Source organism: Vulpes lagopus, chromosome 10 (assembly GCF_018345385.1).
Source record: "Vulpes lagopus strain Blue_001 chromosome 10, ASM1834538v1, whole genome shotgun sequence".
Classification (NCBI taxonomy): domain Eukaryota; kingdom Metazoa; phylum Chordata; class Mammalia; order Carnivora; family Canidae; genus Vulpes; species Vulpes lagopus.
The window spans coordinates 17,171,782-17,243,870 of NC_054833.1; the positions used below are offsets into that span (position 1 = coordinate 17,171,782).

Sequence of the window (72,089 nt, forward strand, 5' to 3'; positions counted from 1 at the left end):
GCTGGGAATGCAAGCTATTCACAGGCCGGGATGAGCCCCAGGACTGTTCAGACTTCTCCCTTTGATGGTTTTTTCCTTAGCCTCAGGTAGTTTTCTCCCCCGTGTATGGAAGTCAGTACTCAAAGACTCTCAGGACCTCTCTATAGGTCCTGAAGGTTTCTCTTTGTGTAGCTTCCTCCTCTTCAGTACTTAATCTTTTTTTTTAATTTTTTAAAATATAACTGAGGTACAACATCATTTTAGATTCAGGTTGTACAACATAAATGTTCAATAGTGCAGAGTGGTGACCACAAGAATTCTAGTTAACCTCCATCACCACATGGTTACAGATTTGTGTGTGTGTGTGTGTGTGTGTGTGTGTGTGATGAGAACTTTTAAGATTTATTCTCTTAGCAAATTTCAAATATACAATACAGAATTATTGACCATAGCCATCATGTTGCACATTACATTCCCAGGACTTATTTCATAGCCAGAAGTTTGTACCTTCAACTACCTTCATCCATTTCACCCACCTATGCTCCCTCCACCACTGTCAAACACCAATCTGTTCTCTTATATCTGTGAGCTGTGAGTTGTTTTTTTTATCACATATACATGAGATCATACAATATTTGCCTTCCTCCATCTGACTCATCTCACTTAGCATAATGCCTTCAAGTTCTATTCATTATTTTTGCAAAAAATATTACCTTTTTTATGATGAATAATACGGGTACTTCAGTTCTTTCTTTGTCTTGGCTATTGAAAATAATGCTGCTATGAACTTGGGTTGCATATATCTTTATAAGTTAGGATTTTTATTTTCTTTGGATAAATACCCAGAAATGAAATTGCTGAGTCATGTGGTAGTTCCATTTTTAATTCTTTTAGAAATATATATATCCTGCTTTCCACAGTGGCTGCACCAATTTACACCCCTACCAATAGTGCATGAGGGTTCCCTTTTCTCTACATGCTTGCTAACAGTTTTCTCTTGCCTTTTTGTAATGGTCATTCTAACAGGTGTGGGATGATAGCCCATTGTGGTTTTGACTTGCATTTCCTGATGATTGGTGATGTTGAGCACCTTTTAATATATCTTTAATTTTGCACTGTGATCTCCTCCCTCTCAATTCAATGAGGCTGTCAGTTCAATCTGCTGGTGCTGAATTCTCTCAGATGTACTCTTCTGCAACCTTCCTAACTGCCTTATTTTTTAAAGATGTCTTTAGTTATCTACCATCTAGGTAGAAAGCTGATGAAATTAGTAGATTACTTTTTTTGTTTTATTTTCTTTCATCAAGGGATCACCATCCTATACTCCCAGCTGTCCACTGTTTAAATCCCTTCTAACATACTTTGCCCAGATTAGCTTGTTGTTTAAGATTAGAGGGTAAAATCCAGTCCCTGTTATGCCATATTGATCAGAAGAGAAAGTAAGGTATGTACAACTACTTCTGAAATTTTTTTCAGCTAAATCTAAATGTATTCAAACACTATGACCCAGCAATTCTATTTCTAGGCATTTTCTCAAGATAAATGAAGACATGCTCACAAAAACACTTCTGAGAATTTCCATGGCAGCTTCATTCATAGTAGCTAAAAAATGGGACGCAACTCCAATTCCAATCAATATGAAAATGTATAAACAAATGTAGCATATTCAAACAAGAAATATACTTGAAGGACCCCTGGCTGGCTCAGTGGGTTAGGCGTCTGCCTTCGGCTCAGGTCATGATCCAAGGGTCTGGGATCAAACCTCACGTGGGTTTTCCTCCTTACTGGGGAGCCTACTTCTCCCTCTCCTCCTCTAGCATGCTCTCTGTTGCTATGTCTGTTTCTCTCTCAAATAAATAAAATCTTTTAAAAAATATTGCTCAATAATAAAGAAGAATAACTTACTAATACTACACAACAGCATGGATTTATCTCACAGATATGCTTGGCGAAGCAGGACACAAATAGTATCTGCTCTATTATGCATTTACATGAAATTCAAGAGCAGGCAAAACTAATTTACGGTGAAAAAACATCAGGATCTGATTGCCTCTAAAAAAGGAGATTAATTAAAAAAGGGAACAAGGGAACGTTCTTGTGAGATCAAATATTCTTTATTTTTATAGAGGTGTGGGTTATGAACTTAAGAATTGTTCAAAACTCATCAAATTTTTAATTCAAAATGCATGTATTCTGGGGCACCTGGATGGCTCAGTTGGTTAAGCATCTGCCATCAGTTCAGTTCATGATCCCAGGGTCCTGTGATTGAGCTGCATTGGGTTCCTTACTTGGCAGGGAATCTGCTTCTCCCTCTCCCTCTCCCTCTGCTGCTCCCCCTGCTTGTGCTCTCTCTGTCTCTCTCTCTCAAATAAGTAAAATGTTTTTTTAAATGCATGTATTATATTTGATATAAAGTTTCCCTGGGACGCCTGGGTGACTCACCAGTTGAATGTCTGCCTTTGGCTCAGGTCATGATCCCGGGGTCCTGGGATTAAGTCCCACATCAGGCTCCTTTCAGGGAGCCTGCTTCTCCCTCTGCCTGTGTCTCTCTGCCTTTCTCTGTGTGTCTCTCATGAATAAATAGATAAAATCTTTTTTTTTAAGTTTCCATTAAAAAAATTACAAATATGTAAAATTTTAGGTACTAGCATTGCTTTTTGGTGGGATGAATGAACAAATCTGAAGTTACTTTCTGTAATTTCTGTATATTTCTATATATTCTAAGCTTGGGGAAATGATTAAATATACTGGAGATAACAGGAGCCAGTTTTCTCATTGCTGGAGAAGAAGATTCTCATTGAAGGAGAAGAAGTATGGAAAGGAGAAAGTTTAAATTTCACTCTGTAATATTATGTTATAATTGTAGATATCAGAATAAATCCACTGTTTTTAATAGATATAAAAATGAATATAGGTATCTCGATATATTCTCTGCTAAAGAAGCAATGACACATCAGTATCATTGACAAAGACTTGCCACCCACCTTGTTTTCTAAACATGATTCTCCACTATAAACAGATTTCCATTGAATAAAAAATGATTTCAGGCTAGAGTAGGGAAAGTACGTGGTGATTCTAGAACATCATATTGAACCAGGAAACAAGAAAGTGCTCAAAGAATCATAGAGACATGTCAAAAGGATGTAGGATACAGCTTGATAAAGCTCCCACTCTTCAAGTCTCGACAATTTTTTTCATTAAAATAAATACAGATAGTAATATATTAGCATGTCATATGCTGGTATATTGGCTCTCTAAAAGGAAAAAAAAAAAAAGACCCCTGATTGGCGGTATTTGTTGATTTCTACAGTGTAAATATTCCCATTTACAGTGATCCCAAAGTATCAACATTATGCCCCTGAATACAGACTTATAAAGAGATGCTTAAAATTATTTCTCATGAGTAAGTGTGAGCTGGCCAGATAATGCCATTATTATAACCATAGAGTAAAATAAGGATACATACATTGATGCTGATATCAACAAATGAATGATCAAATCACTTAACAGAGGAGAAGAGAAAGCCCTTGCTCACAATAAAATTTTAACTGATAAAAATAGAAAAAATGATAGAGTAGAAAACAATGAATAGAAGCCAACGAGGGAGAATTTAATGTTTAATGAGGACTTTGAATGTGCACAATCTCAAAGAATCACTCTACAAGTTATTTATTAATTACAAAAAGGAAAGGAGTGACTTCAGAATAGAAAGACATGATGGATATTACTTTAACCAAGTAATTCGCATTCAGATCCCCAGAACGGGGCAAACTGACATCATGTTCCTCTGGTCAGGATACAGTGGGGAGGACCATACCTTCTCCCTCATTCCCTTTGTCTGAGTCTGAGATCTCCAAAGAAGCAGAATCAATAGGATATATTTATATAAAGAGATATATTTTAAGGAATTGGTCATGTAGTTGTGGTAACGGTAAGTCCAGAATCTATAGGGCAAACTGGCAGGCTGGAAACTCAGGCAGATTTTCTATGTTGCCAGGTTTGTTGCAAAATTCCTTCTTCCCCAGAAAGTTTCAGTTTGTTCTTAAAGCCTTAAGTAGATGGGATGAAACCATTCACATTATCCTGGGTAATGGCCTTTATTTAAAATCAACTGATTGTAGCTGTCAGTGACATCTATGAAATACCTTCACAGCAAAATCGAGATTAGCATTTGATCAAACGAGTTTGCACCATAGCCCAGCCACATAAAATTTAACCATCATATGTGCCGAAAGGTCATAATCTGATTCTAATCGTTAACAAAACATTAGATAAATACAAATAGAGGGATGTTTTGTGATGTCACAGACCTCTGGCCTTCAAAAATGTCAACCAAGGGACAAAAAGAAGGAGGTTAATTTAGGTTAAAGTAGATCAAAGATACGTGACAATTAAATTTACTGTGGGATCTCGATTTCATGTGGCACTGGATGAAGAATATTATTGGTACAAGTGATGAAATTAGATTACAGAGCATGGGTTAAGCAATTTTCTAATTTTGATCATTTTGCTGTGGTTATGTAAGAGAGAGTCACTCTTCATCTCTACTGCAATCTATACAAGAGGCAGAATAATGACTCCGTGGAAGGCAGCACATGTAAACACGTTTCCTTTACAGGACAGAAAAAACTTTGCATATGTGATTGAATAAAGGATCTTGAATTGGAGAGAATGTCCTGGATTATCCTGGTGGGCCCAATGGATCCACAAGGGTCTTCAAAGTGGAAGAATGAGGAAGGAGAGTCAGAATCAGAGGAGAGGTGAGGACAAAGTAGAGTTCAGAGTGACACAATTACTAGCTTTAAAGGTGCAAGGGAAGCATTAGCTAAAAGAGCTAGAACCTTCTAGAAGCTAGAATTGTGGCTGCCTATAGAAGCCCGATAAAGCAAGTTACAGGTTCTCTCTCGGCCCATCAGAAGGCCCTCCTGACACACTGATTTTAGCTCCATAAGACCCATTTTGGACTTCTGAGTTCCAGAGCTCTAAGGTAATAAATCTGCATTGTTTTAAGCTACTAACCTTATGGTGATGTGTTACAGTAGCAATAGAAAACTAACGTGCCCCCAAATGATTCAGAAAAAAGTACACATTTATTTGAAACTATATAGAGAGATAAAATAAAATAAATGAAGCCAACATAAAACATCAGCCAATTTTGGTTAAGAGTCTCTAGAAGTTTCTTATACTACTCTCACCACTTTTTGAATTTTTAAAGTAATACTAAAATGGACAGGGACAAAAAAGATAATGGGCTTTTAAAGATGGAGAAATGTTTACCCTCGAGTGGACTTACAGAGTTTGCTTCCAAAAAATCAAGGAAGAGGAGAGTGTGCAGGGTATGAGCAGGGCAGTGTGGTGAGTGGTCGCTAGGAATGGGTGATGCAGACAAGAGTTTGCTTTTACAAGTGCCTTCTAATTCTTCTTAAAAAGTAGAAGGATGCCTGGGTGGTTCAGTGGTTGAGTCTCTGCCTTCAGCTCAGGTGTGATCCCAGCCAGGGTCCCAGGATTGAGTCCCACACTGGGCTCCCTGCAGGGAGCCTGCTTCTCCGTCTGCCTCTCTCTCTGGCTCTTATGAATAAATAAATAAAATATTTTTTTAAGTAAAAAAACAAAACACAGGACCATTTTACCTAAGAATCTGTGAAAGGGACAATGATGTATTTCTAGCATTTCATGTAACAATTCAGCCTATTTGGGGAGTTAGCAGCCTCGATTGAAAAAGAATTTGCATAAGTTGCAATCGTCTACTATTGTATCCGTTTAATATGCTCTATTTACTTGAACAGAGAAACCAGAAAACGAGCAGTTTTTCTCCGAGTATGTCAGCCAGTAGACATTAACCTTTCTCTACTGTCAATGCTACTCTCTGCAGTTGTTTGGCTTTCTGTTATGATCATCGAAGGCACTACGGAAAGGGTTTAGAACACTCTGTTGAAAACCACAACATTTGAAGAAACTAGATGTCACTTAAAATATGATCCTTGGATAAATATCACATGCTGCTGGCCTTCTTACAAAATGAACACTGAGCTTGTTTCTTGCTGGCTGCCAAGCCTCTTTTATTTTCCTGGAGCCTTCTAGTTAGCAGGTAGTTTGAGGAGACCACTGGGAAGGAACGGAGAGCATCCATTTGGGTTACCAAGGTCATGTGCTTCACCTGCCCCCTTTCTTGAATAAGTATATAAAAGTATTAAGGATGTATCTGCACACAACTTAAAAAAAAAAAAAGCTAAAACAGTTCAGATAGTGAACCTAACTTTTTGCCCTTCCCCAATGAGAGAAACAAATGAGAACATTCATTTCTTGGCCAGCTCCAATGAATTTAAATTTTCCATTAGCATATAATAGGTTTAGATTATAAATCCCTTTGAGCGTGGGAATCAGTGAGGAAAAAACAACACTCTGCGAGCTATGGCCCAAATAAGCTCAAACTGTTATTCTAGAATATACTGTGCCTGTAAAGAGGAAGATAATAAGTTTTATGTGTGTCAATTTTCTTTCTTTCTTTTTTTTTTTTTTTTAAACAGCAAGATTTTGTAAAAAGCCATTTCATCTCTGAGAGATTCAATGACCATGTTTGATGACAAGCCAGATGGCAGCCGTTCTCTAGACCCGGTGCCAAGAAGCATGACAGGAGCCGCAATTTACCTTCCGCGGTGAGGCTCGCCGCCCAAGCCCAGCACAGCTGCGGGCCAGCAGGCTGCTGCCGGTAGGTGCACGCACACTTGGTTCCTTCCCAACTTGGATGGAGCAGGTAAGAGCCTGAATCAGTACCCAGCAATTATGGAATTGGCATGCACTGCATTGTTTACTCACAGTAATATTCCTACTGGACTTTATTAAAACACCATCTGTTGTCAGGGCAGACAAAGAATCCAAACAGAAATACAGAGCAAGACACAGAGAAGGAGAGAAAGTGAGAGCGTGCATGTGTGTGTTGGAGTCACACATGCTACAGGACTCGGTTGCATTTCTGGGGGGGCCACCTTTGATCCTGGAGGTTATCTTGTAACCCGAAATCCCCGCTAGCTCAGATTTCTGTTTATTGGCCTCCACCATCAGCAGGGCCAAAACAATTTGTGGTCCAAATGAAATTGGCTGTGGCTGAGTCAGGCTGGAATTGAAGGCAGTGAGAGCGTGGATACGTGTGGAACCCGATCACATTAAAACCAAAAATGAGGGAAAGGAAAGGCATCCCAGTGAATGATGCTCAGAGTCAACTTCTGAGTTAATGTTCAGAACATAGGCTGAGGGGTAAGGGATACCTTCAACAATAATACCTGCAGGCCACAAGGAAAAGTGACTGTTTTTTTTATTTTATTTATTTATCTATTTTTTTTTTTTACAATCAGCTGTTTTCTCTCACTCTTCTGAATCCTGCAGATGGGGATCAGATATTTCTAATACACAGCTGGTCTCTACAAATGGCCAACTATAATCTTTCACACACCCGCATAGAATTCCAGGTGAAATTAATTAGTCAGAATTTCTCATCAGATAATATACTAATAAAATGTGATGCAAGTAATTAAATATGCAAATACAAGAAAGACAGCATTAAAACTCTGATGTGTCATTTCAATTTTACAAAAAGACATCTGTCTGTTTGGAAATTTAGTGCAGAAAAGATAAAGCCCTGAAAATAAAAGTGTAAACGATTCCCGATCCGTGTGGCGAAATGAAAGCTGTCGAAAAATGATTCTCAAACAAGCATCGAATACCTTCTGGGTAAAAGAGTTGGCTCATTTAAAATATATATTCAAATATTATGGAGCAAATGAATTTGCAGCATTTGGGGGAAGCCAAAGGGAAAGCTCGCTCAGCATATGATGTCATTGTCCGCTTTGCCTGACACTCAGACCCCCTGATATCCTTGCCAGGATATGAGCAGTCATTTTAATTTACAGAAATGCCGTTTACCACTTTGCAAGCCGTACCAATATTTACAGAGAATCCAACGAATGAATGAAAAGAAACAGCTGTGACTCCTTCCACCTCATTGCCCACTTCATCTCCACCCTCCTCTCAGTACTGTCTTATTTATGGGCATTTTGTTGAGCAATGGATTGGGTTGGCAACATTCGATACACCGATGCCTGTTTACTAAACTCTTCACAATTCCCATTTTGAATTTCCTCTTTCTCACTTGTGTTTTATGGAGAATACCAGGATTGATTGATGACATTGTAGAGTTATATTTTAAATAGGCTTCAAAATGCATGAACATACCAATTATGTATTTTTTCTTAAAGCTGCATTTAAGATGGTTTTCAGCCTGTCTGAAACACCATGACTTTGTGCTGATGATACCTTGCTGTTTAATCATGCATGGATGCCACGATTATCAGTTACCATACAGAATGTTGGAAAAAATGAAAAAGATATTATTCCTACCTTCAGGGAGCTTAAAATTTAGTTGGGGAGATAGATACTGAAACAAAAGAAAATAATCAGGTTACATATGATGAATGTGGAGCCAACTGGTAGATAGATCTGCAGGAACTCAGAGGAAGAATCCAGCAAGGAAGGAGTTATACCAGAACACCTGTCTTGCCTGTCTTTTGAAGGTTGAAATTATGAAGAGCTAAAGAGGAAAAAACAGACACGTCAATTGCAGAGAAAAATGGAGGGGCAGCCTTTGTTCAGATGCAGAAGTCGAAAAAGAAAGGAGGTCTTCAGGGAACACTAAACTGGGTCCTTGGCCCAAAGCAGCAAAGGGAGTGATGACGAAGCAGGAAACACATGGTTTATCCTACCGCCCACAAGGAGACCTACCTTCCCGAGAGCAAAATGAAGGTTTGCATGAAGGAGGAAATAATATCTCTGAAGATATTTTTTGGCTCGATCAAGTTTTAGTACAACACTATCTGCAAAAGGGACCCTATAAATATTTGAAGATCAGAGTTTACCAAGAAAGAACGCATTGGTGTATTGATTGGAATAACTGTAAAATATGAATAATGAGAAAACATTACAGAAGCTAACTGTCCTCGTGATAAATTTGCCGCTGCTATGTGGGAAGACTTTTGCTTAGATTCTACACTAGCAACTGAAGCAAACCACATGAGGATGGATTTTTGATGGTTACCATGACCTGGGCCAGAACAGGTGAGCTCTTGACCCAGGACAGTGAAATAATAATGTTGAACCAGAGCCATGCTTGAAGGACTCTAAGGTCAAAGACAAAATATCTGTCTCTGGTGTCAGGTCTGAGGGTGAGATCAAACCACACCCAGAATAGAAATGTTGTAAAGTCTGAAGCCAGAGAGAGCTAGAATAGGTTAAGAGATGGCATTTGAGTAAGCTGAGGATGGAGGCCACGAAAATGATGTGGTTATCAGAGGTTTGGCTTTATATGGTACTAAGTAGAGGACCAAACACAGGTTTTCCAGAGAAGGAGGAAGGGAGAGAGAGAAATATATTTTATCTCGCCGTATACATGTTATGAAAGTTTCTCTTTCATCCTGATCGAAATGGATCCTACCTAAAATGAAAGTATGGACTACCTGTCTTTAACTTTCACTCTTGAATTACATCAGTATTTACTTAATTAGCATGTGACATTGACAAATAGCCATCTACATAGACTAATTAGACAGGTTGAAAAATATTTTGGGGGGTAAAATATTACAAAAGAATTATTTCTCCAAAGTAATACTTAACCTAATCATCACCCTCATTTTCCCCAGGGCATAATCTATTGGAAAAAAGTGGTAATAAGGTTCTGGTTTAGGGTTTACTCTTGGAGAAAAGCAAGAAAGCTCTCTTTTTGTCATGATAGTCTTTCCTTCTACCTATTAGTCCAAATGTGTGCCCCCTTCACTAGAGTTCGTGTCTCCACAAATACGCTATTGGCTTTTGACATTAATTTACGACACAGGCTCATCCTTTGCTCACCAAAAGGATTTAGTTTGGAGACTTCAGAATCTAAAGGGAACACAGGAACAAAATATATTCTTTAAAATATTTTCTCTTGCATAAAAAACAAATATGCAAACAATCTGGAGTGTTTTCTCTGGAGTATTGTTGCCAACCTCAACAACTGATTCCTTATACATATGTGCACGTGAGCATACACTCATGCACACAGCGCCCTAAGATTTTTAACTTTAGTCAAAAGCAAAACAGTAAAAAATGAGTACAACAGAGCTGTGTCTGGTCCCCAACTGTGCCGTCAAGTAGTTCAAATAGTGTGGAGATGACAACGTTAAGCTGTCACCACCCACACCCCCTTGTCCCTTGGCTGAGAAGTTTTGGAAACAATCGAATAAAAATGTCCCACTGGCTTATGTTTACACCACAGTGTAATGTGTTGTGTGTGTCTCTAAAGCAGCTAGAACGTTCTTTCTTCTTCTTCCTGTCCTTCATCTCTACTCCTCCTCCTCCTTCTTCATCTTCTTCTTCTTCCTCTCCTTTCAAATGATAGTGATAAGTATTTAGGGCAAAGGCTTCCATGGCTCTTCTGATAGAAAATGCTGGGTTGACACATCATTGCTGTGCTGATCAGTTATCAATTCTAACACTCCAGCATAGAACCCAAGACTAATAGGGCATAGTCCAGTTGTCCTCAACACAGTTTCCAGAGCCCTCTTCTCTGGTTGTGGAAATGCTAACTTTTAATAAAAGTCTTCAAATAGAATAAACTATTAGAATAAGTCTTTATATTTAAGAGGCAAGGATGCTAAAACTCTATTTTTGGCATTGCCAAATTACTGTAGTGAGGAATGTTTTCACTGTCTTTTTGATCTGTTATACGTATAAAAGTAAGGGAGTATCCCTATTCATAGAGAAGGAGTTGAGATATGAGTCTCTTTATATATTGAATTATTAGGAAGAATGGAGAGGATTGAGCAAACAAGACCAAACTTTTAAAAAGATACACAGGTAGCGAAGAGGAAGAATGCAACACAGGAAGGCTAAAAGAGGACTGAAGAAAGTCATGTCACTGACAGCAGACAATACAGCGAACCTGAACATCTTTTCAAACAGTTTCATCAACATATTCTGAGATACAAGCAACAACCTCAGAACATGAGGGGAAAAGTTGAGAAAACAGACAATTGTTCATGTCCTTGGGGACTCCCTGTTGAGAAATAAGGACCTGGGTTTATGGAGACTAACATAGCTAATCCAGAAGTTGGCTAAGTCACTGGGGCAGTCCTGCTAGTGGTCCTCTCCAACTCAATAAAGTATTTCTACTTTGGATTAGTTACGTAAAGAAAACCAGGAATGGATCTCCACTCACATTATCTCCAACGTGGGTAGAAAAATCCAAATATATGAAAGCAACTTCAAATGGAATGTTGTGAGTTGGGAAAGAATAAGAAAAAAAAAAAAGATGTGGAAATGTCTTTGCCTCTCTCTGTGTGTCTCATAAATAAATAAATAAAATATTCTTTAAAAAAACATAGAGAATAAATAATGAATTGGGTTTGAACTTCAGTGGAAAAAATTAGAGTCCAGAATTTAATAGATAGGATAAGACCAAGGATAAAATCTGGCTGACGATGGGGAAAAAATGCTGTGTTTGCAGGGATGGGGGGTGGGGGGAGAGAAAAAAGAAAATAAACCCAGAATAAATAGACCTGAAAGTAGAACAAATTCTTTTATCAAGAAATTATACACATATAATGAAAAATCCTTTAATGTATAAAGCACATTAAAAAGCAATGGAGCAAAGATCAAAAGACAATCAAAAAGATTTTGGTATAGAAGTAGACTACAGACTATCACTTGGGGTTATAAATAGTTTCCCAATACAGATTAAAGCCAGACATAAATGCAAGGTACATCGGAGTCGGAGTATTCAGCTGCTGGGGTATTTGTTCATTTTCATTCTTCTAGGAGCAGAATATCTGAGAGATTCTCAACTTGTCTACACTTCCTTAAGTTATAGGGAAACTTATTCCATATTTAGTTCTAAGTGATATTTAGTCATTTGAATTAATGGGAAGTGTGGGGGAGAGTGTCCATGTCATTTTAGTCTTTAGTTATTGGGGACATAAATTAATGGTGAGGATAGTCAAAATTCAGATGTGATTGGTGTGGAGTGGAGAAGTACACCATGAATTAGGCAAAAGGTAGATCTGGTTTAAGCCTTGTGGGGTCAACTCTTTTCTATCTCAGTGACCTTTACCAAAGCAACACTTTTTTTTACTCATTTCAAATGAGTAGTTTACATATAGGGAGAATACAGTGTTATTATCATATGCTGCACTAGACCAGAAAATTTGACTTCAGAAATTCTGCAATTCTTATACCAATAAGGTCACTGAAATAGAAAATGACTGTAATCATTCAAAATCTGGCAATTAACTACATCTGCATATGGGAAGAGGAAAAATGGTCATACTGGGCCAGTTACTAAGCAACCACTTTGTAGCACCCTATCTCACCAGGCTGGAAGAGAATAAAGAAACAATGCCCTCCTATTAGATCCTATTAACCCCTTACAAAGGGACACATAACCAATGCAAAGATGGCAAGTCATTTCTTTAACAACCTGCTGGTAAATGGGATTTTGCATTTCTAGGATTCTTCTTCCCTTTGTCCTGTATTAAATTTTAACATTTCTTGAGACAGACCACTTTGGGTATCATGAAAGCTACAAATGATGAATGAATGAATGAATGAATGAATGAATGAATATATTAAAACCTAACAGGTGGTAGTGCACATATTTTGCCCTTGACATTCATTCAGATAAAACTAAACAGGGAAGATTATGATAATGATGATGAAGATGATGTAGGCTTCATGCCCAGTGTGGAGACCAGTGTGAGGCCTGAACTCATGACTCTGAGATCAAGACCTGAGCTGAAATCAAAAGTCGGGAGCTTAACTGACTCAGCCACCCAGATGTCTCAGAGAAGAATATTATTACTAATTTTGAAACACTCACAGTTTAAAAACATTTATCTATTAAAATACAAAGCTTGTACTGGAAGCCAAAAAAAAAAAAAAAAAAAACCATGAAAAACAAGTGATGTATGGAAGTGTTGAATCATTGTGTTGTATACCTGAAACTAATTCAACACTGTATGTTAACCAATTGGAATTAAAATAAAAAGTTAAGAAAAAGAAGCATCTGGGAAAAAAAAAATCAAAGCCCACAAATATTTACATTTACTAAAAAAGAAGACACACAAACATATTCCAAAAACTATTCTTAGGGGCAGCCCGGGTGGCTCAGTGGTTTAGGGCCGCTATCAGCCGGAGGTGTGGTCCTGGAGACCCGGGATCAAGTCCCACGTTGGGCTCCCTCCATGGGGCCTGCTTCTCCCTCTCCCTGTGTCTCTGCCTCTCTCTGTCTCTGTGTCTCTCATGAATAAATGAATAAAATCTTTAAAAAAAAAAAACTATTCTTAGAAGAATTATTACAATTGCCAAAACCTACTGGAGATATGACAGTTCCCCAAGACGGTATAAAAAGATTTGCCTGATTCTATTTGAAGAGTAAATTGGACCCATGATTTCAGAAAAAAATGACCACAATCTGTAGGTAACGATCAACATGTATTTTATTAGCCTAAAGAAAAAAAAATATATATATATATGTTTTAAAAGGCCTATAGCTGTTTTTCTTGAAGATTATTCTAAAAACTACACCCTTACCTGGAGCCAATTTTGAAATGCAAATTATTGGTCTTTTTGCCATACCTACTAAATCAGATTCTGTAGGTGATGTCCAGGAATATATGCTTTTGAAAAAAAAGCACCCTAGGTCATCCTTACTTAGGTCGATGAGAGTTTGGCAACCACTTTGTACAGTTCTAAAAGTCTTCATTAAGACTATTCTGATATCTAACCTACAATGGTACAAAATTTCACTTTGTTAAATGAAATGTATTTCCAATCTGGATTGCTTTATTCTGGGGATATAGGTACTCTTTATAGATTTGATTGTGTTGTCCATGGGAAGCTAAAAATGTTACAATCCTAAGGGATATAAAACTATGCCTATCTGTGATTGTCATCTTGTTCAGTTAATAAGAAGTAATAACAATCATATCATCTAGGGAAGTAACATGAGTTGTGGTGACCATTTTCACCTTGACAGCTGAGCAGGAGGCTCTCCAGAGATTCTTTTCTGAGAAAAGCAAAATCCCAAAGCCAAGTCTTACTCAAAGTTAAAGAAAAAAAAGTGTCATGACTATAGGCACAATGTAAGTCCAACAAAACCTGAGATGTATCTTTCACTTGATTCTGCTTATGGAATGTGTAAATGAATGGAATGGAGTAGAATATTTTTTTCCTTCTATTATCATTTTAATATTTTAGGTTTGTGTTCTTCTTCTTTTCTTTTTTTTTTTTTCCCTTCCCCGGGAAAGAATAACATGGGGAAGGGGAGTTTTGGGAAGAGGGAGCAAACCACCAAACTGCCAACCATTCCAGAATGAAATGTTTTCATAGTATAGGAGTCCATTAAGGGATCCAACAGATGGAAGTAAGCTAATTACAAGAAACTAACCAGCTCCCCTCCGCTGAAGATGGCATTCAGTATTGACCTACTAAAAAGATAGACACCAGACCCATCTATCATCCCAGGGGTTGGTGCTTGCCCTGTACTAAAACAATGTGGAATGTGTTGGCACTAGTCTTGTAACATGTTCTACCTCTAGGACAGCGTCGATGGATCTGAGGATGAGTCTATCACACTGAGCAACGCAAACATGTTGAAGCTCTATAACATCTGTGCCAGAACTTTTTCTGTCCTTATAAATCATTTCCCAGCTCTTGCTGGGGCAACAGGAAAGACATTGCTGGCATATAAATGTAAATGATTGCATGTCCTCTGGATTAGAATAATAATCAAGTTGATTTACCGGCTATGCACAGTTCCCTGAATAAGTCTGAGAGTGAGGAGTGGTTTTAATGGGGCGGAGAGCTTGGCTTTTGCGGAACCATTCACAGAGAATGAAAATCATAAGCCATCACAACGTATCCATCACAACTTTCTGGGTAGAAATTACCATCAATGTGTGGAAATACACCGGAGCGAGAATGGATGCCACACACCATGTCAGTGCGATGTCTCACTTCTTCATGTCCTATTGTGGCCCAAATAAAATTGATCTATACCAGCAGAGCAGACACCAGTGATGTGCTCATTTCTACTGTCCATATTATGTGTTTCAGTACTTTGCAGGGGTCAAGAGGAAACCCAAAGCAAAACCTCTCTGACTTTAGATTTCGAGAAATGATGTTGCTCGGCTTGGATAGAAAGAAATGAATCCCTAAAAGCAATAAACTTCCCCATGTTTTTTGGAGCCTATGCAAATCTCAATGTTGTTCTTTCCTCCTCATTTTCCTCCTTTTCCCCTACCTCCTCTCCTTTCTCCTCCTCCTCCTTCTTTTTCTTCTCTTCTTCCTCCAGGACTGTGCATTATGTTTTATTCGATACTAGTGATAAACAGATAAGGAATTCAAGCTCCTGAAACTTTGGCTTCTCTTCAGCTTTAGAATAGCTCTGTCCTTAACATAGTGACACATACAGTCATTCCAGAAAGCACTGAACATGAACATGATTTCCCGTCAACAAAGTAACAGGGGAAATACTCATTATGAGTATCCTCATTCTCCCAGAAGTTAGAAGTTTAGGTTCCTCACTTAACAGCCAGTATTGGAATCATAGAAGTTTATCCACAATTCCCTAGAAGCTAGTGGAAGTTCTAGTTGATTTCCTTTACAGAAAAGGGAGGATTGTCATTACTACAGACCAATAAAGGAAATTATTTTAGTGGCAAAAAAAGCAATCGGACAGATGCAATCTCACATACAGGACAAAATGTTTACGACCATGCTTAGAAATCCACGTTCTCTGCTCGCCCTCTCCATTGTACAGAGAGATTACAAATATGTTTCCTGAAATTCAGTCACCAACAAAGAGGGGAAAGTAAGTCATAGGCCTTATAGATGTTTGAAGGGCCTGTGACCAATTCATTGCCAAACTCAAATATTTCACTTGAATATTTAGCCACATTTAACAGATTTGATGAATTTACTTTTATTGGCCTTTTTTCCCTCATTATATTCTCTGACATTTTTAGGACCCTTCGTGGGTTTATTTATCTATCTGTGTATTTACATAGATAAAAATGTATGTGTGTACGTTTATGTTTCCATTACTTTTTACTGTGATGATTATATTATTAAACATTCTTAAATATAATTCCATTATTATACTTGAGAATCATTTTTAGATTAGCTAACACTAAATGTTTCTGTTATTGCCACACACAGGTACAAGCACAAGGTCACATCTATTGATGTGTAATTAGATTACATGTAATTAGAGGAATTGGCATGTTTCCTGAATGAGCAAGTTAACTTTTTGGAGAGTAAGATATTTGTTATTTTCTGATCATGGCTCCAAAAATATCTGCTGAGGTGGCATTATAGGCAAGTTCTTCTTCCTGTTCAGATATTTCAGTTAGAATAGCTTCTATAGAGTATGGTGAATGCTGTATAACTCCACTTTCCAGAATTTATCATGAGGAACAATCCAAAATGTTACTAGGTCCATGCATAAAGATGTTCTCTGCGGTATTGTTTGCAGTCAGGAATACTTTGAAACTGTATAAGTGTTCAACAACAGAGGGAATCAGTGTGATATACTGAATAAATATATAACTTCTAAAATAGTTTCATAATACTAATTTGGGAACCAGAGAGCAACTAGGAAAAGAAAGGTGGTGATATAGCTATTAAGAATAAATAGCAACAAACAGAAGTGCCTTTTTTGCTCCATTACGTATCACTACAGTCAAACACCACCCAAATGGCAGGGGAAGTCGCAGTTTCTTCCCAACTGATGGCTTTTACAGCTTTTATCTTGCTCGATTTTAGCCTATTATTTTTATAATTGAAGCTATTTTGGAATATCAGGGCATTCAGCATTGCAGTTTTTTATGGCACCATCATGACATTTCTGTAACGCACTTTAGAACCAAATATCTTCTTGAACCGATACTTTTTTTTTTTCTAATGAAATTCTCATATGTAAAGTTTTACTTTCTTTTCTTTTCCTCCTCTGGTCTTAGGATGAGCAGCAGATTCCTCATCTTCTGGGTGGTCCAACAACACATCACTCCCCCATTGTCCCAATCCCACCCACACCCCCACCCCAACTATAATAATTTCAACGTCTCTGGTAAAAGGAAAGAAGCTTCCCTCAAAAAATGCTTAGTATTCGTGTTAGTGTTCTATCACTGCATAATGAATCGCCATACACTTAGAGACTTAGAACAACACACATCCATCACCTCACCATTTCCCAAGGTTGGGAGTTTGGAGGTGGGTTCATTAGCCATCCGTCCAGGATCTCCTCAGGCTGACATCAAGGCATCCAGTGGTATTGCCATGCCATCCAGAGTTCAGGGTCCTCTTCCAAGCCCACTCTTATTGCTGGAAGACTTGCAGCTATAAGCCTAGAAGCCCTACTTTCTTGCCAGTTGTCATCGGAGGGTGCTTTTAGCTCCTGGAAGCCACCTCTCATTCCTTGCCCCATGGCCCCCTCTCTACTCCTTCAAGACCAGCAGGGAAAATTCTCCTTCATGAGCTCTAACTAGGTCTGACACAACATAGTGTTGTCATGAGAGTGACTATCTTGTGACCTTGCTCATGACTATCCTGTGACCTTGCTCATACCAGACAATCTAATAACCCTATTTGCTGAAGGGGAGGGGACTCCATGGGGCACATACAGCAGCAGGTGGGAATCTCGGGGGCCATCTCAGAATCCTACTTACTCCTATCTAGGCTATAAAAAAGATATTAAAAGATTTCTTCCCAAGAGAAAAATTATTACATAGGATATAAAATACATAAATCAAAAGATTAAACACAGTGTACAGTCCCTCGATTTCTATAGAGCAAGGAGGAACAGAAATGAATATATCGTAATGCTATCTGTGATTTGTGGGACTAACAGCAATCCCTCGGTGAATAATTAATGACCTATTTGGCTTCTGGAGAATTTTTTTTTTTGGTTAAATATATTAAATTGCTAAAGAACTCATGTCTTATTAAGGAATGAACTTCTAGTCTGTGACCTGCTTGCATTTCCTCAGAGGTGAGTGTTTTTGTTCAGGTATATCTCCAGGGTGGCTCCTGCAAAATATGGCAGAAGCTATAATAACGAAGGCACACTCTACCTAAAATGCATCCTTCTTCTATTCAGCTCTGTTCCATATATAAGAGCATTAATATTTATATAGTAGCCCATTTGAGTCTGAAGCGTGCCAAGGCGGTCAGCCCCATGGGCACACTCACCAAACAGGTGGTCATCTACTTTCTTCCATTGTGTAGGTAAGTCAAGAAAGGTTTTCTGAGGCTTCATGACAGATCAGCGATGTGACTGGGATTATAATTGAGCCTCTAACTCTTTGCTTGTGTGCTCCTTGCCACTATAAAGAAGGCGAGTGCCATACTAAAATTTTGAGTTATGAAAGCAATCTGAATTAAACTGAAGTAACAAAACGAGCTCCCACTTAACTCCCCCAAGAAGGGGGAAACCAGGAAATGCCATCAACTCTTGTCCTCAGTGAATTTACTGAGTGTTTAGACACAAACACAAACACATCGGGGCTTTATGTCCCCAGCTGTGAAATCCATTGTGATCATCTCCATTTAGAATCGTGATTTTGCAAACCCATTCTAGAATGGACTCTGTTTTTGCAAGTTGGTTCCTTCCAAAGACAGCAAACCACAACTCTGTACTCTGTGAGCAATGCAACGTCACTTAGGATAATTACTTAACTCTCTGGGGTTTCTGGCAAGCACCTACCTGAAAGCACACCTTTAAATCCTTTTAACTCATCTCCCTGCTAATGGAAATTTTAGCCTAACCCCCTGTCTGGATTGACTCATACCAAATCAATATGCTTAGAAGTTACTAAAACTCGTTTAGTTTTGCTATCACACACAAAACTTTTGTTTGTCAGGAATTTCTGTTTTCCAAATTCAAATCAAAGCACTTTCATTGGATTAAGGGAAAAAATCATTTCCTTCCGGGAGTTAACCAGTACCATCTCAAAATGTTTCTTCAGCAGTATAACTAGAATTCCTCCTTTCTATTTTTTAAAAGATTTTATTCATTTATTCATGAGAGACACAGAGAAAGAGGCAGAGACATAGAGGGAGAAACAGGCTCCTTGCATGGAGCCCGATGTGGGAATCGATGCCAGGGCCCTGGGATCGAGCTCTGAGCTGAAGGCAGATGCTCAATCACTGAGCCACCCATGTGTTCCCCCTCCTTTCTATTTTATTATTCTTTTCATGCTGTTGATTTTAAGTGGTAGATGCCTGTACTTTCATTTTTAAATCTCACTGTTTTTTCATTCCTTCTAGTGAACTCCTTCAAATAACCTCTAAAGGAATGTCTAATACCTTGGCATACAATGGTAGATTTGGGCATGTAATTATTTTCAACCATGTTTAAATAAGGGCATCAAATCAAATTGTTATATATAAATTTAGGTAATTATGCAATATTCTATTAACAAAGATTCTAAAAATACACATTAAAACTAAGATATTTAGCTCATCTACCCTAATTAATGGCTTAAGCTGCAGCCTCATCAAACATCAAACTGACATAGGTCCTTGGTCCACAAACATAATTAATCATTTTCATCATCCAGGGAGCATGTTGCACCATGGGTTTCTCCCTCTCTGGCCATCCTGAGATTTGGATTCAGTAGGTTCAAAAGTCTTCATGCTCTTTATTAATTACGGACACTACTGAGTAAGATGATTTTTTTCACTGTTTTCATCGAAGACATGGATGAAGACTTTTATTCCAAATGTTTTTTTCTCCTTGAGGTATATACTTTATGGAGAATGAAGGCATTCAGAAAGATTTAGCATTATTTGCTATAAATAAAATTCTCTCCATCAATGTATATACCCCAGTTAGAGTTTTTATCTAATTATTTTCGGTTAATTTCTCAATATAGAAAATTTGCACAATCTGACTACAAACTGAATTTATGAAAATATTTTTTGATCTATCGATCTATCAGTTGATCTGTCTTTCTATCCACCTGTCTATGTGCTTACCTATCATCTATCTGTCTATTGACCTACCTATCTATTTCACCTATTGGCCTGAATTTTTATTTGGGTTGCCTTCCTTATAATGCTTCTTACCTAACTGCCATGCAAATCCATTTTAATAGGTATTTGCACTTCTTTGATTGATCTCCTAAAATCAGAAAAATACTACCAGTGATATGTATTTATTACCTTCACCGCTATCCAGCTTGCATGGGTTCCTTTGAATGGTAGAGCATACTTGAGTTTGGTAACCTTACACAGACTAATGATTTTATTCTAGGACATACAGTTTCCAAAGGCCACACACACACTCCAATACGACCGCAGAAATTAAACAGACTAATCTTAATATTGTGTGATCCTGATCCCTGTGGATGAGATAGTTTTCGACGTAAATTTTCCCGGAAATGAAGATAATGGGGAAAAAGTACTTGAGAATGTCTGTTCTCTATGTTTTCCCCAGTGCCTCCTGCCACACCTTTTGTTCAGAGCTTTCTTAATTGGCATTACTCAAGTATAGATAATTGACTGAGAGTATGACCTTGTTCACACCAGTGAACTTGTTCTCCAGAGAAGAAAACCGATACAGCCTTCTTTGTTATCGAAGAGTGAAGAAATGTGACAATCTGGGAACTGGTTTTAGGGCCCCATCTGCTAAACCAGAGAGAAATCAAGATTTTACAGTTCTATAAATATTTTAGTGTATCCCATCATTTATGAACTGTGGCAGCTATCATAAAACGTCTCTGACTTTTGTTACAACTGCATATAAGGCCAGAAAATTGCATCTCGTGGTAAACCATAAAAACCTAAGTAAAAGCACCATTCCTTTCAGTATATTCTAAAAATATACAACCTCCCTGTCAGTACATGGCAGACTAGTTACCATCCCAGGATGCCTGTTTCTTTCTCATTTTTTTATCTGATCCTACCCTGGTCTTTTCAAGTCCTTCTGTAGTTCAGTATCTTTTTATGTTTCATAAATAACAGTCATCGCCATAGAACAGCTGAAATAGATTTTACTTTGTCACAATAGACTATAAGCAAGAGACACAGGGTGATGATAATGCAGCCATGCAATAAGCTTTTGTTCTTGACCTAGCGTCTAATTGCTCAGGAGCTTATTCCTGCTTGGTCTCTCTTGAGTTTCTGTAATGTCAGGATTAGAATAATTTTGTTATGAAATGGCCAGCAGATGGACAAGAGGCGACTACTCCTAAGAAACTCAATAGAAGAAAGATAAATAAAGCTGACTTGGCAGTTGGTGATTTGTAGGTTGTTTCTATAATTAAAATAAAATTAGAGTTAAAATAGTGATTTGTAGATTGTTTCATCTCCTTATTCCATACATGCTTGTCCCCTGACTTTTTGAGATGTTTTGTGATATTTATGACAGTTTAACTCTTAAATATGTTTTGATCCCTCTGATGGCCTGTGAAACATGTAACTGCTTTGGGGATCATGTCACATTTCAAGGAGGACAAAATATTCCAACTGGCATCATTTGAGCAGACAACAGATTATTTCTCTTATTTTGAGGCTATAGGTGGATAGACTCACTAATGTTAACATGGTAATAGAACCCAGGTTTTGCAGTCATTGTAGGAACCTGAGAGTTCCCACTGTATACTGATACACAGATGATGCTGTGTGGATCATATTTGGGGGAATTAGGCAATAATTCTACCTCTGCTCTTTGTTTCTCACACACAAATGGATACATGATTCTCAATGTCCAAATTCTGCCTGAATATTTGTCATACAAGTCGAATAATTCTCAGGTTATATTTAATGTGATTTCTGACCCCCCCTAAAATATGTTCTTCTATTCTCATTTTCTCCCCTATCAATAAGCCACTTTCATTTGCTATGAATGATCCCAGGCTAATACTTAGATGGGAATGTGAACTTGAGACAATGAGATGCCAATTTATGGTCCACATGTACAATCTGGGCACCCTCAGCTGCAGGTGACCACCCCATGTGCCTGTGTTTTCAGATATAAGTGGTGGGAATGAAGTCAAACCCGGACCTTCCCATTATGCTCTATAAAGCCTAGCTCTGACCTAAAAAAAATCTGACAATCAGAGCAAAAAAATAATAATAATAATAACAGATGATCTGAGTGAGCAAGGGAGAGTGGATGGAACTCCAGCAACCAGGACCTCTTGAGGTCCTAGCAGGAGCTCTGTGAAAAGAAGAGTGCCATGCTGGTGTGGAGACTGGTGACCCCCACTGGCCAGTCCTGGAGTTCCTTTCTGGTGCTATGGGACCCCTAATAATGAGAGATGTCAGAAGATGCCATGTGCCTGGATCTTATGGCAATGACAAAGGAGACAAGGAAAATTTGTGACCAAGAAACTGGTTGACGACTTGACCCAAAGCTTTCTGGATGCACTGACCTATGAATGTGTTGTAGAACAAAACCCAAAAGTGAGAGATGGATAGGGATTGAAAACCACAGTGATGAGGGAGCCTGGGTGGTTCAGTCGGTTGAATGTCTGCTTTTGGCTTGGGTCATGATCCTGGGGTCCTGGGATCAAGTCCCATGTCAGGCTGTCTGCTCCGTGGGAAGCCTGCTACTTCCTCTCCGTCTGCCTGCTACTCCCTCTGCTTGTGCTCTCTCTCTCTGTGAAATAAATACATTTTTAAAATCTTAAAACACACACACACACACACACAGTGATGGGAACATCTTACCTTGACTTACAAAGGTTACAATATATATCACAGTCCTGTGAAAGGTTTACCTTGAAAGGTTTACTTACCGCTTGCTAGCTCAGATGAGTTAATTTAATATCTTAAATCCTCAGCATCCTCTAAATGGGCTTCCCTGAGTTCCCAGTATAGTGTACTGGCAGGACCACATTACTTCTTAAATATTTTGAATAACACACCCATACCCATAGTGACTATGACAATCAAAGTATGGAAGATAACGAAACTCTTAGCACAGTGCCTGAAGCAGAATAAAGTACTCAAAAAATCTTATCTCTTGTTATTGTTACTACACCAGTGTGCTTAACACACAGTAGGTGTTCAGTAGACTTTAGTTGAATTGAATTAAGTTAAACAGTGGAAACAAACAAAAGTATTATATCAGGACATCTTTCCACTCATTAACAACAGTCCCAGATGGGGACATCTTCGCTATCCTAAAATAGAAATGAGTTGAATAGGTATTTTATGTCAGATGTGGTATTGAGCACTATCTGGTATTTGCTTATAAAATTCTCATCTTCATGCTATAGGTTGGGCATTTTTCCACTTAACTAAATTTCATAGAGGTAAATTAACTTACTTGTGGTTATATAACTGAATGGCAAAATCAAGATTTGAACTCAGGTGACCTGTCTTAAAACCAAAGACTAAGGGGAAAGACAATAGCAGACTGATTAAGCAAAATCTCCTGAGTCAATACTCTCTCTGTCACAATAGCAAAATAACCTTATAAATGTTGAGTAATTAAAATAATTGACATCTTACTATTTTACCTAAAAATTCCTAAAATCTTTTTTTAATTTTTAAATTTTTTTCCCTAAAATCTCCTTAAGTGTTATGACTTGTGAATATGATAATACGTTCTATCATCTTAAAAAATAAGTTTTATATTAGAGATCAGCAGCTAATGACTTCTGCAGAATGCATGCTCTTCCTCTTACACAGAGTCCTGCTTGGGGTGATGTCATGGGAAAATCCCTGTGTGTTCTAAGGAACGGACTCTTACCTGTTCCCATTACAAAGGGACAGAAGACGTTGCAGGAATGGTCCACTAGTGTCTACCTTCATTTCACCAAACATGGCATAAGACCTTACTTGCTGTGTTGTTATTTTAGCAGAATCAGGACCAGTGAGTAGAAATTATAAGTAGATTTAATTTCTATCAAATAAAGAACTTTCCAAACCATTAGAGCAACTGCTGGCTATCATCTCTTCTAGAAGAGATTTTAGCAGTGGGCAGGAGATTAAACCGATGATGTCCACACTGCCTTTCGACTCAAAATTCCACGATTCTATGGAAGAAGAGAATTTATTCAAAAGCAGATATTCCCTTTAGCTGATAACCCATAATCACAGTTTTGAGAAAGAAAATGAAGTCCAATCTTCTAAAAGAAAAATGGAGAAGCCTGGTCACAGATGAACTCATTCCATCAAGTAACCCCGACTCACTGAGCACCTGGTGTGTTTTGATCCAAGCATATGTGGTTCTGTCCGTGTGAACCACACTGAACAGAGTGGTCTAGTTTGGGACAATGAATCTGGTATACCCCGATTATAGACACAAATGAGTGTCTGAAATTTTAAAATCGAAAACATTTCGATTTTAAATGGTAAAGTGGAGGCAAAATTTGAATCCAAGTCGATTCTGACATACTTTTGAGATCCTTTCTGTGCCCTTCTTTGCTGCCTGTGGTTGGCCACGCTTGTCAAATCTGAGTGCTGACAAGACCACAGTCTGGGGAGAAAGAGCTCCAAGCTCCATTTCCAAGTTGCCCATGTGTGTCCAAAAGCAAAACCCCTCCTCTCTCCAGCTAAGAGTTTACGATGAGCCTGATAGAAAGACCGTGGGCTGCGGGGATTCATTTCCAAAGCAGGAAGTGAGACCAGGAGGAAGCACAACAAAGCTGATGCATGTTGTGGTAACTAAATCCATGTCTGTGTTTAATCAAAGGGCACTGGTGAGTCACGACAAGGAGGGCTGGGCTTCGAATTCAATAATCAGCAGCAGAAGCCCACATCAAAATGCAGCACCATGCTTGACTTCCTGCTCTCCATTGTTCCACAGACATTCTTGAAGTGAAAGATGCAACAGAGGTGGTCATGTCTTCAGCCCTTGTTTTCAAGCTCCATGGCTTTCGCAGAAATGCATGCCTCCAAGCCACAAAGACAGGACAGCACAGTCGTACTTACCAAAAGAGCAGTGACCTTGCTGGATTTGGACCTGTGACATTGATGGGTGTCTGGAGCCTCCTGCTCCAGCAGCTCTGTGATTGGGCCTGAGGGAAGTGCTGTGTTTCCCTCCTTGTCCGTGTTGGCATCTTGCCTGGCTGAAGGGGCATCCCTCCCTCGTGTGAGTTATCTCTCTCCCCAAGATCTCAAGGGGACTCCGAGGCAACTTTGCCTAGGGCTTTGCATTTTGAAAGTCTGCCCCTGGAAAACGTTATCTTCCTGTGGCACATGGGCCTCTGCAGGAAGTGTTCTTCTAAGGAAAGCAAGCAATTTTTATTCATCACAAAATGCCACCTAAAATAGGAACTCTGATGTGTATGGCAGGGAAATCTGTATACATGGAGTCGCTGGGTGAGAGTGAAATTGAATATTCCAAAGCCACAAGCAGAAGACTATATCTAGAGTTGCTTTTGTAAAGGAACCTAACTGGAATAGAGGTTAGAAAAACGACTGTGTTAAAAGTTGGGCCATTTTTCTATTCCATGAACTAAATCTGTAATTAATATCAATTTATATTGAGCAAGTTTGGGGATTTAGAATAACATTATTTTGCAAATAGCCTACTGGCATGCCCTTACTCAAAAAGGAGCTTTGTACCACTTTTGAATTTAGCCATAAATTTTAAACTACTTCTTTCACTACTTCATTTGGAATTTGAACAACTAGAGCTTTAAAATCTATTTTAAGTGTAAATAAATTCTCGTATTTTCTTTAGGTCCCATATTCATTTTATGTCTCAGTGGTTTGCTATCGTCAGAGAAAAATATCATGAGTGGCTTAGTTATATCAATCTTATTTAATATTTCTGGATAATAATAGTTAACACATAGCATTTGTTAAATATTCAGCCCAGAGACCTACAATCCTGTACCCCAGGTATGGGTTGAGGGAGGCTCTCTCAAACAAAATGCATCCCCTTTTCATCAATAGGATAGTTTATGCAACAAATCCCAAAAGTCAATTATTGATCAGAGTCCAATGTGAGAAGAATTCACCCTTGAGATCATTAGTCACCCAGAAACCCATAGCTCGATGGGCAGTTTTTGCTCACCATTTAGGGCAACTGTTGTGTTCTGCTTAGGGGACAGTCAGCCCTGGAAGAAGCATGCCAATGCAAGTCATAAGTAAGGGACAGTATAGACACTTGTGCAGCACTTGTTCTTTTACAACAAAGGGGATCAGTGGATGGAGAAAGTTATTCTCAACAGGTGTCTACTCGACATTGGAAAGACAACTTTTCTACTTTCTGAACTTTTCACAAGCTCTTTTGCAGATAGATGTTTGCAGAGTGATTTTTTTTTCGTGATTCAATTATTCTCACGTGGATCAGCATGTTGACTGGAGGAAAGCAACTTGATCACGTAATTGCATCCAGAACAAATGCTCCTATGACGCCATAGGCTGGCATGAGTTTACAGCATCCTATTTCTACCACCTAAAGGAAGACCACCTTACTTCAAAGCAAAAGACAGAATGTTTGACTTTAGAAATATTTTTCAAAACAAGGCTTGCTATAGCAACAGAAATCACAGATAGGGAATATTAAAAAGTTTCCTTTGCCTGTTCTCATTTGTTCTTTCCTCCCCATTCTTTTTTTTTTTTTCTTTCCATTGCAGACTTAACATAATGGTAAATGGTCCCTCTCTCCCATGAAACTGTAAACTCTTTGCAAACCCTAGAACGAAAAAGAAAAAAAAAATGAATATCAAAGGAAAGGGTTTTAGGGTAAGGAATTGATTTGGCTGTGGTAGAAAAAAAAAAAGGAGTTTTTTTGTTCAAAACTTCTGTTCTTGTCCATAATGCCGTCAGTGGCTCCGCCTGCTTTTTTTTTTTTTTTTTTTTTATCCAAGTGAAGAATCACTGGGTGGTACTGAGCACCATTAACCTAATGACTTGGAGTCCTTTGCCCTGGGCCACAGTTTCCATTCTTACTTTCTCAGGACATAATTTGGTTTAGCCATGACTTAATTTCTTTAGAGGCCTGAGCCCAGGGGCCTCCAATAATTTCCATGTCCACAGCACCATGTTGGTGGTTAAAAAACAAAAAGCAAAAAAATAAAAAATAAAAAAATAAAAATAAAAAACCCCAAACCAAAAATCCAGGGATAACCAGCACACATAGTATATACTTTATTAATAAAACTTTAGTCTGAGTGCCACTGACAACTTTATTCCATAACTATTCCTTGTCATGGGTATTTTTACACTTATGAACAGATCTGGTATTGAACTGTAAAACAAATACATGGTCAGGAGCAGTTTCACCATCTAACTGTCAGGTTGAGGAGTATAGCTTAAGAACCAAACTCCACAGTTGTAAATATTTACACCTTGAAGTACCTCATCCAGGAGTTTGTTCTATGCCATTAACATGCTGGCGGTAACAATACATGCGTTTTGATTTTCTACTATACTGTTTCAGTTAGGCTTTTCTTTTTATCAGTGCTTTGGCCAAAGAGTAAATGACCTGCGTTCCCTCAGACAGTGCCCAGAACGTTTGAGAATGGCTTTCACATTCTGACAACCTTGCAATTTTATTTAAACAAATTCTTTCCCCACAATTCCCTACAGAGGAGCTATTGTGCCCTTCTGTTGATGGGAGTGGACATACTGCAGATCTCCAATTACCTCCCAGTGGACCACCCACCACAAGACGGGTTTGTCTTTGCCAGTGGAGCAGCCTTGCCAGCCTCTCCCCTCCTGGAGGCTGAAGGGAGGGCTTTGTCTCAGCTCAGGTCCACACCGACCTGGCAGCTGTGCTTTTCCTGATGGAGAACAACCTGATCAATCACCCCCAACCCACTTGGCAGTAAATTCATTGTCTGACATAATAACAATTAGGTGGTAAAAAGAAGACATCCTCATGTTGTTTTGGATAGCAAATTGGCAGCTTCCAGACAGGAAGGGAGCTTTTCTGGATGTGAAATTGTAGGAATGGAACAGGGCACTTGCCATTGAAAAGAAGCAACTGAGTACAATAGGCCAAGTGGGTTCCAAGTATTACCGTGAATCTCTGAGGATTTACAGTCATTACCTAAGATTGAGCACTTCTTTTGTATTCTGAAATAGGTCATTGGGTTAGTAAAAATCTCTTGGTAGTGATACAGTATTGGAAAGAGTTTTTTGCATTGTGAGGCTCTTGGATGCAACATGGATCAAGGGAAATTGTGATTTGAAAATTAACACATCTTGGGTAAACAGTGTAGGTTCTGACTCCTTATTTTCCCAGGTAACTAGGAGTCACATGAGTATGACTTCTGGAAGGATGGCTTACTTCTGTATTCTAATTTCTTTTTTGGTAATTTCCCACATAAGTAAGAATAATTATGTAAGTTTAAATATTTTGAAAATCTACTCATATTGTTATAGTCACCAGTAACCATAAATTTATAACTTAAATTTTTTGAAACTTTTGTGAATTAATGGAATAGCAGAATAAAAATTGGTCTTGAGTGATAGCATTAAATATCAATTGAGATCAAATCTATTCTCAATTTATTTGTTTTTCTCATTAACCTAAGAGTACATTTTTCTGACTCCCTTTTCTCATCAAAAAGAAATATACATAACTCTGGGTTTATATGTCAACACGGAAATAAATGTGGAAAGAATTTGGGATTTATGTATTAAAAATAGTTTAGCTTGGGGTGCCTGGCTGGCTCAGTTGGTGGAGCATGCAACTTTTGATATCAGAGTTGTGAGTTCATGCCCCATGTTGGGTGCAGAGATTACTTAAATAAATATTTTAACTCTTTCAAATACAGAGACTTTATGATTCAACAAAAATATTAATAGCTTCTTAAGAAATGAGTAACAAAGAATCGTATTTAAAGATCAACATAAAATATGTTCACTGACTTCAACCATTCCTGCTCTTTCCTATCACTCAAGATCCAATTTTTATTGCTCAATAATTGGATAATTTTGAACCATATACCCATTACTAATTAGAATGGAAAATATTAGATTATTAAATTCATGCTCCTTTTCAGTTGTTAATTCTACATGAGAATTAGATATTGCTATTATGTGTGATAGAGGTAAACTGATACTCTATTAACCTTCTTCCCACTCCCTTAATTCCACAACCTTGCTCACTCCCAATACTGCATGCACACACATGCACACACACACACACACACTCCAGGATCAGGATTGTATTTCATATTGATGAATTGTTCTTAGTGTTACAGCGTTTGGAGGCATTTATTGTGAGGCAATAAACAAGCTGGTGTTTTGTAGCTCAGAAGGAACTGATGGTAACAACAGTGTGCCTTCCTGCACATCCACAGACATCTAGTTCCACTGTTGGGTTCTGTACATTTGTCACCACTTAGAGGACCAGTAAAATAAGTTTTTACCCATTCTTGATGTAAAACTGAAGTATAACAAACATACAGAAATGTGCACAAATCATAACTGTAATGTCACAAAATACACCTTGCAGCCAGCAGCCAGATGAAGAAGTTAGAACAAACCTCATAGTTCTTAAGCTCAATATTTTCCACAAAGATAACTATTATCTTGAGTTCTATCATCTGTTTTTTGAACTTTATATAAATGGAAATTTTCAAAATGCACACTTTTAATCTGGCATCTTTACTCAATATTATATTTTGGGGATTCATCCAAGTTGTTACATATAACAATCATTAACTCTTTCTCAACGCTCTGATAGTATCCACTGCATGATCAAACAACAATTTATTTTTCTGACTTTTGGGTGGTTTTCATTTGGAGCTAATCAAAAATAGTAATTTTATACAAATGTCTGTTGGTGAAGACATATAGTATAAATATCTAGGGGTGGAATTGCTGAATCATACAGTATTTATAATCAGATTTGTTTGTTTTTTTCTAAGGAATACTTGTGTTTCTTTATTCTTTTTTTTAAGTTTTTATTTCAATTCTAGTTAGTTAACATACAGTGTAGTGCTAGTTTGAGGTGTACAATATTGTGATTTGACACTTCCACACATCACCCGGTGCTCATCACGGCAAGTGAACTTCTTAATCCCCCATCACCTGTTTCATTCATCGCAGTTTGTTCTCTTAAGTTCAGTCTGTTTTTTGGTTATAGTCAATTTTAGTAGATAATGCCAACCGTTTTTCAAAGTAGTTGTACAGTTCATGAGAGTTCTAGTTGCTGTGAATCCTCACCAGCATGATACTATCTGATTTCTCATTGTATCCATTGTGATATCTGCCCAGTAATATTACATTGTGCCTATTGCATATTACATCATGCATATTACAAGTGCCCCTTCAAGCATTTTGCCATTGTTCTGTCTGGCTGTGGGGACTCTTTCCTATTGACATGTAGGAGTTTGTTATAGAGACAGAATATGACTTTATTTATTGGGCAAAAACATTTTAAATATATTCATCCTCTATATAGCTTGCATTTTCGCTCTCTTAATAGAGTCTTAGAGACCAATTAATTTTTAACTTTAAAGTAGCCCAATGTCTTATATTTTCCCTTCAGAATTGGGGGTTCCCATGTCTTGTTTGAGAAATCTTTGCTGAACCGAACATCATGAAGATATTATTTTATCTTCTCTGCTAGGACTTTTACTGTTTGACTCATCACATTTAGATCTGGAGTCTATTTGGAAACTGCATTTGTGTTTGATGTGAGGTAAGGATTAAGATTCACCGTTTTTGCATCATGATCTCTAATGACTCTGCATTAATTGAAAAGACTATTCATGCCCTATCATACTGTAGTTTCATCTTATCATGAACCACATGAGGGGGTATGTGTGGGTCTGTTTCTGTTACATTATCTATTTGTCTACCCTTCCACCAATGAAGTGCTTCCTATTATTGCAACCTTTTAACATGTCTTCATTTTCGGTACTGACAGTCCACTGGCTTTCCTCTCCTTATTCAAGATTACTAGCCATCCTTGATCTTTTTTATTGCTTTATATATTTTAGAATGAGCATTTTACCTTATACCCTCACATACAGAAATACTTAAAGTCCAGAATTGTTATATCCCTCTACTTATGTGGATCCTTCTCAATAATGCTCTGAAATGTTCTGGGGAAAGGCCTTTCATTTATTTATTATTTTAGCTTAACTATTTGATGATTTTTCATGTCATTACAAATGACATTTTTTAAACTTTGTTTTCTACTTATGTATGGTGGTATATAGAATATTATTGGCTTTTATGTGTTGGTCCTTTATCATCTGATCTTTCTTAATTTCACATATTAATTTTACTAGTTCATTTATAAATTCTATGTGTAGAATCATGTAATCTTCATTTCTTCCTTTCCAGTTGGTTTCCTTTCTTTTCTTTTTTCTCTTTTTTCCTTTTCTTTCTTTCTTTTTTTCTTTTTTGCTTTATTTCTTATACTAGGTAAGACTTCCATTAAAGTGTGAATGGAAGTAGTAATAGTAGATAACCTTGTGATGTTTCTGAGCTCAAGGAAAATTTTTCAATATTGCATTAATCAGCATTATTCTTCATATAGTTTTATTTAGATACATTTATTGAATTAGAGAAGCTTTTTATCCCTACATTCAAAAATTGTTATTGTCAGTATTGAATTTAATCAATTTTTTTCATTTATTACAATGACTATATGCATTTTCTCTTTTTTCTATTAATAGTGATAAATTATAGTGATTTTTCAAATGTTGAGCCAAACTTGTCTTTTTAGAAGAATGAAAAAAGCGTAAACTGTTCATGATGTATTGTTATTTTTATATATCTTTGCATTTGATCTCCTAACATTTTGTTTAAGATTTTTATATCTGTGATAATGAAAGAAATTGCTCTGTGATTTTTCTTTACTATAATCTCCTTTTTTCGTTTTTATATTAAGGTTATGTTGACATCATAAAATGCTTTGACAAGTGGCACTCTTGAGTATTTTTCAGAATTAACTGTTGCATTACCTGGGTTTAGGTTTTGCTTTATAGGAAGGAATTAATTATAGTTTTAGTTGATTTAATTGATGTAGAATAATTAAGGTTCTCCATTTTTTTCTACTGTTACTTTTGGAAACTTGCTTCTTATCTAGAAGTTTTTTTTTTTTTTTTAATTTCTCTTAAATAATACTAAAATTGCTCATGAGGCCCTCAGTTTAAAATATTTGCTTTTTTTATAGTTTATATTTTGACACATAGGTTATTTAGAGGATATCACTTTACTTCCAAACTGCTGAGTATTTTCTGAAATTGTTTTTGTTATTATTGATTTCTTGCTTACCTCCACTATGATCAAAAGAATATGGTCTGATAGATTTGGTCATTAGAAAGGCAATGAGATATGCATTAACACACTGCATGTGATCAGTCTGGGTGAGATCCATGTGGTCTCAAAAATGTAAACTTCTGGGGATCCCAGGGTGGCTCAGCAGTTTAGCGCCTGCCTTTGACCCAAGGCGTGATCCCAGAGTCCTGGGATCGAGTCCTGCATCAGGTTCCTGGCATGGAGCCTGCTTCTCCCTCTGCCTGTGTCTCTGCCCCTCTCTCTCTATCTATGTCTATCATGAATAAATAAATAAATAAAATCTTTAAAAAACTTTAAACTACTTTTTTCTTCTGTTGGGTTCAGTATTTTAGATATGTTACTTTGATCAAGTTTGTTAATCATGATCTTCTATATCCTTAAAAATATTTGTCTGCTTCTACTATCAGCTTTTGACAGCATTTTGTTGAAGTATCTCACTATGATTGTGAATTTTTCATTATCTCTTTTCATTCTATGTTTGCTCTCTATATTTTGAATGTTATTAGTGCCTATAGATTTAGATTCTTTAGTCTGCCTCATAAATTTTTGCTTTTATCAGTATGAATTGTCTCTCCTTATCTCTAGGAAAGCACTTTGCCTGCTATTAGCATAGCTATAAACATGAGCTTACTTTTAGTAATATTTAACTGTTTTAAAAATCTTAAAAATGTGCATACACTTTGCCATGCAAATGCTGTTGGAAAGAATGATTGTTGAAGATGTCCTTAAACTCTGACATCTTAGGAACCCAGTTGACTAAATGCAGTATCATACCTATAAATAGAACTGACAGGCCACACCAAGTGCTTAGCCAATAGTCTTTCATAAAGCTGGATGTAGTTATGAAACCAAAAATATTATGCAGGAAGAGACTGGAAAGAATTGAAGAGGGAACAAAAGTGAATCTCTTTTCCTAGAAAAAACAAAAACATCAAAGGGAGAGACATTTTTATTCATATGAGTAGAGAAGATGGCCATGGCAGGAGAAAGGAAGATGTGTTGCCTCAAAGGTGTTGGAATTTAAATAATAACTTGGGGTGGAAAGGGGGAATAAATACAATGAATGAGCAAAGGGAAGAGAAAAAGAGAGAGGCAAACCAAAAAACAGACTCTCAACTATAGAGAACAATCTGATGATCATCAGATGGGAGATTGGTGGCCGGATATGAGAAATAGGTGATGGGGATTTAGGAGGGTACCTGTTGTGATGAGCACTGGATGTATTACAGAAGTTTGGAATGATTATATTGTACACCTGAAAATAATATTACACGGTATGTTAACTAATTGGAATTTAAATTAAAACTTTTTAAAAAGGAAGCATATGGGAATACTCATGTGCTTAACTCTCAAAGGGACCAACATCCTGTAGGCTGAAAACATGTTTTGACCTTCTCTTGCAAAGGCTGAAATTATCCTGGGTGTGAGAACCAAAGTAGCAGTTTAGACAATGGTTCTTTAACTTCATTGTGTAATGCAGTTCAAGTAAGAACTTGGTGGAGGCTGGGAGTTAAATGCCACTAATCATCGTTCAGCGAGGTGGGTCCAGGAATCTGTAATTTACTTAACCCTGAAGTATCTGTTGGAGCTGGTCTGATCACATTTGGAGAACACTGCTTTATGAGTTACTCAGATTGCTGGAGTCCTACGGAAGTCAGTTGGTGACTGAGTGGATGGAAGACAGCAGACCTCATTGGAGACTATCAAGTGGAATAATCAGTACCAAAAGACATAAGGACATAATGCATTTCTGGTATTGTCTAGACAGGAAAACTTCCTTAAACTTCTAGTGAGGCTGAGGACATTTAAAAGAAGAGAATCTCAGGGTTATGGTAAATGAGGTCATTTGCTTCATGTCCCAGAGACAGACAATTGTTTATGGGTATTATTTTGTATTTGAGTTTATTAATATACTTACAGCCAAGGTACTTTAATTATTAAGAAAGAATTAGACTGGGCAGCCCGGGTGGCCCAGGGGTCTAGCACCGTCTTCATCCCAGGATGTGATCCTGGAGTCCCGGGATCGAGTCCCACATCAGGCTCCCTGTGTGGAGCCTACTTCTCCCTCTGCCTGTGTCCCTGCCTCTCTCTCTCTCTCTCTCTCTCTCTCTGCCTCTCTCTCTTTCTCTCTCCCTCTGTGTCTCTCATGAATAAATGAATAAAATATTAAAAAAAAAAAAGAATTAGACTTTGGACCTTAAATGGAAGCAATAAAGATCTGTGAGACAACTTATATGGCTGCAGCATTTCCTATATATTTTCCTATATATATTCTTACACATATTTCCTATGCCATTCTCTGTACTTGTTAGGCTTGTTAATGGTTTGGTTGGTCATATGTAGGCTTCATAACCATATGTGATTAGGTCGTGAAGTCTTATTCTTATTTACAATATTTTACTTACACTTGGCCTATCCATGTATTTGCATCAACGATCCCACTTAATTCACAATCTTGTGAGACCAGTATGTAAAGATGAGATGTCTTACCTAGGGAATTTCACTTACTTCAGTAAAGGTCCTAAGGCAGATGGGCGGCAAAGCTCAGATTCAGACACAAGTTTCTTTGTAAAGTCTCACTTTTACCTCCATATAGATAACACCGCCTCCCTCCATTGCTAAGTAAATATATTTCAGGTTGTCCAGCCAGGCCACAGTCCATCCTAATATTCTGAGAAATATCTCTATGCTAGAGGGACTAGCCCATGGGAGCTATGTCTGTCTTTACTGATAGTGAAAATTAATTTGGGAGAATTAAAGATTGATAGTGTATCTTTGGTTATAACCGCACTATTCAGAACTGTGACAGATAGACTCTAAAGTGATCCTGTGATCCCTGTATCATGGCTATATATGTATACACACACACACACACATATTTAAAATTTCCTCCCTTTGAATGAAGGCAAGACTTGTGACTTGCTTTTGGCAAGAGAATATGGGAAAGGTAATTGACATCACTACTAGGATTATGTTGCCTTTTATATCTTTTTATCTTGCTCACAGACTCTGAGATTTCCTCTCTTGACTCTGAAGAAGTGACCATGTTGGAAGGCTCCTGTCAAGAAGCTGAGGGTGGCCTCCAGCCAAAGCCAGTAAGCTGGGACCTCAATCCTAAAGTTGCAAGGAAATGAATTCTGTCAAAAACTAGATCGAGCTGTTAGTGGGACAGTTGAGCATCCAGGTAAGAACACAGTCCTAGCCTCGTCAGAAAACTTTAGAAGTTTTCCAGCTAACCTGTGAACAGACTAACCTGATCTGCAGGAAATGTGTGATAATGAATGGGCTTTGTCCTAAGCTGCTAAATTGTGATAATTTGTTAGGCAGCAACGTATAACTAATGTAAGACCTAACTTCAGGCGGAGGGGGCTGCGCGGCTCCGGGAGCAGCTCGGCGGGGCTCCGGCGGCGGCTCCGCGGAGGGGGCTGCGGGGCGGGAGCGCGAATCCAACAGCGCAGGCTCCGGAGCACAGGGCGCCGGGACACAGCCCAGGATCCGGCCAACCCCCGGACAGGCAGAGGCCGGGAGGGCCCAGGACAGCAAGGACGCTCCTGCCCCGAGCTGAGCAGATCAGCGGCCCTGCCCCGGGAGCCCCCAGGCCCTGCAGACAGAGAGCTCCGGAGCTACTGCGGGAGCTGACTCCAGGGCTGCAGAGCTGGCCCCGCCACTGTGGCTTCCTCCCGGGGCCTCACGGGGTGAACAACCCCCACTGAGCCCTGCACCAGGCAGGGGCAGAGCAGCTCTCCAAAGTGCTAACACCTGAGAATCAGCACAGCAGGCCCCTCCCCCAGAAGACCAGTTAGAGGGACCAGTTCCAGGGGAAGTCAAGGGACTTATAGTATACAGAATCAGAAGATACTCCCCGTGTTTTTTGTTTTTTTGTTTTGTTTTGTGTTTTTTTTTCTTTTCTTTCTTTTTGATTTCTGATTGCTTCCCCCACCCCCTTTTTTTCTTCACCTTTCTTTCTTTTTCTCTTTTTCTTCTCTTTTTTCCCTTTTTTTCTTCTTTCTCTTTTTTCTTTTTCTCTTTTCTTTCCTTCTCTCTCTCTTTTTCTCCTTTTCCCAATACAACTTGTTTTTGGCCACTCTGCACTGAGCAAAATGACTAGAAGGAAAACCTCACCTCAAAAGAAAGAATCAGAAACAGTCCTCTCTCCCACAGAGTTACAAAATCTGGATTACAATTCAATGTCAGAAAGCCAATTCAGAAGCACTATTATACAGCTACTGGTGGCTCTAGAAAAAAGCATAAAGGACTCAACAGATTCCATGACTCCATAATTTAGATCCAATCAGGCAGAAATTAAAAATCAATTGAATGAGATGCAATCCAAGCTAGAAGTCCTAAAGACGAGGCTTAATGAGGTGGAAGAACGAGTGAGTGACATAGAAGACAAGTTGATGGCAAAGAGGGAAACTGAGGAAAAAAGAGACAGACAAGAGACCATGAAGACAGATTAAGGGAAATAAACGACAGCCTGAGGAAGAAAAACCTATGTTTAATTGGGGTTCCCGAGGGCGCCGAAAGGGACAAAGGGCCAGAATATGTATTTGAACAAATCCTAGCTGAAAACTTTCCTAATCTGGGAAGGGAAACAAGCATTCAGATCCAGGAAATAGAGAGATCCCCCCCAAAATCAATAAAAACCGTTCAACACCTCGACATTTAATAGTGAAACTTGCAAATTCCAAAGATAAAGAGAAGATCCTTAAAGCAGCAAGAGACAAAAAGTCCCTGACTTTTATGGGGAGGAGTATTAGGGTAACAGCAGACCTCTCCACAGAGACCTGGCAGGCCAGAAAGGGCTGGCAGCATATATTCAGGGTCCTAAATGAAAAGAACATGCAACCAAGAATACTTTATCCAGCAAGGCTCTCATTCAAAATGGAAGGAGAGATAAAGAGCTTCCAAGACAGGCAGGAACTGAAAGAATATGTAACCTCCAAACCAGCTCTGCAAGAAATTTTAAGGGGGACTCTTAAAATTCCCCTTTAAGAAGAAGTTCAGTGGAACAATCCACAAAAACAAGGACTGAATAGATATCATGATGACACTAAACTCATATCTGTCAATAGTAACTCTGAACATGAACGGGCTTAATGACCCCATCAAAATGCGCAGGGTTTCAGACTGGATAAAAAAGCAGGACCCATCTATTTGCTGTCTACAAGAGACTCATTTTAGACAGAAGGACACCTACAACCTGAAAATAAAAGGTCGGAGAACCATTTACCATTCAAATGGTCCTCAAAAGAAAGCAGGGGTAGCCATCCTTATATCAGATAAACTAAAATTTACCCCGAAGACTATAGTGAGAGATGAAGAGGGACCCTATATCACACTCAAAGGATCTATCCAACAAGAGGACTTAACAATCCTCAATACATATGCCCCGAATGTGGGAGCTGCCAAATATTTAAACCAATTAATAACCAAACTGAAGAAATACTTTGATAATAATACACTTATACTTGGTGACTTCAATCTAGCTCTTTCTACCCTCGATAGGTCTTCTAAGCACAACATCTCCAAAGAACGAGAGCTTTAAAGGATACACTGGACCAGATGGATTTCACAGGTATCTACAGAACTTTACATCCAAACTCAACTGAATACACATTCTTCTCAAGTGCACATGGAACTTTCTCCAGAATAGACCACATACTGGGTCACAAATCGGGTCTGAATCAATACCAAAAGATTGGGATCGTCCCCTGCATATTCTCAGACCATAATGCCTTGAAATTAGAACTAAATCACAACAAGAAGTTTGGAAGGACCACAACACGTGGAGGTTAAGGACCATCCTGCTAAAAGATGAAAGGGTCAACCAGGAAATTAAGGAAGAATTCAAAAGGTTCATGGAAACTAATGAGAATGAAGATACAACCTTCAAAATCTTTGGGATGCAGCAAAAGCAGTCCTGAGGGGGAAATACATCACAATACAAGCATCCATTCAAAAACTGGAAAGAACTCAAATACAAAAGCTCACCTTACACATAAAGGAGCTAGAGAAAAAACAGCAAATGGACCCCACCCCCAGCAGAAGAAGAGAGTTAATTAAAATTCGAGCAGAACTCAATGAAATCGAGACCAAAAGAACTGTGGAACAGATCAACAGAACCAGGAGTTGGTTCTTTGAAAGAATTAATAAGATAGATAAACCATTAGCCAGCCTTATTAAAAAGAAGAGAGAGAAGACTCAAATTAATAAAATCATGAATGAGAAAGGAGAGATCACTACCAACACCAAGGAAATACAAACGATTTTAAAAACATATTATGAACAGCTATATGCCAATAAATTAGGCAATCTAGAAGAAATGGACGCATTCCTGGAAAGCCACAAACTACCAAAACTGGAGCAGGAAGAAACAGAAAACCTGAACAGGCCAATAACCAGGGAGGAAATTGAAGCAGTCATCAAAAACCTCCCAAGACACAAGAGTCCAGGGCCAGATGGCTTCCCAGGGGAATTTTATCAAAAGTTTAAAGAAGAAACCATACCTATTCTTCTAAAGCTGTTTGGAAAGATAGAAAGAGATGGAGTACTTCCAAATTTGTTCCACGAGGCCAGCATCACCTTAATTCCAAAACCAGACAAAGACCCCACCAAAAAGGAGAATTACAGACCAATATCCCTGATGAACATGGATGCAAAAATTCTCAACAAGATACTAGCCAATAGGATCCAACAAGACATTAGGAAAATTATTCACCATGACCAAGTAGGATTTATCCCTGGGACACAAGGCTGGTTCAACACTCGTAAAACAATCAATGTGATTCATCATATCAGCAAGAGAAAAACCAAGAACCATATGATCCTCTCATTAGATGCAGAGAAAGCATTTGACAAAATACAGCATCCATTCCTGATCAAACACTTCAGAGTGTTGGGATAGAGGGAACTTTCCTCGACATCTTAAAAGCCATCTACGAAAAGCCCACAGCAAATATCATTCTCAATGGGGAAGCACTGGGAGCCTTTCCCCTAAGATCAGGAACAAGACAGGGATGTCCACTCTCACCACTGCTGTTCAACATAGTTCTGGAAGTCCTCGCCTCAGCAATCAGACAACAAAAAGACATTAAAAGCATTCAGATTGGCGAAGAAGAAGTCAAACTCTCCCTCTTTGCTGATGACATGATACTCTACATAGAAAACCCAAAAGCCTCCACCCCAAGATTGCTAGAACTCATACAGCAATTAGGTAGCGTGGCAGGATACAAAATCAATGCCCAGAAATCAATGGCATTTCTATACACTAACAATGAGACTGAAGAAAGAGAAATTAAGGAGTCAATCCCATTTACAATTACACCCAAAAGCATAAGATACCTAGGAATAAACCTAACCAAAGAGGTAAAGGATCTATACCCTAAAACTATAGAACACTTCTGAAAGAACTTGAGGAAGATACAAATAGATGGAAAAATATTCCATGCTCATGGATTGGAAGAATTAATATTGTGAAAATGTCAATGTTACCCAGGGCAATTTACACATTTAATGCAACATCTATCAAAATACCATGGACTTTCTTCAGAGAGCTAGAACAAATTATTTTAAGATTTGTGTGGAATCAGAAAAGACCCCGAATAGCCAGGGGAATTTTAAAAAAGAAAACCATAGCTGGGGGCATCACAATGCCAGATTTCAGGTTGTACTACAAAGCTGTGGTCAGCAAGACAGTGTGGTAGTGGCACAAAAACAGACACATAGATCAATGGAACAGAATAGAGAACCCAGAAGTGGACCCTGAAATGTATGGTCATCTAATATTCGATAAAGGAGGAAAGACTATCCATTGGAAGAAAGACAGTCTCTTCAATAAATGGTGCTGGGAAAATTGGACATCCACATGCAGAAGAATGAAACTGGACCACTCTCTTTCACCATACACAAAGATAAACTCAAAATGGATGAGAGATCTAAATGTGAGACAAGATTCCATCAAAATCCTAGAGGAGAACACAGGCAACACCCTTTTTGAACTTGGCCACAGAAACTTCTTGCAAGATACATCCACAAAGGCAAAAGAAACAAAAGCACAAATGAACTACTGGGACTTCATCAAGATAAGAAGCTTTTGCACAGCAAAGGATACAGTCAACAAAACTAAAAGACAACCTACAGAATGGGAGAAGATATTTGCCAATGACATATCAGATAAAGGGCTAGTTTCCAAAATCTATAAAGAACTTATTAAACTCAACACCAAAGAAACAAACAATCCAATCATGAAATGGGCAAAAGACATGAAGAGAAATCTCACAGAGGAAGACATGGACATGGCCAACAAGCACATAAGAAAATGCTCTGCATCACTTGCCATCAGGGAAATACAAATCAAAACCACAATGAGATACCACCTCACACCAGGGAGAATGGGGAAAATTAACAAGGCAGAAAACAACAAATGTTGGAGAGGATGCGGAGAAAGGGGAACCCTCTTACACTGCTGGTGGGAATGTGAACTGGTGCAGCCACTCTGGAAAACTGTGTGGAGGTGCCTCAAAGAGTTAAAAATAGACCTGCCCTACGACCCAGCAATTGCACTGCTGGGGATTTACCCCAAAGATTCAGATGCAATGAAACGCCAGGACACCTGCACCCCGATGTTTCTAGCAGCAATGGCCACAATAGCCAAACTGTGGAAGGAGCCTCGGTGTCCATCGAAAGATGAATGGATAAAGAAGATGTGGTCTATGTATACAATAGGATATTCCTCAGCCATCAGAAACGACAAATACCCACCATTTGCTTCGACGTGGATGGAACTGGAGGGTATGATGCTGAGTGAAGTGAGTCAATCGGAGAAGGACAAACAGTGTATGTTCTCATTCATTTGGGGAATATAAATAATAGTGAAAGGGAATATAAGGGAAGGGAGAAGAAATGTGTGGGAAATATCAGGAAGGGAGACAGAACATAAAGACTCCTAACTCTGGGAAATGAACTAGGGGTGGTGGAAGGGGAGGAGGGTGGGGGGTGGGGGTGAATGTGTGACTGGCACTGAGGGGGACACTTGATGGGATGAGCACTGGGTGTTATTCTGTATGTTGGTAAATTGAACACCAATAAAAATTAATTTATTAAAAAAAAAAAAAGACCTAACTTCAGATTATATTACTGGTTCATCAGTTTTTGAGAACTTCCATGCTTTTTCTTCTTGGTTTCTCAATGGTGAGCTAAAGAAGATGAACAAACAATATATACCTATTTTCTGCTTAACTCTTATTTGACTAGAGAACTCGCCATAATGATAAAACAATTATTGCTAATGCACTAAAATAACTATTAGTGGATTATGTAATAAGGATTTCTGTGAACGTTGAAACCTGGTATACAATGCCTTGGAGATAGGACAAAAATTTCATCATATCCTTGATTGCCTAGCCAAGAATTGTTCATTTTCCCCTGCCATGTCTATGTTTGCTGGGTTTGGCACATTCAAATTCAAACATCGCAGGTAAATATGAAATGTTCTAGTTAATGCCCTGCAGAAAGAAAATTAACTTGTTAGTGAATCACTTTTTTTAATTTTTCTTTTGTTGCTACTGAAATTAGTTTACTTGTCTATGAAAAAATGATATATATTTATCTTAGGTATGAGCCCAAGTCTGAAATGGAGACCTGAAGTTTATTCTATTTCAGTTCTGGCCCTAAATAAACCACAGCTTCTTAACTCCAGTTCTAAAGAATGAAACTGTTCTCCTCTTTAGCCATATCTACCTTGATTGAATGCAAGCCCTTAGGGCATTGAGTAGACTTCTGGAGGGAAGTACTGACTCATTCCAGACTTTTCTACAGGCCTTTCTACTGATTGATATACATGTGCCCTCAGGTGCAGAGTTGAGTTAATTACACCCATTCCTTCATGGCAGCCCATCATCATTTGAGCATGCAATGCCTCTCTCTGAATCATTGTTCCTCTCATTCCCGTTCTCCACTCCTATTCTGCTTTCCTTTCCACATGCAACTATCCTGATGTGTTTGATGGGTATTAAACCACAGACTAAATATGCTTCTTCCTCTTTGTGCTCAACACCACCAAAACAGCACTGTGATGACTTTGCACACTTAGTCCCTTTATGAACTTGTCTGAGAGTCTCACTGGCATGTACACTCTGTTACACTATACTTATTTTAATTTGATCTATGCACTATCGAGCGCTATGCAGAATGATTATTACCCCACCCTCACACTGGTAGTGGATGAGGGCATGAGGGCTTCATTACCCTCTTTCCTGCTAACTCTTAGCATTATCCTAGCTTCTGATTGTCAACATCCTAACAAGTTCAAAGGGACCTCACTGTTTTCACATGCAAATGTCTAATGTCTAACGGAATTTGTGTATATCTTCATATGCTTATTTGCTTTGGGGGGTCTCTTCTCTGTTTATATATTTTGCCCATTTTCCCATTAAGCTTCTCTTTCATTTTCTTGGTGTTTACAGGAATCTTTTATATTATCTAAATACTTATTCTTCGTTAATTTTAAATATTGCAAATATCTTTCCCAAATTTGTCATTTTTCTGTTGCCTTTGTACATGGTGTGCTTTGTTGAACTGAAATTCTTACTTTAATATAATCAAATTCGTTGATTTACAACAAAGATGCAAAACCTGTGAAATCCATACAAATAATACCCTCCAAAAGCAGAAGTGAAGGAACATCAAAGAGAAATCCACTTATAATAGCATGTTTAACACACTGCTTTCTGGTTTTGAATAATCCAATAAAACAAATAAGAGGGATACAAAGACTTAGCTAGCCCAATCAGTAAGATATATCTAATAAATATATCAAACTTTATAACCCATAACATTTAATATGCCTTCTTTTCCATTGCACATGGAAGACTCATAACTAACTACATATTAATCACAAAGAAAAAAATCTCAATAAATTTCATAAGGTATAAATAATTCAAACAAAGCTGTCTTTCCAAAGTAACTAAATTGAAAAATTAATTCTAAAACCAAGAAGTAAAACGAAGATTTTAACAATCAAAAACTCGGGGATCCCTGGGTGGCTCAGCTGTTTAGAGCCTGCCTTCGGCCCAGAGTGTGATCCTGGAGACCCGGGATCGAGTCCCACATCAGTCCTGCTTGAACTCTGCTTTTCCCTCTGCCTGTGTCTCTACCTCTGTCTCTTTGTCTCTCTGTCTCTCTGTCTCTCTGTGTCTCTGATGAATAAATAAATAAAATCTTAAAAAAAAAACAATCAAAAGCTTTTTAAGCTGATTTCTAATAAGTAAATTGTGGGAGAAAGGAATTAATCAAATCAACATTGCAGGATTCATAGCAGTAATCATAACGAAAACTGCACATCAGAATCTATAGGAAATAATGAAAGTAGTGATGAGAGAAAAATCTAAAGTTTCAGAAACTTACATAAGTGAAAATTGAATAATGAAGATAGATTCTTTACAAAAAAAACTGCACAAAAAGGATCACAAATTGAAATAAAAGCAAGCAGCAGGGAAATATTAAAGATACGGGTGAATTTAATGAGACATAAAATAGAATAAAATAAGTGCACCTGGCTGGCTCAATTGGTAGAGCATGCAACTCTTGATTTCAGGGTTGAAGGTTCAAGTCCCACTTTGGAGGCAGAGATTACTTTAAAAAATAAAACAATAATGTAAAGATAAATAAAATGATTGTTTCTTGATTTTTTTAAAAAAAACAACAAATTAGTAGTTAAAGTAATCAGTAACTATAATGAGAAGCACAAATCCACAAAAGAAATGATGAGTGGGAAACATACATTTAAAAAAAGAGAATTTTGGGGAAAAAAAGCCATAACCAAGTATGCATAACTCTTTTCAAATGAACTTGAAAACCAGATAAAATGAGTAATTTCCTAGAAAAGTCTAATTTAACAAAACATTGACCCTCATAAAAATAAGATACATAAATATGTCCATTTGTATAAAAAGAAACAAAACTGTAGAACTACCACACAAAAAGCACCTGAACTTAAATACTCAAAGACCAGATAGTACAACTCCAGCACATATGAAAAGAAGGAAGACCTAATTTTAAAATACATTAGTGGGTCACCTGGCTGACTCAGTAGGTAGAGCATGAGACTCTTGATCTCAAGGTTGTGAGTTCAGGCCCTACACTGGGTGTAGAGATTAATAAAAATAAAATCTTAAAAAAATATATTATTATAAGATTGCTATCTAAACCTAATAAAGAGCAGCCTGGGTGGCTCAGTTGGGTAAGCATCTGACTCGATTTCAACTCAGGTCATAATCTCAGCATCCTGGATAGTGCCCCATATCAGGCTCTTTGATCAGTGCAGAGTCTCCTTAGGATTCTCTCTCTTCCTCTGCCCCTCTCTCTGCTCACACACACACTATCTCTCCCTCTCTCAAGTAAATAAATAAAATCCTTAAAAAAGAAAACTATAGACCAATCTTATTTATGCATGTTGATACAAAAATCTAACAAAATGGGAAAAAAAAACCAACAATACATTGAATAACATGAGACAAGTGAGTAGAATATATTGCAGGAAGGTAACAATGATTCCGTATTAGGAAATCTACTACTATAATTCACATTTAATTGATTTATGGGAAAAATTATAATTTTCTTCAGCTATCAACAAATTTTAGTACCAATTCCAGAGTAAAGCATTTAGCCAAGTCGGAAATGGAAAAATTCCTTGATACCATAGCATATGTGTATATGTGTTCTAAAGCCAGCGTCAGAACCACGGTGCAAGTATATGGGGAAAGGAGGAAGGGAGTGAAGGGACTGTGGGCAGAAAATCTCAGAATACAGAACAATCCTTCTCAACCTTTGCCTGGGCTGGTGGAGAATCTCAAAGCAAAAGCTGCCTGTTGGGATAACTTTATGTCCACCTGGAATGGTCCAGTTGTATTTCTTTCATGCTCAGTCATTGTGCTTCAGCAGCATGCATGTCATTGTGGAATTACAAGTGTAGCTACTAGAGGCTGTTATCCAGCTTTTCTTCTTTTTTTTTTAAGATTGTATTTATTTATTCATGAGAGACACAGAGAGAGAGGTAGAGACATAGGCAGCAGGAGAAGCAGAGGCTCAATCCCAGGACTCTGGGATCATGATCTGAGCCAAAGGCAGACACTCAACCACTGAGCTGCCCAGGTGCACCTATCTAGCTCTTCTTAAGGGAGATCTGAGTTGAGTATCTCCATGACCATGAGTGACTATTTTATTCAATAAAATAAAAGATTATTAAATTCAACCATACAAAAATAAATAGATTTGTATAATACAACAACAACAAATAAGGAAAAATCACATGCAAATATAACTGATAAACTGCAGGGGGAAACATTTGTCACTGAGAAGGGGCTAATCTATCCTATATAGAAAGTGTTATTGACAATGAGATTTACAAAAACACTTCTAAAAGCTAAGAAAAAAATGGAGAAATCATAGACATGGACTACAGAAAATATGCACATATTTATCACAAGAGAAATACAAACTGAAGCTGTTACTTCTCACTTACCAGATAAGCAAGAATCTGAGGACTTGACGCTGTTGGTGAGAATATAGGGAGGTAGACATTTTTCTTTATTAGTGGCAGGGTCTTAAATAATACAATTCAGATAAAGAGGGAATTTGGATATTTATCCTTTAATTGAGAAATCTCATTTGAAAGACAGACCTGAAGATACACTTTTAAAAACACAAAACAACATAGGCACAGGAATTATTCATTGTGGTAATAGTTAAACATCAGAAGCAATCGAAGTCCCAACCCATAGTGTGTCACCTGGGTGGCTTAGTCCGTTAAGCATCTGCTTTGGTTCAGGTCATGATTCCGGGGTCCTGGGATTGAGCCCCACATCAGACTCCCTGCTCCCTGGGGAGTCTGCTTCTCCCTCTCCCTCTCTTCCCATCCTCTCATGCTCACTTTATCTCTCTCAAATAAATAAATTTGAAAAAATCCTTTAAATGCCAACCCATAGTGATCTGCTGGAATAAGCCAATGGAGTTCTATGGAGACATAAAACAAGTAAGGAAGAACTCTGTGAAGTACAATGGATTGATATCTACAGCATGCATACCTAGATCAAAATTGTGTACATAGCAAGCCACATTTTGGTGCAACAGAATTTTGTGCAACAAAATTAGGAATTTTTTTTTTTAAAGAACCCATTATTCTGACTATACATGCCTAGTGGGATGCATTAGGAGGACAAAAAGAACTACAAAGAATGTGAGTTTTGTTGGTGGTGGTGGCTAGGGATATAATAATTCTAAAACTATGTTTTGGTGGATCTAAATTAAAAATATGTTGATGTAGTTGGGAATCAGTATTATTATAAAGAGGGAAATCAAAATATTAAAAATATGAAATGAGGAAGGTAAGGAAAAGGTAGTGATACTGGATTAGAATTGGAAGTATCAGTATGAATTTGAGGCATTTAAGAAATGCCTACTTCCCATTCTTGCCACTGAAAGGGAACCAATGATATTCCATAACAGTGAACACATCTAACCCTGAATTTTGCCCCTCCAGGGCTCCTTGGAGGATGGCTGATTCCAAGAAAAGTACTGGGTGAGCCTGAAATCTTAGTGCCGGAAAGCAAGCAAGTACTCAAAGATTAATGAGGACATGGCAAAAGTGGCACAAGAGCAGCTTGAAGTGATTCCCACTGGCCAAATTTGTACATTTTGAGCAAAAAGAACATAGTAGATTATAACACATTAAATAAAAGATATTTTCATGTATGTAGTAATAACAAAAATGGAAGGTAGCAAGAGAGAAAAAGCTCTTCATCAAAGAAGGCCAACCAAAAAATATAGAAGAATTATCAAATTAGGAGGAAAAAAAAAAACACTATTTTTCCACCATCATTTAACAATTAGTTTACTCAAGGTTAATCAGTGGATACTTCATCCATTGATGAAATGTTGTTGGGGATAGGATAGATTACTCATGTAGTCTCAAAATCTAACATAAAGATTATTATTTTCTTTTTTTTATCCGACATCTTAGTGAGGCTGCAGGGGTGGCTGTTGCTCTCCGAGCTTCGCTATGCCGCCCAAGGACAACAAGAAGAAGAAAGATGCTGCAAAGTCAGCCAAAAAGGACGAAGATCCAGTGAACAAATCTGGGGGCAAGGCCAAAAAGAAGTGGTCCAAAGGCAAAGTTCGAGACAAGCTCAATAATCTGGTGTTGTTTGACAAAGCGACATATAATAAACTCTGTAAGGAGGTTCCCAACTATAAGCTTGTAACTCCAGCTGTTGTCTCTGAGAGACTGAAGATTCAAGGTTCTCTGGCCAGGGCAGCCCTTCAGGAGCTCCTCAGTAAAGAACTTATTAAACTGGTTTCAAAGCACAGAGCTCAAGTAATTTACACCAGAAACACCAAGGGTGGAGATGCCCCAGCTGCCGGTGAAGATGCATGAACAAGATCCCACCAACTGTACATTTTGGGAAATAAAACTTTATTAAATGAAAAAAAAAAGATTATTATTTTCAAAATAGGAAGGGATATTTTTACAGTGGGGAGATATGTTTTGTCATCACCGGTAGTAGGTGCTATTGATGCCCGCCAGATCTCAGTTGCATTTACCCTCCAGATTCTGTGTTGACTGCTAACAATGCACACCTAGCCATTTCTTCAGATAATTGCCATCTGCCAAAGGGAGGCATCTTGCCCTTAGGCTAGACCCTCTGACAGCAGCACACATCCAATGACTTACTACAGGAGAGAGAAGGCCAGTCACATATGCTCAATATGGGAAACTTTGTGGTGTTATTTATGCTCTAAAGTACACCTTTTCCTGCCTTCACCCCCTCATTATGGATCAGATGGAGGCTATATTGTCCCTGAGATCACATTGTTGCTTGCTTCTTTCCTCTCCTTTCTCCTCCTTCACTCATTTTCTTACGCATTCTTTCTACATAGCACTTCTTCAATAAATCTTATGCACCCTAATCCCTGCTTAGGCTTCAATTCCAGAAAACCCAAACTAAGACATGACCTTAATCAAGTAATCAAACTTAAAGTCATACTACTATGTTAAAATGATAGTTTGTGCTTTGAAATGTTATGCACTTTTTTCCCCAAAAATACTTAACCTGAATCTAATTATGAGGAACTAATCAGAAAAGTCCAAACTGAGGGAGATATTCTACAAGATAATTGACTTAGAGTATTAAAAATAGTGACAGTATAATGAGTGAACCAAAAGAAAGAAGAAAGAAGAAAGAAAAAAAGAAAGAAAGAAAGAAAGAAAGAAAGAAAGAAAGAAAGAGAGAAAGAAAGAAAGAAAGAAAAGAAAGAAGAAAGAAAGAAAGAAGAAAGAAAAGAAAGAAAGAAAGAAGAAAGAAAGAAAGAAAAAGAAAGACTGCTATAGCTTATAGAAAACTAAAAATTATTACAAAATACTGTGAGAAATCTTTGGTGAGATACTGAATTTTTGTTTGTTTATATTTAATTATTTGGATACCAGATTTTCAAAAACAAGCTTTTTTTTAAAAAAAGTTTTATTTATTTATTTGAGAGAGAGAGGGATAGCGAGAGAGAGCATAAGCAGAGGGAAGGGGAGAAGCAGGTTCCCCGCTGAGCAGCGGCCCTTGTGGGGCTCATTCCAAGGAATCTGGAATCATGACCTGAGCAAAGACAGTAGCTTAACTGACCGAGCCTCCCAGGTGCCCCTAAAGACAAATTTTAAAAGCTGTTTTAGGAACAGTTGGGGGCATTGAAAAATAGACTTACCATAGATAATTTTCTCTGTGTTAAATGTCTGGAATGTCAACATGTTGGATAATGTCATAATGTTGAGGTTGTATGAGAAGTGTCCTTTCTTTAGGATATATAAGCCATATTTACATGGGAAGTGTCATGATATTTGCAGTTCTTGAATGTTTCCAAAAAAAATTTATATATATACATATGTATATATATTTAAATATTTATATATAAATATAATATATATATAATTTTTATATATACATATTTATATTATATTTATATATTTATATATAAATATAATATATGTATAATTTATATATATTATATTTATATATAAAATATATATAATATATTATATTATTTATATATTATATAATAATATATTAATATATATTAATAATTAATATATAATTATATATATTAATAATATATAATATAATTATATTTATATAATTATATGTTATATATAATTATAAAATATATATAATTTATATATATATTATATATGTATTATATATATAATACATATATAATATATATAATATATAAAATATATTTAAAAAATATAATAATTATATATAATTATATATAAATAAATATATATTTATATTATATTTATATATAAAATATATATAATATATAATGTTTATATATTTATATATAAATATAATATATATATAATTTATATATATATACATGCATGGAGAGAAAGAGAGATAAAATTGCAAAATTTAAACAATTGATGAAGCATTAAGTGCACTTGCTTATTTGTAGCATTTGAAAATTTCATAGAAAAAATTGGGCAGGGGAGATAGAAAAATTTGACCATCACAATTCCTATTGATAATTGTGGATTATAACCCAAAGAATACAATAAATGTGCATGAGTAAATAATTAGTATACTAAATGATTGAGCAAATAAATAACTGGAGAAGATGGAGCAATTCACCACACCAGAGGGAGAAATCACTGTTAGGATACCACTGTAATCACTGCTTAGGAAACCCACTGATCGATTCTCAAATTAGGAGACAGGGCAGCCCCAGTGGTGCAGCGTTTTAGCGCTGCCTGCAGCCTGGGGTGTGATCCTGGAGACCCAGGATCGAGTCCCACTTCAGGCTTCCTGCATGGAGCCAGCTTCTCCCTCTGTCTGTGTCTCTGCCTTTCTCTCTCTCTTCCTGTGTCTCTATGAATAAATAAACAAAATCTTTTAAAAAAATGAAATTAGGAGACAAAGCTTTGGTCACACCAATTAGGCTATTTGCATAGCCTCAAAGTATCCCCAATAAAAGTCATTCATTAGCATGGTGTTTTTAACCTGTGCCCACAAACTCTTTGATGCATTTTTTTTTTCTCCAGGAGAGGAATGTTGATTCCCAGCCCCTCACTGTGGGTGTAGATTGGGATTAGTGACTTAATTATAACAAACTGAATATAGAAAGAGCAAAATAGTAACTTGTCCACGAAGAAACATGCTACCAGCTTAACCCAGTGACCAACATTAACATCATCAGTGAAACTATGAAAGGATATGATGTAATATACATCCTTTCCTATATAGGAAATGATCAGAACATATAGTGTGGCTTTCTTCCCTAAAATCCACAATCTTTCAGTCAAATCACAAGAAACCTCCAACAGACAAACCTAAAATGGGGGAATTTTTACAATCTGACCAGTTCTCTACAAAAGCGTCAAGGTCATGAGATATGGAAGCACTAGGAACAATCACAGATTGGGGGATATTTGAAGAGATATAAACCAAATAACTAAATGTCATCTGGTACCCTGGATTGGATTCTGGAACAAAAAAGAAAGTTGATACAAACCTGGAATATCTAATGTCAATTTCTTAGTTCTGATAATCATACCAGGGAAATGTGAAGTGTTAACATTCGAGGGACTGGGTGAAGGGCATATAGAAATTCTAGGCTCTTTTTGTAACCCCTCTGAAAGTCTAAAATTATTTCAAAATAATTCTTTTTTTAAAAAATTGGGGGAAAAAAGAGGTTCCTGGGTGGCTCAGTGGTTGAGTCCAACTCTTGATTTTGGCCCAGGTCATGATCTCAGGGTCATAGAATTGAGCCCAGTGTTGGCTGCACGCTTAGTGTAGAGCCTACTTGGGATATTCTCTCCCCCTCTCTCTTTCTCTTCCCTTCCTCACCACCATCCACCCCCACCCCTGCTCGTGCATGTGTGACCTCTCTCTCTAAAAAAAAAAAAAAAAAGAAAAAGAAAAAAGAAAAAATTGGGAAAAAATTTTATTTTAAAATAAAGGTAAAATCGGGATCCCTGGGTGGCGCAGCGGTTTGGCGCCTGCCTTTGGCCCAGGGCGCGATCCTGGAGACCTGGGATCGAATCCCACATCGACTCCCGGTGCATGGAGCCTGCTTCTCCCTCTGCCTGTGTCTCTGCTTCTCTCTCTCTCTCTCTGTGTGTGACTATCATAAATAAATTAAAAAAAAAAAAAAATTAAAATAAAGGTAAAATCACATAGGCCTGGGAGGACGTTTGAAGAGTGATGTTTCAATTCTTTCATATTTATTGGCTTTTTTTTTTTTAAGATTAAAGATTTAGAGACAGAGAGAGACAGATGCAGAGACACAGGCAGAGGGAGAAGCAGGCTTCATGCAGGGAGCCTAATGGGGGACTCAATCTCGGGACTCGAGGATCACACGCTGAGCTGAAGGCAGACACTCAACTGCTGAGCCACCCAGGCATCCTTCATGTTTATTGGTTTAGTCTGTTTTTCCTTTTATTTCCCTCTCCCCATCGATTTTGGTATTTTTTTCTCTTTCAGGTTTATGAAATTATCTATATTTTCTTATTTTTTTGCATTACCCTTTTATGTTAAATTTCTGTTAATGTCTGTAACTATTTCCCCTTTTCATTAGTTGTTTATTTGTTTCTCCTATTTTCTATTTTTCTTAATCATCATTATAGTTGTCCACTTAATAATCTTTCCAAAGAAAATTTTTGATTTTTTCTTATCTCTGCTGTATTGTCATCATTGTTTTTTTTTTTTTTTTATACCACTGATTTCTTTCTGGCCTTATTATCTTTTCTCATGTTTATTATTTGCTTTTGATAATCTTTAATTACCTTTATGGGGCTTTTGTTGTGACCTTTTCTCATATTTTGAGGGAGTTTGCTTTTTCCTGATTCCTTATCTGGGAACTTAGCTCATTTGCCTTCAGACCTAGTTGTTTGCTGACAAATATTGCATAGATTATTCACAAGGGACCTTGTTACTGCATTAATCCTATCGCTGAGTTCAAAACAGCCCCTGTTCTTGTTTTCCCAAGAACAACACTAGTTTTCATATACAATCTGGGTTCTTCGTTAGCTTTACGAACTATCAGATGATATGTTTATTCTACTTGGTATATCAACTTACATGTTGCAATATCATTATAGAAGAATCCGTTTCTGTTTTTGAGTGGTCTCTACAAAGGGAAGGGTATTTAACTTTCTCTGGAGTATTTCTCCATATCAAACTTCATATAAGTCTGTTGCTGTATTTTTCTCAGCTAAAACAAATCTTTATATTTTTATTCTTAGACAATTTTGTCCATCTTGAAAAAATATTTAGTGTTTATGCTGGAAAACACTGAACATGAGTCTCTTCCAGGCCTTTTAAAATAGAGGTTCCTCCCATCTGCCTATGACACTGATGAACTGCTAGAGTTCTTTCTTTTTTTTAAATTTTATTTAAATTCAATTAATTAACATATACTGTATTATTGGGTTCAGAGGTAAAGGTCAGTCATTCATCAGTCTTATATAATGCCCAGTACGCATTGTATCATATGCCCTCCTCAATGCCCACCATCCAATTACCCTGTCCACCCCACCCCGCCTCCCCTTCAGTGACCCTCAGTTTGTTTCCTATGGTTAAGAATCTCTTACGATTGGTCTCCCTCTCCTGTCAGACCTGCTAGAGTTCTATGAAGAAGGACTAAAAAGTTTAGGAACTACCCTTTGGCAGGCTCCACTAGCCATCTGCTGTCACAAAGAAAGTATTGAAACATTGAAGGAATCTGACTTTTCCTGCTCAACTACCCCACAATCTTAACATGACTTTAAGTATTCAATAATTTTTAAATAGAAATTAACTTTAAAATAGAAATTTAAATAGTGAAACATCAATAAAATGAAACAAACAAGCTTAGAGGCATGAACTATTTAGAAGAATGAATAGGAGGCACACAAAGAAAATGCATATTTCTATAGAGCACAGACCACTAGCTATCGTTGAAGTGTCCAAGAGCTCTGCTTGGAATCAAGTGAATCTGAGTAGCTTTTCTTTGACAGAAAAATGAGAGAATTAGGAAGAAGAGGAAGAAGAAAGATGAAAGAAGAAGAAGAAGAAAAAGAAGAAGGTGAAGGAGGAGGAGGAGGAGGAAGAGAAGAGAATGAAGGGCCTTCACATAAAAATGCATTATATTGATATAATCCCAGAAGAATGTTAATAAAGAGTTTTATAGCCAAAACAATAGCTGTTGGTGAAATCTTTTAGCAGACTCTGAAATTTTTCTTATACATCCACTTCTTCCTCACAAGTTACTCCAAGCTTTCAATATATTAAGATTAATAATGTCTGAGATACCAATGTAGATAGCACCTCAATTTTAAATGCACATCAACTATTTAACACAAAAATTCATCTTATAAAAGGAAAAGTCCCAAAATGACAGCCCCCCAAAACCAGGCACCTTCCTCAACATTTTGTGCCATTCTTGCCTTTCTAAATCTTGACAATATCACCCTTTTTATTTTTTAGAAATGAGAAAAGCACAACATAACTTGAGATCTGTCCCGTTTCTTTATTCCTTCCCTTACTATTCCAGAATATCATCCCACCATGACTGACATTAGTGTCATTTATCAACATTTTACAGATGACGGTGGAGGAGAATTTGCTGAGATTTTTTGAGGATGATGAGAAATGCTTCTAAATCATGGATTCAAGAATAAGCTTTTTTGAACAGGTGGAAGGAAGACCAGACCTTTAATTTTTTTAGATAGCAAGGCTCATATACATCTATGTATAAACAGAATAAAACAGTATGGACTTATTCATTCATTCAATGAATATTTGTTAAGCCTTTTTTATATATATCAAGTGCTGTCATATAATAAGTGATTCACGCTCTTAATGACCATTGAGTCTAGCAGTGAATTCTCAGCTCTAGATTCTGCAGGCTTTCAGAGCAGAGATGAGCATAGTGCAACGGCCAAGGGAAAGGTCGAGTGTTGTCTTACCAACAACCACATCATAGTCTTACAGTTGTATAATTACCAATCTTTCCACATGTTACTTTTGGAAGCTATTTCAGAAGAGTATAATAACACTAATCACAGTAGATACTTATACATGCTAATGCCATGCTAGGTACTTATAAAAGGAAAATGTGGTAAAATGTCTTCATTTACAGTATTTCACTTATCCATACTATAACCAGTAACGTTGACAGTATTATGCCTGTTGATGGGTTGGTGTGATTGAAATTCAGAGGGCTTGCTGAATTTCATTGGCTTGCTGGTGTTCACATAGGTGATAAGGGATGAAACTAAAATGCAGCCCGGGATCAAGGTAACTCTAGGATGAAAGCAGTTTTCTTATAGAATTTTGTCCTTTTGCTGCTGCTGCAGCTAATGGACTTTTCTTTTTCTTTTTTCTTTTTTTTTCCTTTTTTTTTTTGGCCTATTATTCAGGCCAATCTCACTTAATCAAGCCAAACCAATGAATGAACCATCAAACAAAAATCCAAGGCATAAAAAAAAAAAAAAAAAAAAATCCAAGGCATAAGTGAAAGGGACTAACCAGAGCCACGTGGGTGAGGTGGAGCTTTGCTTCCCTCTGGAGCTGTCAGGACTATTTTAGCCTGGCTTAAAGATCATCTTGGAAGGATGCATCTACAGAGTTTCCCCTTGTTCCAGACAGATCATTTGCCCAAGTGAAGATAATTTCCAACTGGGTTGTTGGTAGAAACTATGGTCTTTGTTTTTGGAATTTTGTGTACACTGTTTGGGAGGCATGTTCTTTTTGGGTTGGGGCAGAGGGACAAGATGATCTCTAACTTTATTTAGAGTCAGTATTCTCTCTGAATGTATCAGGAAGAAAATAACCCTAAAGAAGAATATAAAACCAAAACAACGCCTGCAGTGCATTAAGTTACAATTTGGGAAACCAGAAGTAGTTTCTGAAAGTTGTGTTACATGAGAAATTCTGTAGAAACAGGACACTGAAACAAAGAATGTGCAAATGGCTGAAAAGAAAGGGTAAAGCCATAATAATACCTAATACGAGACAATTATAACACCTCTATGTTGTTAGCTTAATTTAGAAGAGGACAGAACAACTTTGCTTCTTGATAGGAAAGAAAACCATTCCAAGGTACATGCAAAGATCAGACCCAGCTGTTTCTAGAGTAACTTTGGAGGGAAATAGAGAGACTAGAAGAGACGGAGTACATATGGGCATGAATCAAGGATTCTCAGGAAAAATTTAAACATGTACAGCAGGCCAGCCCCCAGGGCATTCTGATAGTGGGCAGATCTTACTGAAAAGCTCTTAGTCATTGTTTGGGGTTCAAAAAAAAAACAAAAAACAGGGGCATCTGGTTGGCTCAATCTGAAGAGCATGAGACTCTTGATCCTGGAGTTGTTAGTTCAAGTCCCACGTTGGTTGTAGAGATGACTTAAGTAAATAGATACACTTGGAAAAAAAAAAAAAAAACAGAAAACAGAGAGCACATACCAAAAGATGCCTGTGATTAGAATATAGCTTTCAGAGGAATAAAAAAGAACTAAGGTGTATGGCTTGGAATCACATACTTTTCAGTTTACTAAGTATATCTAAAAAGAAGAGCTTGGTGGAAGAGAGTACAGACAACTCGAAGTTATACATTAACAATTATTTCAAATAATAAATGCATAAAATACTAGAGAATCTCTGGTAAAGTTGTTAGATGAAATGTAGAGGAGCCTCTGAGTTATTTCAAATATTTTGAAGATGAGGGATCCATTGTATCAATTCGTTTCCATAGTGTCTATAAGTGTGAATAAAAAAATTATATTTTCTAATTTTGAATATATATTTATTTTGTATATTTGGGACAAATTAATATTTGAGATTAATTTTAAAAAGGGAGTAGAGCAGAGAGTAGAAGATCTATACGCCTTTGAGCCAGAGAGAGACCTCAGTTCAAATTCGAATCCAGCTGCTCAGCAGCTATATGGCCACGGGCAAGAAGTAAGCTCTGTGAGCCTTAGTTTCTTCCTTTGTAAAACGACAGAGCTCATGTTGTGATTATTCTTTGTCCCTAAGAAAGCATTGATAAAAATAACAATCATCTTCCCCAAAAGATAAGAAAGAAAATTTTGGAATCTCGTATCAGGGGACTACAAAAGTTTCTGGTTATTTTCTAAGACTTTAACTCTTTGTCAATAATTTCTCAGAAAAAAATTTATTTTTAATTTATACTGACTGACCCCATATGTCTTCAGCCAATATATAACAAACCTTAAGGAACAAGTTTACTTTTTTTAGAAAATAAGAAAAAACTCACAAAATGTAAATATTGTTGTTTGTGGCATATTTTATAGTTCTCAACTCCTATATTAATTTTTAGCTAAAGAATCACAGGGGAAAAAAGCTGACTTGCAATGAGACATTTATGACACATTTTATGATTTGAACAATAATGCCTTGTAACTGGTAGGATGCACACTATTCATTGTCTATTAGTAGCAGCAAAACTTCTTAAATTTGTCTCTGCCTTTAGTACTTGGAATTGTCAGACCATTTTACATATGACCATTTTATGAGCAAAACAAAACAGTTGTCCTCCATATTTGAAGTGATAATTTTCCCAGTGTGTGAGATTCCACTGGTAGAATGAGTTCAGTTAGGACACTGAATGGGTTTGATTTCCTTCAGCGTATGACGGCAACCACTTGAGCACAGACACTTATTTGTAAGGACACATACAATGTGTTTGTGCTACAGAAATGTTTTATAGACCTCCCCAAAAGAGGTCCTTGATGAGATGGAATTAAGGATGGAAAAGTGGTTCCCAACCTGAGATGCAGCCTGAATTCAGCCCATACAAACTATGACACCCGAGGTAACTTAACCACTTTTGACTTTTCTTTGATGACATTGTTATGTTGACTACGTGACCTCTAATGGTTTCATCAGGCCTCATATAATCTAAGATTCACAAGAGGACCATATAATCCATGAAAAAGCCAGATAATCCACGATTCAGTGAGAGGACTCTATCAAGTGAGAGGACTGATTTGAAAGAGTTAATTTTTTTTCTAGCCTGATTCTAATATTTCCATCGCACATGTTTTTTGTTTTTTTTTCTTTTTTTTTCTCATCACACATGTTAATTTCTTAAGCACTGTGATGGTCACATGAGTGTTTAATAATTACTCACTAAAATCTACATTCATGCCTGATGCATTTTCTGTATACATATATATCTTATAAATCAATGAGGGCAACATGAGTATAGGAATGTGAAAATTAAAATACACATTTTTTTCTACAGGATGATACAAAACATGAACATTTTTAAAACCATTTACTTTTTTTTCCTCTGATGTCCCGTAGACTCTAGTCTTGTCATGTCCTTTATTGTTTTCCTAAACTGTTCTTCTAAACCTAATAACAAAGGCATCACTGGCTTTCTATAACTAATCAGACAGAAATATTTGAAATGAAGTTTGTCTTCCTAAAAATTATTGTTATTACCAATGTACACTATCTAGAGGACAGAATCTTTCATTTTATCTAGTTCCTCTGTTCATTAATACTTATTTTGATTAAAATGTATTTATGTTTATATGCCTCACTGTACATAGAGATACTGTTTCTTTGTGTTAGAAATATGATGACCAAAAAGGCTTTTCAATCCCCCTTAGAATAGGAGGAGTTTAGATTATGTTCTAGATGTTTTCTTCTTTTGCTGTTGTTGTTCATTGATCCCATTTGGCTGTGATCATCATTATATTTGGGTCCATATGTTATTAAACTAAATTCTCATATAACACTTCCAAGTTGCTCATGAACTTTGTCCACCTTTGCTTCACCAGCAAATGTAGACTGAGTCTGATATAGAACCTTTCATCCTACTTAATGAGGAGAGTAGCTGCCACTGGGGAGAAGTAGGGTCCAAGAATTGTCACGTTTTGTGGAACACAAACAGGACTGCAAAGGGTTACTTGAGGTATCTAATAATGCTATTTGAGTTCCTTTCACCCTTTGCTAGGAAAGTCTATCTCTAAGACTTAGACATGATGGATTTCTCTGTCCTTCCTACCAATTCTTTTCTCCTTCCACCTCCACGCTCCTTTCCTTACAACTTTTTTGGGGGCTAAACATTAAGCTCATTGATTACAAGGATGGCACTTAAGTGACCTAATGATGGGTCAGTCTTAATGAGCAAAGCGGCTGCCTGTGATGTGGCCTGGCTCGGCCACCCCCCACTGCGTCCCGGCATGTCAGACTTAGTTTCCTTTAAGAGAGGAGAGCATGGAAAATCAACAGAAACCCGCCTGGTGCCTCTTCACAGAATGGACCATGTGCATGGCTATTTAGCCCCATAAAAGAGGGCGGATTTGCACAAATGGGAGTGAACATAAGGAGTCCTTCAGAAAAGAATGGGGCCTTGGCAAATTTATAGACTCCCCTGAAAGAAAGTGATTACAGATCATTATCCAATTGAGGCAGATTGATGGGCTGGGGTCAAAGTAATATTGCAGATCTCACCAAGGGGACAATGGCTGCTTGTCACAGTGAAAGAAAAGAAAGAGAAAGGAAACCGCCACACAGAGAGAGGCAGGGCTTAAGCTTTACCAACTGCTATGAAAAGGCCTGCATGTATGTGTCGTTACTCTTCTTGAGCACCATGTTTTATTTTATGTTACAAAGGATGAGCCATTGAGATCAAATTGGGCATTCAAACGGACCCCAACAAGGAACATACAAATGGCCTAAATACAGACCCCAGTTCTCACTATTTTTTCCTTCCAAAAGGCAATAATGCAAAATAGATAGGGAGGAGGATGAACCACATAAAAATACTTAGTTCTCTCTCTCTTTCTCTCTCTCTCTCTCTCTCTCAAATGAAACCCTCTCATAAAATGTGAATATGCAAAAAAAGATAGGAGTAGAGAGAAAGTCTTAATGTTTCTAGATAGAGCAGCCTTTAGTTGACAGCCAGGGGAGGAACAGATTTGACTTGGAAACTGCAACATCTGGTCAAGCAAAACTCTGGCAGCCCCAAAATGGAATAAAACAGGAATAAATGTGTTCCCACTGCTTCCTTTGTATTGATTCCTGAGTGTTTAAAAGTGCTTTGTATTCATGCATTTTACAAATGCAGTACAAAGGCAAAAGAATAGCCAGCACACCAGTGTGCATTTGGCTTTCATTTTATGATAGGTTTTTGGTGTCCAGAGATTTAGAAGTATCAGGCAAACATTTATTCAGAAGAGATCTGATTTTTGTCTACTTTGTTTGGGCCCAGAGTGCATTAGCAAGTAAAAAAGAACTAATTTATATTCTAAACATATTTACCCGCAGAGAAGCATAGTCCATTTTTTCCCACATGCAGACTATTCTTAAACAATAAGATTGTTAAACAATATTGTTAAACAATAAGATGTAGCCATCTAGAATTTAAGAATAGATAGATTAGATAGCTAGATGATGGATGGATAGATAAATTGATAGGTAGATTATGGACAAAATTAAGGGAAAAGAAGGAAAAGAAAACTCAGGGAATGTGGATATTTTAAGGTTGCTTTTCAGATAAAATTATAGTTATGAATGCTATCACCTTTATCTTTTCTTATTAAGGCAATTAGGCTAAGATTTAGTGAATGGCAATGTGACCATTGTCTTGTGTTTTATACGTCAATGTAGCTTATTGCCTTCACCATTGGCTTCACCATGCATCTTAGATGCATTTCATATTCTCGTAAAATATTGAGGACATTTACAAATGAAGACTTCCTTCTCAGCACTGCCCTTTTCTGTTTCCGTTTGATCACAGGGTTTTCACTGTTTCCTAATGAGCTCTTAATGAGCTGTCAATTGCTTATGCAAATAGAGGAAAAAACAGACACCGAGGGGTTGCTAGATATTCAGTTAAAATATGACACTGCCTAACCTCTCAAAGTTATTAAAAATGTAAATTGCTCCAACTCAATAACTGCTCTTGACTCTCCTTTTCTTCTACCTCTTTGCTTTCTTTAGTTATGTCATTTCGAAGAATCAGAGATATCATCACTTTACTTCAAGAGCACTAACTAGTTTTATGTTTGAAAATACTGAATGCATAACTAAGGTTTCTTTTCTTTCCTTTTTTTTTTTAAAGATTTTATTTATTTATTCATGAGAGACACAGGGAGAGGCAGAGACACAGGCAGAGGGAGAAGCAGGCTCCATGCGGGGAGCCCAATGTGGAACAGGATCCAGGGTCCTGGGATCATGACCTGAGCCCAAGGCAGATGCTCAACCGCTGAGCCACCCAGGTGCCCCATAAGGTTTCTTGTTGCATGTCCTGTGCAGAACTTAGATTATTATTAAAATAAAAAGTGAATGAAGATAGTTTGATCTTATTTGTGACACATACACTGAAAGATCAGAAGTATGTGTGCCAAATTGATAATAGTAGTTGTCTCTGGGGGGAAGGAATAGAAATAGAAGCTGTTAGTGGGACTTTTTATTTCAAAGCCACTAATGTATTGATCAATGTTATCTTTTTTTTTCATAAATTTGCTGCATTCTTGAAATATTGAGTCTCAAAAGGATTCTGAGTAACTCCTTAGGAACAAAGATCCTCAGCAGAGATTAAAATGATACAATGCAATGCTGAAATTTTATTCTACTCTATATATTAGACCTCAGAACGGATGTGTTGAGACATTTGTGTCTAAAACAGAACAGTGGGGCAGCCCGGGAGGCTCAGTGGTTTAGCTCCGCCTTCAGCCCAGGGCCTGGTCCTGGAGACCCAGGATCCAGTCCCATGTCAGGTTCCTGCATGGAGCCTGCTTCTCCCTCTGCCTGTGTCTCTGCCTCTCTCTCTTTCTCTCTGTGTCTCTCATGAATAAATAAAATCTTTTTTAAAAATTTTAAATAAATAAATAAATAAATAAATAAATAAACAAACAAACGAACGAACGAATGAACCAGAACAGCCAACTAAGGCCAGTTATTGAGCTGACCATCCTGGGTCAGGAGGCAATTGTATGAGGATGGTCGAAAGCCATTGTTAGCTAACTAAGTACTGCTTTCCGACTGGATAAAGATTGGGCTGACTTCACAGGTGTCCCAAGTCCCTTTTTGCAATACTGACTCTGAGGCCTGAATTTGTCGGCAGTCATGAATGATAGACTCCGAATACGGCATCCTTTCCAGAATGTCCAGACGATTGGAGTTGTCTAAGGGCACTGATTTATAAGTGAGGAGGGAAAAGTCCAGAGTAAATAAAGGGCCAGGGCATATTGTAAGTGGGAGTTCACAAAAGTAAATTGTTTCACTTTTCCACTTATCTGGGATGGATCTTGCCTTGGAACCAGGGACTCAGAAGACACCTGATATCCCGTCAGGAGCAAAAATCTACCTGACAAGACACAACAGTCAAGCAAGTTAATTGTGATTGTAACTCCCATGTACTGATTGCTCATCTTATTAGACCATGAAAGAGTAATGTAGAGGCTAACTCAGCCCACGTAGATACCATCGGAAGCCTGTCAGCGTTGCACCACATGCTGTAGGAGGGAAGCACACTTCAGGTATATTGGCACTGAAAGACTGGCACCTTTCTTTATAGGTTGTATCATCTTGGCAAGATAACCTTCTTTCTAGGGACAGAGGGGTTTATACACTATGAGGTTCTTTAGTAAATCCAGAAATTACGAGCCTTTCTATAAAAGGCTTAATTCAGATATGCGCACACACGGTTTTCTACATATCCCCTTTTCCTAATACTGTCTTTCCTCACTCAGTGCTGCATCTATGGATCGAAAATAGGGAGGGCAGTAAACTTCAATCCTCTTTAGCCATACAAACAATCTGCAAATCCTCCTTACATATCAGACAATGAACAGACAGGCATATGCCTAGTGCTCTGAGTTTTCCAAAATGCTTGCTGGTAAAGAATTGTTTTAATTAATTTATTTTTTAAAGATTTTACTTATTTATTTTACAGAGAGAGAGAGAGAGATTGGGAGCAAGGGGGAGCAGCAGGGGGAGCAGCTGGCAGAAGGAGAGGGAGAAGCAAGCTCCTCACTTAGCGAGGAGCCCAACTTGGGGCTCCATCCCAGGACCCCAGAATCATGACCTAACCAACTGAACTACTCAGGTGGCATCCCAGGAATTTTTTAAGTGCAATGTGAACATAGCAAGAAATTATTTTTTTAAATAGTCATTCAAAACTCAATAATATGGAAAAAAACAACCTGATTGAAAAATGGGCCAATTGGGAGGCCTGGGTAGCTCAGTGGTTGAGTATCTGCCTTGGACTCAAGGTATGATTCTGGGGTCCTGAGATTGAGTCCCACATCGGGCTCCCTGCATGAAGGCTGCTTCTCCCTCTGCCTGTGTCTCTGCCTCTCTCTGTGTGTGTCTCATGAAAAAATAAATAAAATCTTTCTTTTTTTAAAAAAAAGGAAGAAAAATGGGCCAATGACCTGAACAGACAACTCAGTAAGGAATACGCGCAGAAGGTGAATAAGCACATGGAAAGACATTCCACATCAAATGGCATCAGGGAAATACAAATTAAAACAACAATTAGATATCACTCGACACCTATGAGAATGGCCAGAACCACTGGCAGCACCAGATGCTGGCAAGGATGGAGAGCAGCAAGAGCTTTCATTCCTCACTGGAGTGGATGTAAAATGCTACAGCCATGTGGGAAGACAGTTTGATGATTTCTTACAAAATTAAACATATTCCTACCATACAATCTAGCAATCATACTCCTTGATATTTGCCTAAAGGAGCTGAAAACTATGGCCACAGAACCTTCACACCAATGTCTAGATCAGTTTTATTCATAACTGCCACAACTTGGAAGCAACCAATATGGTCCTGTGTAGGTGAATGGATAAAGAAGCTGTGGCCCATCCAGACAATGGGATTTTGTTCAGTGCCAGGATGAAACAAATTATCATCCCATGAAAAGACATGAAAGAAACTTAAGTGTATTTTACTAAGCGAAAGAAAGCAACCTGAAAGGGCTCCATACTATAGGATTCCAACTCTGTCATTCTGGGAAAGGTCAAAGTGCGGAGACAGCAAAAAGCTCGATAGTGGCCAGGGGTTGAGTGGCAGGAGGAGGGATGAGTAGGAACAGCACAGAGATTTTTAGGACAGTGACAGTGTTCTCTATGTACTTCATATGACACTGCAATGATGGCCACATGTCATTTTACATTGGTCCAAACTCAGAATGTACAACATCCACTGTTTGCTTTTGTTTGCTTTTGGTATTTTCCCCAAATTCTTTAAGGCATTCTAGGTAGTAATTTAGGAAATTCATGGAAAATTTTAGAAATATGAATCAAATCAGTTGGGCCTCAAATTTCTTTACAGACTGGCAACAAAATACTTTGAATATTGTAGCTAAATTTCTAGAGGCAAATTTATAGATAATGTGACTCTTCAACTCAGTTCCTTGAGTTGTTCTGATAGTTCCTTGGCAGAAAAGGTAATTGTTTAGTAAGGCAAATATGTAGATGTTTACATAAATATTCTCTAAAGAAACTAGAAAAGAAACTTTTAAAAGGCTACGATTGCTTATGACCCCAGTAAGAAAAAAAATGTTGGAGAGGGTCACTGAAAAGTGATGACCACCACTGGACCCGTGAGCTGATCCTGGGCAAGTGAATGCTCCTCACCCTCTCTGCTGTCCTTAGAACGTGGGTTCCACTTATCTTTCCTGCTATAGGTCACAGCTTGAAATAGTCATGTGGTGTTGAGAACCCCCACACAGTATATGGGACTGAACCCACTGAAGGCCTCTCTGTAAACTGAAGGTTCTGGGGTTCAGGTGTGGGGATCCACTTGCTGCTGCCCCAGACAAGCCTCATAAATTCTTTTCAATTATCAAAACTACTACCTACAAACTCAGAAAGGCTTGCCTCTTTCTTTGGTTCCTCTCTGCCCTCCATGTTTGGGGCCCAGGCTCAGATTATACCCAGTAAGCTCCTGAGAGAGTTGGGATCCAACAAAAAAACTTGTAATTTTTTAGTGATCAGATATATTTCTATAGCTAATCTGGGTCATTCCAGTCTGTAAAGAAATCTGAAGCCCAATTGATTTGATTCTTATTTCTAAAATTTTCCATGATTGCCTAAATTTCTACCTAGAATGCCTTAAAGAACTTGAAGAAAATACCAAAAGCAAACAAACAAAACAAGAATTTTTGGGAAAATAGAAAACAGTGAGGAGTCCCTATATACTTAGAGTTATTAATCTGAATTAAATGGGAATAAATAACACATTATTTTCATTTTGTAGTGTTCGTTTATATTTTTTATCAAAACAGATTAAGAACAAAATAGGTTGTCTTCCCTATTCAAAGTAGTTTAGAGGTCCCATATTTGCAAGTAATGTTACTTCAATTGGGAATTGAAAATATTTGAATGTGGGCTAAGAATTTCCAGCAAGGTTAAATTAAATATATCTCTAAATGTATCCTTTCCTTTTATTCTTTCTTTCTTTCCTTTTCTTTCTTTCTTTCTTTCTTTCTTTCTTTCTTTCTTTCTTTCTTTCTTTCTTTCTTTCTTTCTTTTCTTTCCCTCCCTTCCTTCCTTCCTTCCTTCCTTCCTTCCTTCCTTCCTTCCTTCCTTCTTTCCTTCCTTCCTTTCTTTCCTTCTTCTGCTTTCCTTAACTTCAGTTTATTGTTACAAATTGAGGGGCTTATTGTAGCATTATTGTTAATTCTTACAAGTTTCAGAAAGTTTTTATAGCAATTATACTTTAAGGTACAATTTTAAATTATTATATTACATATTAATATAATAAAATATAACTATTATATCGATATTAAATATAAATAATATAAACTATTATAATATTCAAATTATAAAGTTATAATTTTCATTTAATCCTTATACAGTGGTGTAAATGATTTTGAGCCTAAGAAAAGTGAAACAATCTCCCGAGGAACTACAGATGCTGAAGGGAAAATAAACTTCACACTACACCCCCATCTTACTAAAAGCCTAGCAGAGTCTGCTAGATGACAGCAGGCCACATATTCTTGAATGCAAGAACTGGACACATTCATTCTTGGGATGCCTTTTTTATTTCTAAGTTGAAAGGTGTTTGTAGAACCTCAGAATTGCCTGCAATAGTCCTGCTAGGCTGTAGCCATTAGACATCCCATTGGTTTCCAAGATAAGGATGAAGAACGGCAGGCTCTTGTTTGCACAGTACTAAGTGAGGTTGGCATAGAGAATGTCATGGAGGCAGAAAGCCAATCCATGCTTTTTGACTCAGTGCTTAGCCCCTCCCCTCCCCATAAGTAAACTAGATGTACAAGCCAAATTTGACTTTGGTGAAGTCAAAGCAAGACCACTTAATGCACTTTAATTGGACCATAAGATGTTTTTTGAATATTGGTGGTGTGTCTAACACTGCTAAGATAACTTCTAAAGAAACTTAAAGCTCCATATAGTATTTGGCCTGAAAGAATTTATGTAGCTTCCAAGAAGTGAATAAAATGTTCCACAGAAGTAGTTTGGTGCATTAAAAAATGTGGTTTACTAGTTAGTGGTAGAACAAAGCAGAATTTCTCAGACTTCTCCACATAATATGAGACCATTTTAACAATGTATAATTCTGCCCCTGTACTCCCCCCCCCCCCATCATGAAACAGCAGTACCATAGGTCTCTTTACAACTGTGACATTTATTTTAACATCTCCACTAGTGCATATGTCTTTTTGTAAACTTGGTAAATAGGTTTCTTTTTTTTTCTCCAAAAAATAAGTCTCCATAATAGAATGTCAATTTTATTCTTACAGAAAATGGTATTTTTTGGTCATGAAAACGGTTTCATTTCTTTAAAGTCTTACATTAAACTTCAAAGTATAACCACAAAATCTTTCACAATCTTGCAATACTACCAAACTTAGATTTTCCCCCCAGTTTTGCCAGAAAATAAAATTTGTTTTGTATCAGAATTGTTTTCTCAGAGAAAGAAGTCTCCCAAGAGATTAAGGAATACAAATTATGTTAAAAAAATACTAACCAATTACAGTATTGCATACAAGACAGCATAACACAAGCAATATGTGCTAAGGACAGCATGTGTCGATTTATTGTGAAGAATTGATTGTGCTGGATGCCATCACAAGGTAACAGACTGTTGTATCAAAATGAACAAAGACACCTTTATCAAATTGACTCCTGGTGGACCAGAGTAAATGCATTAACCATCCTTTGCCAGGAAGGCTTTGCTATGGATCTACACTTTAGAAGCCATTCACATTGAGAAGCCATTCACACTTCCCCTTCACTGTGAGGGTATGACCAAATCTCAAGAGAATAGTTCTGAGTCCACCCAGGATTCCAACATCAGTTTAAAAAAGATTCTATGACTGCAATCTTGCAAAGGCAACACAGTATAAAACTGCTATGTTGATCTCTTTGGTGACCCAAATGGATAAAGATAGAATAAATAAAATATTCTTGGGAATAAAGGTGGTGGTTGTTTTGTGTTTCCCTAATAGTATCCATTCCAGCATAATTTTATTATCATCATTAATATTATATCACAATACAGTGATTTTCATTTGTATAGTAGGTTATAACATTTCAAAGCAGTTCCATGCAAATTTTCCCATTTGGTGGTCACTGTTACTCAATAAACTAAGAGTTTTAAGTGGCAATTCCAGATTACATGACAGTAAATGCAAGGTACGATACTAAAGTTTAAGTCTTGTGAATCCTGTGAAGTTATCATCTGATTCTATTGTGGTATGTGGGCATTTTGAAGATATTTACTTAGATTTCAGTAATGCCTCCACCTCAGCAGAACAGGTTCTTCTACACTTATGTCTATTAATAAGACTTTCTTGCTTGTGCTATTGGACTTAGCAGAAGATCTGCCCAAGTTAACATAGAAAGACCAATTTGACTGCTCTGTGTAGATTATGATTTCAGCTCATGATGAACAGGGCTGGTATTTTAAATCCATGACAGATAGTGGTAGTCTTCACAAAGAGTAGTGAATACATGAGTTAAAGGCTTTCCTAGTTACTGCTAAAGAGTGCCAGTCGGGGGGTGCCTGAGTGGTTCTGTTGGTTGAACGTCTGCCTTCTGCTCAAGGCATGATCCTGGGGTCATGGGATAGAGTCCTACATTGGGGGGTCCCTGCTCAGCAGGGAGTCTGCTTCTGCCTCTCCCCCTGCTTGTGTGCATGCTCTCTCTCTCTCTGTCAAATAAATGAATACAATCTTTAAAAAAAAAAAAAAAAAGAATGCCAATTGGGAAAGACACTGGTAAAATGGCAAAACTTCCAAAATAAAATTAAATTAACTAATAACACCTCCCTGTCAGTAACCTCAGATTGCTTCAAAAAATAATATTGATAAAAGTGAATGTGCATTTAATAGCCTTCTTTGGCAAGATTCAGAAGGCCACTAAGCTGTCTCAATAGTGGTGTGCTTGGTGGTCTGACAGCAATGTGCATCCAGGGCTCTGCTCATTTGGTGAGGGAGATGAATCCCTCTTTGGCTGCCAGTGTAAAGACAGTCTCTCTCCATCAACCTCTGCAGTATGTACATAAGGGTGAAAAACTCTACAACTTTTTTATGATCCCCAAACTGACAGGGGCCTAATAGAGAAGAATGGTAGAAATTCAGAGCAGAAAGGGACATTATCTTACAGGTGAAGAAATGACCTTACATGTGACCTGTCCAAAGTCACAGAAGCTGGCTGGCAGCAGAGACATTCCAGAATCTGTCTCTTGGACAGAGTAATAGGTTCTTAAAATTTCATGGTGCTTATCTAGGAAGTCTTATTGATCTTAAAAACTAGAAGGGGAGTGAAGGGGGTTGGGATAAAACAAATTAGTCCTTATTTTTGTTTTCTTCTGAATTTTCTCTAAATTAGTAGGCTTTGTATGGTTTGTTGAGCTCAATATTTAAACATTTCTCTCAAAATTGGTAGATAATAAAATACATTGTGCTAATACTTAGCAAATCATACTATACAGAGAACATGTGAAGTTGAGGTTGTTTCTATATGAACAGAGACCATCAATATTTAAAAACCACTACTTTAAATTGAAAATACAAATATTTACTCCTTCTCGTGTGATCCTTTTAACCAACCTCATGAGCATTCACTTAATAAGTCTTGAAAAAAAAACACTAGGAAAATTATTTCAAATGTGTCAAAACATTTCCTAGTGTCCATATTCATTCTTTTAATGACATGATGTTTACTGGGTAGGTAGTCATTAAATGCTTCCCTCTAGGAAATCCTTTACCCCAAACTCAGGAATCATAAGTTGTAGAGGAGTCAGGGTCTCAATAGTTTCATTTGCTTCCTGAATTTATAAGCCTGAACCTTCCAGACAGATAACTGCACCTCAGCCTGTGTTCTTTCTCCGGATCTCTCTGTGGCCTTAAGCAATGCTGACACTGTGCATGGCAACCCCAGCTAATTGGACTGCATTTCCTTCAATGCTCGGGAGACCTCCTACCCACTAATAAACCTTTGAGTTGTACTACCTCTGATTAGTAACTGCACTACATTGTCTTTCAAATGGATGTCCCTGTGACAGGACAAATGTCTGGTTCCTTCATTTGACTTCCAGTTATATCATTCACATGGAAGTATGCCCCGTCACCTTTCAAGGGGGCTCAGAAGCAGAAAAGTACACTGCATCAAAAGGTTGAACATCACGAATGTGATTAAAATTCATGTTATTAGGGTCCTAATATTCATAATATTAGGGTCCGTATTACCACCCTGAGATTTTGTTGGATTAGCCACCGGAGGACAAAATATAACACAAAAATGTTACTATTGGTCTTTTGTATAAAGACAATTTCTGCCTAATGAACAGAATGAACAGTGTTTCCTTTTCTCCTGTTCTTGGAGGGGTAAGTCAGTTTTTGAGCTTTCAATTAATTTTCTTTGGTAGTGACTTCTGCTTTCTAATTCACATTCTTCAAGTATTTTCAAGCAGGCAAAAATGGCAGTTGACAACTGCCATTGGCATTGTGAGAAATAAAGAAAATCATTTGCTAATAATCATATTTGTACCCCAGAAAACATAAATTGAAGCTGATTTCTCTCTATTAAAATCTTGACATCAAGAATGATTTAAAAAAAAAAATACTATAATGTCATCCAGACTAGAGATGTTTTCTTCTCCTTGAACTTTGTGAGAGGAAAAACCTGGGAGGGTAGCGATATATCTTTAATATCCTAAAGGAAATGTAGGCTAAGTCACTCACCCAAATTATATTGACCATAAAGACTTCACTGGGCCATTTCATTAGTTTATTAGGTAAAATTAAATAAAAAAGGGACCTTAAATGAATCATAACCAGCTTGTGGAGTAACAAATATATTGTGTATGAGAAAATTAGCTCCATGTGACATCTACAGCCACCATATGTAAAACGCCTATTATTTGTCCTGTCTCTTTGAAAATCATTTTATTGGAATGTATCAGCTAAACTAAAACACATGACCATCCTTCTTGGAACATGAAAGAAACCACTGAAGAAAAGTTGCTGCCCAGCCCCCACCTCCAGTCTGTGAGTGCTCTGGGAAAGCAGCCTGAAGGATTTTTTTTTTTTTTTTATCAGTGTCTATGTAACAGCAAGTGCATCACATGCACTCTGAACCATTAGCTGTCTCTGTCTAAAAGAATTTGGTCAACATTTAGGAATTCACTTAATGAAAGACTAGCCTATTAAAGCTCTGTTGGAGGGGATTGTGTCTTTCTTTCCAACTTCCTGGATCACTACAAGAAATTCTGGGCAGTTCCTTCATGTGATATAGCCCAGGCCCTGAACAACAAGCCAGCATTGTGACGTTAGAGCATGCACCTCGTTGCTGTGGATCTCAGGCTTGATCTCCAGGACACTGTTTATTTTGTATACTGTGACATCAGATCACACACTTTATTGAATGCATAATGTGAAGTTGCTCCTGAACGTGCTCTCGGGGAGTCTCTCGGGAAGGGAGTACAGCTATGACACAGTCAAGTGTCCTGGTCACGGATGAGAATGCTTATCAGAGGTCAGGCACCATGAATCTTGGTAAAAGAGTACCTCCTACAGGCTGATGCTAAATGACTATTTCTTCAAAATTTGCTTTTGAGGATTGAGTGGGTGAATGAAAAGATGAATTTGAATTCATAGAAGAAATCCCTTGACCAAAGAAGCTACATCAAATTATATGAATGGATGTTTTCGTAGGATCATGTGTGGCATGAGGGATTTTCCCAGATGTCGTGTTCTGGCTTGTATTCCCTCTTTTCACTGGCAAGTATTTCATTATTTTTTAAACCATCTTGATGATTTCTGATACTGAATAAAAATGATATTCTTATCACTGAATCTAACAATCAATATAATAGTGAGCAACTTTAATGTATGCTACTTATTTGGCTACTTATAACTTAGTATTGTAAGAGTTTTACATGTTAAGATTGCCTTTAATATGCACAACAAGACAGGATAAAACTGCAATTATCTCATTTTGCAGGTAAGAAAAAAGAGGCATAAAAACATTTGCTCCTAATCACAGAAAACTGTCACATTCTGAAGTCCTTACCCCTAACCACTGCACCACTTCCCCAGAAGATCTTCAAAGTGATCTTTTATCCGAAAGATAGCATTCAATAAAGGAACATCAATTACTGTGTCAAAGATAAAAATTACACTTTTGACATAAATGCAATTTTATTCTAGCTTCTAAAGAATCAAAGGTGCAGTTTCTTCCATAACAATTCTACACATACAAGATACAAGGTGAACAAAAATCTCATTAAATGACATGATTGATCACTGCTGACTTGGATCAGAGGAAGAGACCTGGAAGGGCAGGGGAAGTGGCATTAGATGACTAGCGTAGCTTCTATTCTTGCTTAGAGTGCTGTGTCTTTGAGAGCTAACACAATTACATGTTTACTATGGAAAATGCTAGTATTGATAATAGTCAAAACCAGGTTTCAAATGAGAGAAGCATGAAAGTCTATGTATTTCCATAGGGCCATGAAAGAATTGAGATAAATGTTCACAATGGAAATTTGAGATTTGCAAATGCCCTGAAAGATGATCTAAAACAGTCTCATTTTTCTTAGACAAAAATCAGATTGTGAGAAGTGATACTGTTTACCCAACCACAGAGATTTTTAATGGGAAAGAACAATTAGAACCAAAATCTTTTAAAATTATTCTTAAATGAAAAAAAAAAAGCATCAGTGACTAATGCATAGAAGTATACTCAAGAAATATTGTCCTTGTCACTGGCTTTCCAAATTATGTCCCAGTACCCGTTATTTCAATCTGTGACTTCTTGTTAATAAGCAATGAGTAAGCAATTATTTACTGAATGCATTTTCTGTGTTGAATGTGATAATATCAGATTCTTTTTAAGTGGAGCTGTTCCAAAGCCCAAGAATAGCAGAGCTAACAAGGAATTCTCAGCTCTGCCATAGACCTTAAGATAAAGATATAAAAAAATCTGTCTATCTACATGGAACATGATAGAAGAATAAGATAATTATTTGATAATTACAATTTTTAAATAACCAGCAATCAAAGCAAGTGTTCATGCTTTTTTGGGAAGATTGCTTGGTTTAAATTTTCCAAAAAAATCTGGACTCTGTTTCTAGCTTTATTTTATACTTATAGCTTATTTGTGAATCATAAAAGTTCTGCAAATAATATTATTGACAACTCCTAAATTTAAAGTAATTTATAGATTCAAATCAAAACTTCACAGATAATAACACACAATTCTTTCCCTCCTTCTGGTTGGGGAAGAGTCTTGGTCACATGTGTTTGGTGCCACAGACCTTATAAGAGAGCTGATGACTAGTTTACAAATTAAATCTTTCTAG

At 37.5% G+C, this 72,089-nt stretch overlaps 1 protein-coding gene and 1 long non-coding RNA gene across 2 annotated transcripts; both read left to right on the forward strand.

The window, feature by feature from the left end:
* Positions 1–4,541: 4,541 nt before the first annotated feature.
* Positions 4,542–53,429, forward strand: LOC121500456. The gene is made up of 4 exons (XR_005990387.1): positions 4,542–4,966; positions 6,507–6,733; positions 35,242–35,419; positions 53,276–53,429. It is a non-coding gene; the product is annotated as an uncharacterized LOC121500456 (long non-coding RNA).
* Positions 47,274–47,727, forward strand: LOC121500455 (40S ribosomal protein S25-like). Its single transcript, XM_041772179.1, has one exon. The coding sequence runs from the start codon at positions 47,294–47,296 to the stop codon at positions 47,666–47,668; it is 375 nt and encodes a 124-aa protein (XP_041628113.1). The 5' UTR covers positions 47,274–47,293; the 3' UTR covers positions 47,669–47,727.
* Positions 53,430–72,089: the final 18,660 nt, after the last annotated feature.

Coding starts and splice junctions, on each gene's coding strand:
- LOC121500455 (XM_041772179.1), top strand. CDS start 47,294: ATGCCGCCCAAGGACAACAAGAAGAAGAAAGATGCTGCAAAGTCAGCC.